Source organism: Ornithodoros turicata, unplaced genomic scaffold, assembly GCF_037126465.1.
Source record: "Ornithodoros turicata isolate Travis unplaced genomic scaffold, ASM3712646v1 Chromosome12, whole genome shotgun sequence".
Lineage (NCBI taxonomy): Eukaryota > Metazoa > Arthropoda > Arachnida > Ixodida > Argasidae > Ornithodoros > Ornithodoros turicata.
The window spans coordinates 1,129,116-1,188,079 of record NW_026999301.1 but is presented as its reverse complement, the minus strand read 5'-3'; the positions used below and the strand labels follow the sequence as shown (position 1 = coordinate 1,188,079).

Genomic DNA, 58,964 nt, shown 5'->3' with positions numbered 1-58,964 from the left:
CAGATGAGAGTACCATGAAACCCTACACCCAATGGAAAAGGTGACATCAAAATTCAGCTGTCCAGTCTCGTGAGATATGTTCGCGTACATGCTCGACCATGTCCGGCGTTGTCAAGCCTGTACCCGGACCGCGGGCCGGGCCCGTGCAGTGCTCTAGTCAGTAATCAACCAACGAAGCAGTAAAAAGCCAATTACGACACATTACCTATGTCTAGCAACTCCTAATAGAAAGAGCAATTGACAGGTTAAACAAGGATTAAAGTGTTATCTAACATGGCCAAAAACTGCTGTCATCTTGTAAAGGAGCATGTGAAAAGCATTCCCACAAAATATTTTTGTCCAAAGTTGTTTCACCGCGGCGCAATTAATTTGCAAAATCGCCTACCCACTCTCTCAAATCACCCACTCTAGTGTGACGTTTGTGGTAGAGAGCCCCCTTATTCGTTAGTAGGAAAAACCGTCTCCTACGAACATTGCAAGCTGTTTCTTGTTGACTTCTATTCTTTATATGATTTACATCACGTTTTCTAAAAAAAACAAAGCATATATGCACCCTGACAAAATAAGGTTGTGTAGCATATCGTCAGGATCGACAATGAGGAAGATAGCGCAGAGCGCGCGCCCTGTGTGGCTGGTGGCCACTGTTCCTAGTGGTGGAAGAAGAAGAAGAAACCTAGGCGATCCCGTCGGATAAACCAGTTGTTGTTGTCACTGTTGGGGGCCGACAGCCCCTACGATGAGCTCAAAGACGCTATTCTCCAACGTACGACGGCATCTGAGCGCAAGCGGCTGCAACAACTGTTCACTGCCGAGGAGTTAGGCGATCGGCGGCCTTCCCAGCTACTGAGGGCCATGCAAGCTCTGATTGGTGACCGTGCAACAACGTTCCACGATTCCCTGCTACGCGAACTCTTCATGCAACGCTTGCCGCCCCAAGTTCAAATGATTTTCACCACAGCTTCAAGCCTTTCCCTTTCCGAGCTCGCACAGCACACTGACAAAATCATCGAGGTCACAGGCTCTTCCGTCGCAGCTGTTTCTGCCCCTTCTCAGCAGGCTCCCACAGCGCCTCTCCCTTCATCTTCGAGTTAGCAGCAAATCGAGGAGCTTCGTGCCGAAGTGCGAAATCTCTCCAGTATGGTCTCTGCCCTGTCTCGCCGCGCTCCCAGACGAAGGCCCCAAGGACCACGTTCCTCTGGCCGCTCACGTCGCCGCAGTGCCTCACCGGTTCACGACAATTCCAACAGCTCTGGATTCTGCTGCTATCATGAGACCTTTGTCGATGCGGCTCGCAAGTGCCCGAAGCCTTGCGCATCGTCGGAAAACGCGGCCGGGCAACGCTGATGGCGACCTCCGTTGCTCCACAGTTTACCGAAAGTACCGAAAGTCGCCACTTCTACGTCCATGACCGGCAATCCAGGATCAGTTTCCTCGTCGATACGGGAGCTGACGTCAGCGTCTTGCGAGCCTCCCCTGCTGACCGTTTTCGGAAACCCCTGTTTCACCTGCTGGCAGTCAATCGCACTGGCATACCGGTCTACCAACATAAGTCCCTTTCGCTAAATCTGGGCCTCCGGCGATCCTTTCGCTGGGTTTTTCTTGTGACAGCCGTTAAGGACGCCATTCTTGGGGCAGACTTCCTGCATCACTTTCGACTGACTGTGGACGTTTCACGCCGCGTCCTCCGCAACCCTACCACGTCTCTCGCCGTTGCAGCGTGTGGCGATTAGAAAGCGCCACGTATCACGGCGACAGAGGGCAGCCGTGCTCCGGGGGGGCGTAACCCTGTCACAGGGGATAAAAGCGGTGATCCACTGGGAAAGAGGGTTGATTTGCTGGATGCAAGCTGAAGAGGTAAAATAAACCTGTATGTTGTTTGATTGAATCTGTTGTGCTGCCTGTTTCTTCGCGCACGGAACGGACGGGCTGACGCCCCGAGGTTGTGGGAACGTAGGTTTCCACAACTGGCGCCCAACGTTTGGGGTACGAGCTCGTCTGCTCCGTGCGGGGAACACGCGGCACTGTTTGTAGTTTCTGCGTAGTGTACAGTAGTTGTTGTAGTTTGTAGTTCATTGCTGTCTGTTTTTGTGTGTGCTTGCATGTGTGTTTTTGTGTTTTTGTTTGAGTTTTTCCAGCTCCCACCCGGTGGACGAGCCCTCGGAGCTGATGGCTGACAAGGCGAAGGCGCCCACGCCGCAGTCTGACGCCATTGCAACGGCAGAGCTCCTGTCACGCATGACGGAGTTGTGTTCGTTCGTGGTGCAACGCCTGGATGTAGGGTCGGTTTCGCCGCCGCAGGCACAAGCGCTTCTACGACTCAACTTACCGGTGCCTACCTTCTCCGGTTGCCGGAGTCTGTTGAAGAAGTCTGTTGCCGATTTCCTGGACGACCTTACCGCCTATCAGACGGGTATGGGAATTTCGGACGAAGTTCTAATCCAACGCATCGTGCAGGTTGCGTTGGTCGGAGACCCGGCCGCTGGCTTCGGTTGCAATCCGAGTTTAAGTCCCTTCAGGACTTCCAGAAGCGGTTCAAAAACGAATTTCTTCCCCCGGATTACGAATACCGTGTCCTAGAGGAATAACATCAGCGAACTTAACATCCTGAGGAAAGCTTATCTGAATTCGTTCGGGCATAGCAAGATCTGTACAGCAGAGCGGATCCCACTGCTACGGAAGAGCAACGCGTCGCACGGGCTATCCGTCAGTGCCACCCGCGCTTCCGGCCCTACTTAAGAGCCCATCGCTTCACTACCTTTGAGGCGTTGACCCAGGAGGCTCATACCTGCTTCTCCTCGTTTGCCGCTCTTTGGCTCGGCTCTAGCCCCCCTAAAGTATCCATTCACCGAGCTGCTTGACCAATTCCCCTCCCTCACGCGCTCTCCGGACTGGACGCGACCCGTGCAGCACGACGTGGTCCACTATATTCAAACCACGGGACTGCCTGTATCAGCGAAGACACGGCCGCTGCCTCCGGAGAAGCTGTGCATCGCCAAGCAAGAATTCGAGCACATGTTCTCAATCGGCATCGCTTGCCCTTCTTCCAGTAGTTGGTCTTCAGCGCTCCACATGGTCCCCAAGAAAACAGGCGACTGGAGACCATGTGACGACTACCGCGCACTCAACCTAGCTACTGTGCCAGACCGATATCCTCTGCCCAGACTCCACGACCTTGCCGCCAATCTGCACGGGAAGAAGTTCTTTTCCAAGATAGATCTAATGAAGGCATGTCATCAAGTCCCCGTTGCATCAGAAGATGTCCCTAAGACGGCAATCACCACCCTATTTGGCCTTTTTGAATTTAATGGTATGCCGTTTGGACTGCGGGACGCAGCTGAAACGTTCCAAAGATTTATCGACAGCGTCCTTCACGGCCTTCATTTTACCTTTGCCTACATCGACGACATTTTGGTTGCCAGCTCGTCTCTTGAAGAGCACCTCGCGCACTTGCGTCTCGTTTTCACCCTTCTGGCAGACCACGGTATTGTCATGAACATACAGAAATGCGAGTTCGGGCAATCGTCACTGGAATTCCTCGGCCACATGGTCTCGGGCATCGCGCTTCTTCCCGCCAAGGTCGAAGCGATCGTGAAATACCCGGAGTCCCAATCTTTCCGCCAGCTCAGACGTTTCCTCGGGCTCATCAATTTTTATAGACGTTTTATTCCGCACTGCGCCCACATACTACGCCCGCTGGAGGAACTACTCCGCTGCGCCAGACACGGTGCGCGTACTCTGACGTGGACCGAACCAGCCCGCCAGGCTTTCCAGGGTATCAAGACCAGTCTTTCTAAGGCAACACTCCTTCACCACCCTAAGCACGAAGCCCAAACAGTCCTAATGATCGACGCCTCAGGAGTTGCATTCGGCGCTGTTCTCCAGCACAAAATCGATTACGTCTGGTGCCCCATAGCGTTTTTCTCGAAGGCCACCAAACCGGCAGAGGTCAAATACAGCACCTTCGGAAGAGAGCTCCTGGCAGCGTACCTGGCCGTACGCCATTTTCGTTTCTTTGTCGAAGGCAGGAAGTTCACTCTCTTAACCGACCACAAGCCCCTGACTTTTGCCTTTCGATCTGCAAGCACCCGCTACTCCCCGCGGGAGACGCGCCATCTAGCCTTCCTTTCGGAGTTCTGCACGAGTTCTGCACGAACATCGTGCATGTGAAGGGCTCAGACAATAGTCCCGCGGACGCACTCAGCCGCATCGACGCCATACACGGCACGACTTGTTGCTCCGAGGATATTGCTCGAGAGCAGCAAACGCACGTCGAGCTCGAAAGCCTCCGGCAGTCTTCCTCCTATCTATACTCTGAAGATTTCGAAATTCTCGATTCCTACCTCCGTATCACGTGCGACACATCTACAGGCCGACAACGACCATTCGTGCCCTTGTCACTCAGAAGAACTGTCTTCGAGTCGCTGCACCGCCTCTCGCACCCAGGAATTCGCGCCTCACAAAAGCTCGTTGCTGAGCGTTTCGTATGGCCCAAAATGCACGCGGACATACGAGCCTGGGTTGTCTCCTGTCCTGCTTGCCAGACCACCAAAGTCTTTCGCCACACCACAGTTCCCGTAGGACGTTTCGCTCCTCCCGACGCACATTGCGACGTGGTGCACTTGGACATCGTCGGGCCGCTGCCACCTTGTCAAGGGTTTCGCTATCTCCTGACGGCGGTTGACCGCTTCACGAGGTGGCCTGAAGTCACCCCAATGCTTGACGCATCAGCGTGAACGGTCGCTTCCACCTTCCTTTCATCGTGGATCTCTCGGTTTGGTGTCCCATCTAAAATAGTCAAATAGGCCGTCAATTCGAAGCGCACCTTTCCGCCGCCTTCCCGACGCTCTTGGGAACATCTCGCAGCCGCACAACCGCCTACCACCCTGCTTGCAACGGCCTTGTAGAACGGCCATGGCTCACGCAGACCCTACCAATTAGGTTGACATCGTCCCCATCGTCCTCCTCGGAGTCCGTTCTGCCATCAAGCAAGATCTCTCGTGCAGCAGTGCTGAGCTTGTATTTGGCACCACGCTTCGACTCCCGAGCGAATTCTTCCATCCGTCAGCTCAGCCCTCCACAGCCGCGCCCGAATACATTGATCGCCTGCGCCATACCTTCGCTCAGATTCGTCCCACGGATACCCGTGTACCCTCCAACCGCCCGCATCACGTTCCCCAAGCATTGGCCACGGCGTCTCACGTATATCTTCGAACGGATGCCACGCGGAAGTCCCTTCACCCTCCATATTCCGGTCCGCACCTCGTCTTGTCCCGTTCACCCAAGCATTTCACCATCTCGGTAAATGGTCGTAAGGATAGAGTCTGCATTGACCGCCTGAAGCCCGCCCACGTCGACAACGAGCGTCTCGCCGCTGCTGTCTCTGCCTTGGCGACGCCTTCTCCGCCGAAGACCAAACACGTTCGTTGGTCGGACGTCTCTTCGCCTTCTCTGGAGGGGGCTATGTTGCATATCGTCAGCATCGACAATGAGGAAGATAGAGCAGAGCGCGTGACCTATAGCAATCTAGGCGATCCCGTCGAACAAACCAGTTGTTGTTGTCACTCGGGCTGTTCACTTCATCCCTCTCGGGCTCCTACAGTTGCAATCACAAGAGTAATATATTCGTGGCTTCTGTGCAATCTCAGAACTCACCGTAGCAGAAAGCCAGCGAGGACGTCGGTATTGTGGCGCCACCTCCTAGCCACTGAACCGACTGTGCGTTGAAAATTGTCAGAGAGGCTGGCACACTGTCGAGAAGCATTGGAGTATCGCTGTACAACACACAGTTAATTTCGGGCGGCACCACTCGTTCTTCCCGTGGTGTCAGCGGTCCCGAAAAATTGAGGTCGTGTCGTTAATAGCATTCAAATCCCCCGTTTCTGACATCACGCAGCCGGAGAACGCAAGGCGTCTCCGAAGCGGTAGCAGACGTTCCGGCCTGCGCGGTGTTGCTCACTTCGATCAATCCCAGTGATCCCGAGTGATCCCAGATCCAATCAGGAGCATCCCTACCACTCGCGTCACATAGTGACGCGCGTGGCTGACGCGTGACGCGTGAACGTGCGTGACGCGCGTGGCGCCACGTGGCTATCATGAAGGCGAAGAAGGGTGTTTCGCGCACTTGGGATTCGGTGGGCTATTGCAGGCGTCCCAATTTCGCTACGGTTGCACTAGCTGTGGGAAAACTGTTTTCGGCTGCCTAACATTCCATACCGACAAAAACATAAACAAAGTTGTGTGCCTCTAGACTGCTCCTTTAAGGTGAGATTACCCAAAAAATATGAGACAAGTAGACTGAGATGATATGACGTGAAGATATTTTAGAAAGAAGGTTGAGGTGAGGTGAGATAAGGAAAATCTTTCAGAATAATTGCGAGGTGAGGTGAGAAATAATTGTTCTGGAAAATGTTGAGGTGAGGTAAGGAATATTTTTAAAAATGAGATAAGGTGAAAAAGAACATCTGGCACGAAAATTGAGGTGAGGGCATTTGGCCTCCTCTGGTCACGACGGATTGGCTCCGCTTTGTTTTCATAGTACCAGTGCACCGGGTGCGAAGAATGGACTCATCAAGAGTGTATAGAAGGGATCATGAAGTTCGATCTATGTGTTTCTATTGCAAGAACTATATGTCAGGGGTCATTTTACTAGGTTGTCATATTTTTTTCCTCGAGGGTTGGGGGGTTGGGGGTCAAAATTACAATCACTTAAAACTTGTAGAGACCGCTGATATGGAAATGTAGCTGGCGCTGACTGTGGACTCCTTGCGGCGCGTCTCCCATTAATTTTACATATTTATTTTCGCAGCGTTCTGTTTGGTATTGCTGAACGCAAAGAGTTAGTTATTGTGTGTGTAATTATGATATCATCTGCTGTACATAATGGCTTGGGGAGGAAAGGGGATTGACAAAGGAAACCAGAACTGAGGCATGCCGAGCAGGCGTAGAAATCGCGCGCACGTGCGTAAGAGCTTGTCGTTGTTGGTCTCGTTTACAGTGGACTAGAATGAGTGGTGTGCTGAGCGGCCTATAAAAAGCATTGCAGGCGTGTGCCCACGATTGAAGCCGGGCACGTGACCTTTGACAGCACGCGATTGCCGCACGTCATGCGGGTTCTCGTTGAACTACGACAACAAGCTTAGTATTCACGTGTGTAGCTATTTTCGGAGTAAAAGGTTTTTGAAAGCAGGCTGCATGTCTGGATATTGAACTATTTAATTTTCCGTCAAGTATTTGTGCTAAAGCCACTTGACACCCTGACGTGTCGGCCAAGGTACATATAAATGGTAGCGAAGGCGAGAAAAAATACCAAATCTGTGTTAGCAACCCTGCGCCCTTCATGATACACATGCGAGCGTGGTTGTTGAGGGGCAAACTACGAAGGTAAACAAAAATAATTTGATCGGAGGCGCGAATAATGTGTGTATTAATCCAATATGCATATTTTTAATATAGCAATTCGCCCGGTCTGCCAGTAATACGTAAGATTATAGACAGAGCCGAGTACGCTTCCGGTTCCTGTCCCTCGGCATGTTGTTAGCTACGAGTTTGCCGTACGTTGACTGAGCATTTTGTGACTGTTGATAGCCGTTTTCTTCTTCATCGTCGTCTTTTCAATTTCAAACCACCAAGTTGAACAGGGGACACTTCTCGGAGAACTAAGGTAAGGCAGGCACACACGAACAATGGTAAAACACAACAGAACGCCGGTAAACCTGTTCCTGCAGGCTCTACCGGGAGACGCACCATGTCGAGGCGCGTACATAAGCGGTGCCTCCTGAAGGAGAAAGGAAACTGTGACGCCGATGACATTATGGGCGGTATAAGTTTCCACCGTTTTCCTCGGGACCCCTTGAGGTGAGTTCCTGTATATTATAAGTGTCTACGGCCGAGAACGGAGCTGAGTCACTTGGTTGAGGACGTGCAGTGTTTGCTGATGTACAATGCGTACCTCTCCCCCCGAGTTTTATTCAGGGCGGTGAAGTGAACATAGTGCGAGTTACATAAGATTAATAGCGTTTCAATGGTATCACCTGTTTTCCAGCTTTCAGACTGTATGGACACTCCCTGGATAGGTCATCCTTCCACAGTGAGGTGGTAAACGTGTAAATATTTAAGCATGTGGCTGCTGGGCTGCTTTGAACGAGGAGTTTTGCAACGGTTTGCATGTACGGGACACAAAGGGCTGTGCTGCATGTGCTCACATGTACCCAATGCTAGCATGTTGATGGCTTGCTTTGCTTGCTGATTTTTTTTTTTTTTAGCTCTGAATGTAGGGCATACAGGGTCTGGCTGCTGTAGCTAGTGCATGTTTTCGTGGCACAGCTTTGCATAATTCTTCAACAATAAAACTGCTTCGCAGGTACAAGGCGTGGCTGGAGTTTTGCAACCTGGAGGCGGATACGAGTCTAATTTCCATTCGCTCTAAGGTCCTGTGCTCCCAGCACTTCGCACCAGTTGCTTATTTGCGCACAGGAAGGCTTCGGTGGGATGCAGTAATTCCTACATTGAAGCGCACACTGCATGGCGTTGGTAAGTATAATACAAGTCAGTCTGCTCAAGTTATCACATGAAAATGTTGTAACTCTAGAGGCAATTATTGCGAGTGCTACTGGTGGTTTACAGGAGGAAGTAGTGCCTACGCCAATCAGAGCAGACTTGAAAGCAGTGGGCCTTCAACGGAGGAACGTGTGCAAGCTGTGGCAGCCTGCGATGACGACAGCACAGGAGCAATACACCTTCACCAGATGAGTCATCCTTGCCATGCTGAAGGTATACTTGAGTAACGTAGTTGTTGGGTTGGCTAACTGTACGACATCATCTGCTTCATCAGAGTGTGGTACCGAAGAAAGTCAGCAACAGCGTGATCTGTCTCATCAGGACCATAGCTACGCACGACACGCACCAGCCTTGTCAACACAGAGCACTGTTGTCTCCCCACTAGCTGCAGTTGTCACTCCTCTGCCAGGAACGTCGTCTGGTGTACTGCGTGCAGTCTCGTCACCTCAGCACTTAGGAGGTATGTGACGAATACTCTACCGCCATGAAGTCCGCAGACTTGTGAATGCTTTTTGATCACCATTTGCAGGTGGAAGTGGCTGGCATCCCCCCAAAGATTGCCCATCGTCCAGTAGTCTGGCAGCTCCAGCACAGCCAACAAAAGGCAAGCTGGATAACCTCCGCAAGAAAGTGCACCAGTTGCAAGCCCGCAACAAGAAGCTTCAGAGAGACCTTGAAAGGCGTAGACGAACGAGGACCATCCGTGACCTGATGGAGCATGTGAGGTGTCACGTCTCTGGAACTGTCGCAGACTTCATTGAGGCACAGATAACGATGGGAGGTGTGTGCAAATTTGGGCGTCGTTGGTCACCACCAAACAAGACATTCGCGCTGAGCTTGTACTTTCACAGCCCCCGTGGCTACAGGTACTGCCGAAAGCTGTTCCACTTGCCGTCAGTGAGGTCACTACAGCTGTGGGTGAAACGTATCCCACTACGACCTGGATTTTCAGATGAAGTCTTTGATGTTGTGAAGCGAAAGGTGACAAACTTCTCTGAAATGGACAAGCTCTGTGTGATAATCTTCGACGAGATGCACATCAAGAGGGAACTGCACTACAATGCAACAGAAGACTGTTTTGAAGGATTTCCGAGCTGTGGCAACTATGCTCACTCAGAGTTGGCAAATAAAGCACTTCTCTTCATGGCTAGAGGCATTTGTACCCCATGGAAGCAGGTCTTAGGCTACTTCTTCACTCACAGAGCAGCATCTGCTTCAGACTTGGAAGAGAAACTGCTTGAATGCTACCACCGCCTCCTGAGTGCAGGATTGAGGCCAAAAGTTGTGACATGTGACCAAGGAAGCCAGAATATCTCTCTACTGGGGAAGCTGGTTACAACTGCAAAGCCGTATCTCACTATTGGTGATGAGAAGCTGTTCTTCATATTTGATCCACCCCACCTGCTGAAATGCCTCCGCAACATGCTGTTAAAGTATGACTTCCAGGTTGGCAACCACATCATAAGGGCACAGCATATCCGGGATGCTTTTGCCATTGACAAACAGCTTCAAATACGGTCCATGCCACGGCTAACTGATGGGCACTTCAATTTAACGTTCAGCTCAAAAATGAAAGTCAAACTGGCTGCACATATCTTCAGCAACCATGTTGCAGCCTCAATGTTCACCTTATCCACTTTCCACCAGCTACCACCTGATGCCATCCACACAGCCAGATTTGTTGAGCGCGTCGACCGTCTCTTCGACACTCTTAACAGTAGCCACCTGCATGGCAAGACAAAATATTCTTCGGCAATACAACAGGGGTCTGCTCACAAGGACTTCTTGCTGGAGTGCTTGTCCGAGTTTGAGAAGATTACAGTTCTTGGATGCAAGAGACCACCCCCGTGTATCCGTGGCTTCTGCTTGACCATGACTTCCGTGCTTCAGCTCAGCGAAGACCTGCGAAACTCTGGCATACAGTACCTCCTTACTCGAAGGCTGAACCAGGATGCACTCGAAAACACCTTCTGCATAATTAGGACAAAGTGTGGAAGCAACCCGGACTCCAGCTGCATTCAGTTCCAGGCAGCAGTAAGGCATCTGCTACTCGGACAACTTTTTAAGACTTCGCAGGGCTCAAACTGTGCTGAAGACGTGGACTCCCTCCTGGCGGCAATACCTATTGGTCCTAACTACATGAGCAGACTTGGATGTTCTGCTGCCACGCACATTACTGACGATGTCATCGTGGCACCGAGTGAGTCGCCATCACCGCTAGGGTCCAACAGCACAACATTCTTCGCAGGGTGGCTTGGTGCAAAATTTCTCGGTGCTCACACTTGCCCCTCTGAGCAGAAATGCAAACTGCTGGAAGACAATTCCACATTTCAGGACAGTAGCCAGCTATTACTTTATTTGAGTGTAAAGAATGTGGACAGTACTGACTTTGGAAAGCTGTCAGTTCCTCTTCCTGCCTTTGCGACGTTTGTGGGTGCGTGCGAGGAGGCCTTCAAAGCAAATGTCAAGACATTCTTCACCTCCCAAGGGGTCAGCTCCAAGCTGTGTGTAGTGTTGGACACACTTGTGCCAAAGACATTGAGTTTATGTTCTTCATCAGTGTATGATGATTTATTTCACTTTGTTCTCAGGGTGCGACTGTTCTGGTTTGCACGACATAGGAATGAGAAAGTACGAAATAGTACGCTACGTCAAAAGGCACTGCAGCAGGCAGTGAGACTAAGTTCATAATCTGTGCACGTTGTTTTGATGTAACCAGAAGTTATTTTCTTTCCATGCAAAAGCATATGCATGGTTCTGTTGTCTATCCAGTGCTTTCAGTTGTAACCTAGATTGCACATTATCTCTTGTGATTCTTTCATTCCTGTGTAGCGTACGATTGTCATAGTGCACTTTTACAAATAGTTCCTTACTGTATTGTTTGCATTTTGACAGCCATGCAGAGTTCAGTAGTGTGTGCCTATTTATATGTTTAGTGTATGTACACCTGTGTACATAGATACCTAGCATACATTTTCTATTTTGAATCTTCAGCAGTTTGATATTCTTTGATACGTATTAGGTGTATCCCTGTGGAAGCCCCAGCCATCATCCCATAATAAAGTTGTTGTTTGCTTCCCCTTGTATATAGATTCCTAGCATGGATTTTCTATTTTGGATCATCAGCAGTTTGACCTCCCTTTGATATGCATTTAGTGTATACCTGTCTACATAGATCCCTAGTACGTAATTTTATATTTTGGATCCTGTGCTGAGTTCAGTAGTTGTGTGCACAACTGCCAGTATGTACGTGCAGTTATGTGCAGGGCTAAGCACTTTGTGCAGCTTGAAAACCTACACCACGTGGCAAAATGTGCACAAAATAGCAGAAGCAGAGAACATTGTCAATGCTTTGACATGCCTTTAATACAAAAATGCTGTTGTAATCAAAGTAGTAGTCATGAACAGTGTGTATGCTCTGAACAAGGTTGTCATTGCTGGAAGCTGATATTATTTTGGCTGTTTTGCAAGATAAAGTATCACAGACTTCTAAACTGAGCTAATGGACTTGTGCCTTCTAATTCCTCCATAGCATTCATTACGAATGCCAAAAACTGTTGGGAGACATAGCACCACACAGCATGCAAGTATCACATAATGTGACCCAAAAGTGCAAATATGTTCACTTCCACCTTCTTGGTACGAGAGATATGTGGAAAGCTCCAGATGTGCATGGGGACAGCAATAGTCCTGGGCCCTATCTGTGTTTGCTGGAATTTGTACATTATCCTTTTGTGCTTATTCACTACATAGACTGTCATACTGGTTATTGCACATTATTCTGTCGTGGGTGTTTATACTGGAGTTGGACGGACGACATAATACTGTTTATGCTGTATTTATACTGTTTACAATGCCACGGCGAATTTACCTGTGATAAAAGAAAGCAAGCCCCCACCTGGTCACCTGTGTCCTTTGTTGCACGCATGTCGCTAGTGTTAATTCATCTCTGTTTACAAATTGTTCATGAGCTTTTGCTCTTGGATTAGCTATCAACAGCGATTGTGACATTCTGCGGCTCGGCATCGCGGTGGAAGGAACGCGCAGCGCGAGCGCCTGGCCCGCCCCGTGCTATACGTAACGTTGACGTACCACGTGACGTTCAGGTGACGTCATTATGACGAGATTTGTAGTATGCCCCGCAACGGGTGGATGGCGCTGACGGTCTTATCATGGCCGCCCTTGAAGACGTGGTGGCCAATGCAAGCTGCGCTACTATTTATATGTACCTTGTGTCGGCTGTTAGTGAAGGACAGGGGAATAGCACAGCGTAAATGATCTTGATGGCGCGGTTTGCGGTGGTCGCTCATTTTTATCAGTGGAATGATAAACAGCAGTCTATCAAACAAGCACGCTTTTGAGTATCTTTATGTACACATACCACAGTAAAAAGAAGAGGTGACTTGCCTGTTGGCCTTCTGTCTACTTTTATCAAGGGACCGTGCTTTCATCGAACACACGAGACCATCAGACTCATGTGCTTGACCGCAGTTTTACTAGTGCGTTAGTTTTACGCACTAAGAAGGGTACTCTTCACAAATTATAGAGTTGTTCTTTGCGCTTTTTTTCTTCTGCTGAGCTGTTTGCTTGGTCATGGAGGACAAAAAGTGTGAACGAGCCCCTTTTCCCTACCTTCCACGCCCATGTACAGGTTATGAACGTATAAACGTATATCCCCCCCCCCTAGGTTATGAAACGTAACCTTGTTTATTGACGACTGTTTGTACGCTAACTTCTGACCTGCCATATGTTATTGTCGTATACTCAGGAAGCTGCAGGTCCTCCTCAATGGCACAACCCGTTTCCATCTTTTTCGTCCAGTTAATGCATGAAATTCTCTGCTAGTTGTTTTCAATGTCCACTTGTATTTTCTGTGTACAGTCTGTGTGCATCACGCCTGCTTTTACTGGACTTGTTCAAAACGTTTAGCTTGCCATGCTGGACACAGAACTAAACCACGTTTATTGGCAAGAATTTGGTTGCAGACACAGGATCCGAAGTGCTACAGGATTAACGACTATTGTGTTTCAAAGAAAAACAAAAACAAAAGCGTCGATTATGCCTCATTCCTGTTCTGATGACATGCTGTAAATACAAATACGGTTCTGCTAATCGAGCAGCAAATTAGCACTCAGGAATCTCGCAATTTAATGGCGGCAACTCTGTCAGTTGTGTATGGTTCGCGAAAAATAGCAGGGCGAGTGCTTCTTCCTTTTTTCGGTTTACGTATTACCATGGCACGAGAAATCATATTTTGTTAACTATACTTCATGCAAGAATAATTGCAATGCACTTTACTAAAAGCTGCCATTCCTGTACTTTTTAATGTTCATTTAGGGTTGAGTTCATTGTACACTGCAACGCAGTGTACATATGTTAAGCAACGTGTGTGAACATATTTTGTGTGTTAGCAGCAGTCTGAATGAATGCGGTCACAGCGGACGAAAACCAGATAGCTTGGGATAGTATGTGCCGGCTGTGGGGTGCAACTTTCGATTCTACAACTCATGGCACACATTAGACTGAGAGTTGTGTAAAAGATCCTGGAACCCGTGAACACTGTGAGTCTATGAGGTCATGTCGTTGTGAGTTCTACCGCATCAATCAACAAAGCCTTGACTATGCTGGCCATTTATTCGACGCAGAAAACTTGCTTATGGCATTTTATTCGCGTGCGGCTCGTGAGATAACTCTTTTGGCGCCTCACCTCCATGACAATTTTGCGCCCCTTCACAAATTCAGGGGGTCCTCAGTAACCCCTAACCCACTTCGGCCGCCCCTGCACACATGTATGCACTGCAGGGTATGAGCGATTACATAAACGAATTATTTAAAACGAGGAGAGAGGTGGTAAACCGAAGGGAACGCTAACGCTAATGGTAACGGAACTGAAAATGGTATATCAGCGAAATTACAACTGGTAACAGTATCGGAGACGAAAACAAAAGAGCGTACTTCGCTTACCGACAGTGTTACATTCGCTACCAAAACGAAGTAACAGAATACCGGTGTCTGCTACTCCACAAAAAAGTCGCGCAATACCAGCGTCGCTAAACAATTTGAAAAGTAACGCGATACCGCAACCGCTACCAAATAAAAGTAACGTATCTGATGGCAGTTATTGAAGGAAGTTATGTGGTGTAAAACAAACTTCGTTAAATAATGTGCTGAATTGTGTTCTACTATGTGTACCATGGAATATTTTATGCTTATGTTTAAAAATGTGTAGACACAACGTTCAGACAATGCATCTCTTTTTAATATGTGCGGTAAAGATGGTGGCCTGCAGTCTTCCCCGCGCAGACCGCAAAACATCTAAATTGGCTTGGTAAAACTTGTTTCTTTTGTTATTGAAGCGCGCACATCCTGACATCAACAGGCTGGCTGAGATAACACACAGATAAGATACAGACAACAGGTTTCAAAAATGGGATCCACGTGTGGCATTGTCCTGGCTCTGTCCCTGCTCAAGGTGCAACGCAACGCATGCAAGGAGGATGGAGCGCATGCTCTTGGGCTAACGGCACTGGAGCTGTCACGTGACCAGTAGTTCGGTAGAAACCCGTAAGAGACGATTGAGTCACGTGCTGTCCAGACACGAGTGCCACCGTCTATTCGCAGGAACACCGGCGGGTACTCCCGACAGCCTCCGCTCAGCACACCACTCATTCTAGTCCTCTATACCTCGTGGGTGCCTGTGCGAGAAAGCACACTACTCACAGCTCCCTCCCACGAGGATCACGTACGCGGGAAAAAGCCTACTATCCACTATGTGCACTAATGTGGTGTGTATGCAAAAAAGTGGTCTGTGGAACTGCTCTGTTTCAGACGAGAGCGGTGCAGAGCGACATGCCGCAACGTGTCGCTTTCTATGTGTCTTCGAACCTGGCACGTGACACACTGTTAGAAAAATTTATACCTTTTAGGGTATAAACGGCTTGTACCAGGACACATACCTTTTGAGGTGTAAACGCTATACCTCCTTCGAGGTATAGTAACTTTATGCCTCCCTGAAGGTATATTATTTGCACCTCATGGTATAAACATATATCCCCTTGAAGGTATATTTTCAAACCCGGGGTGTAGTCTTGGAAAACTGGAATATTCGATTTATTTCAGCGCTGCATAAGAGTGACACGTTCCTGGTTCAGGTCGTAAGAAAATTACACCAAAGTAATATTGAGCGACAAGTGCTTTAATAACAACAGCTACCGCGAGAAGGAAAGAGAGAAAGAAAATACCTGGACACGCACGCACACAAACGTACCCACAAACTCATATTCACAAAGTGCAGGTGTAAAACGTAGAGGAGAGCTCGTGCAGATTACTCGCCACGCAAGAAGCAACGTGGGAGGATTTGGTAGAAGACAGATACTGGTAATAATACATCGTGGCTTCGCAAAATGTGGGGCACCTTCGTCCGGCGAGCAACTATATGAGTGAGGACGCGTCTCTGGTCATTCTGGTCGTATCTGGTCATTTCAGGAACAAGTAGCACGCTGCTATAAACAATTTCCCCTACTAATTGCGATGCAGCTGTATTACTGACTGTGTTTCTTTATTCAATTACTGCTCAACTAAGATGGTAGTGTCTCCACCACAAATTAATGTGGTACCACAGGTTCATATCTAAATGTATAAAAAATACCGAAGGTATAAACCCAAGAAGGAAGTACCTTATTATTCCCTCAACTGGCGTGGAAGGTATAGCCTCGGCGACTTATACCTTCCGTATGGTTTAAACGGGGTATAGACGTTGGTGACGAGGAAGAAATATGGTAGTTAAGTCCTAGTTTATACCTTGGTTATAACTCTTCTATACCTTTTCTTCTAACAGTGCAGGTGGTGACGTAACATGCTGTATATTTTGTCGTACCTACGTAATTCAGCTTTTAGCACAAAATATTGATGTTCTGTTTCATCATAATACAAGGCAGAAAATTTGACAGTAACACATAGATCGGCGCGCGTACCCAGCTATATCAATCTGGATTGACAAGGTTGTGCAGAAGAGAAATAAGTTGGACTTTTGGAGAGGGCTGTTGCTAAATAGGCCGTTTTATTCGGTAAGTTGTAATGTTTCGTTGCTGTATTATGTATCAAGTCCTTGGTGTGCAGATACCTACAGGGTCTTGCTCAAACTGTACACAGACGCAGTCTTCGGGGCAAGGCATCTTCTTGTTGCACTGAAACGATGTCATAATCATGCAAGTCTAGCGCACATCCTCTCCATTTCATCGTTCCTCTGTCGAGCCTAATCTAGGTCACATCAAAAGACATGAACGTCTACCCTCTATGTGTGTTGCTTGTGTATACCATTTCACTCAGAAAACAAATGCTGCAGAAGCTTCCAAACGATACCGAGAATACAGAATATGAGACGACCGCCACCCCGTTGACCACGAAAAGTTTTCTTTTCTTTTTTTGAAGTGCGGGTGTTTTCTTTTTTCAGAATTGGGCTAGGACACGCAATTTGGCCATTAGGTTACCGAATTTGGCTGCGATTAGGAATAAAGTTTCCTATATATTGCTACGTATCGTCTTTGGGGCGACCACACGCAACAACAACAACCGGCAGCGAGGCGTCCAACGACGGGCTGGGGCTCGCGACACGTCGCGCTACATGGCAAGCGATCCTTCTGGAAGCATCTGCTCCTTCGCTCGCATCAATCTCAAGGACGGACCGACGACCTTGGAGAGGCTTCTGCATTTCCTTCTCTCGGTAGCAGATCATATCCTCCAAACGCCCATTTCCACCGACATCCCAATTCAACCAAAAGCTCATTTCCTCCAAAAAAATATTCGGAGGTTCTGGGCTTTCGGTTGATCTGGGCATGCGGGTGGCAGTGACCCATATCCCCCAAATGATCTTTTCATCCAAGCGCCCAGAACCACCGAAAGCGGGATACTTCAAAGGACACGCGTCCACCGTTTAACAGGGAGAGGAGGAAGGGTGAGCGGTTACCAAGTATGCGGGAATCCGATGTACAGCTCGAGGCAGAGTTCACTGGAACGCCACTTCGACTGCCGGAGCTAAACTCGGGGAGAGAGCAACCCTAGCGGCTCTTACGAGAAATAAAGGCAAATAGTGTTCCGACTGTCCCACTGTTGCTGTGTTGCTGTGGAGGTGTAAGCCTTGCCATGAGCTATTGACTCGGCATTGCCCTTAGCTGTGGTTATCGTCGCGATGTTTGTTTGTGTTTGCGGCGATTATGGGAAGGTGTATGCCGGCTGATATCGCACGGATACGATGCCTTTATCTCATTGATACACGCGAAAGTGGTCGCGTTCGCTTAGTGGGGCATTTTCAGATTTGTGATAAAACAAATGATGCACGGGGTCTAGTGGAAAATTTATTGGAGTTGCTGTCCACCTTTGCGCGTATCAATGAGATAACAGCATCGTACCCGCGTGATATCGGCCAGCATACACCTTTACATAATCGTCTCAAACCCAAACATCGCGATGATAACCACCGTTGAGAGTAATGCCGAGTCAACAACTCATGCCAAGGCGGACACCTTCGCAGCATCATGGCGAATTGTTGTTGTTGTTGCTCCTCAAGCTGCTCAAGAGTGGTGATCATTTGGTGGCAACTTTTTTTTTTTTTTTTTTTTGCCAGATCCCGAGCAGTCAAGCTATATTGCATTTTCGCGTGGCACTTCCTGTGCGCCCGGAATTTCCCAGCTATTACTTTTTTCGTCCGGTCTCGAAACGATCGAGCAGCGGGTCGCCCAACTATATCCGGTGTCGTCAAATCCGCACTGCAACGGTGGCGAGTGCTCTCATTGGACCGCACGTCGAAGTTCACGTGATTTAGCAGACGACGGAACCCGAAGACAGGCGACCGCGATGGCCCTAGCGTGATCCAAGTGTACGAATTCTGCCCTGATTCAAAAAGGATGAGGCGAGCCTGAGCCTGATCCTAAAACCGCCAGATCCCTTGCACTCATGTTCGGGTGGCAACTGTCACATGATCCAGCTCCGGAGCCGACCTAGCAATTTTCGAGCGCCAGGCAGTGTTGTAATTAAATGACCACCACAATTCGCCATAAGTAGGACAGTTGAAACATTATTTCCCTTTATTTCTCCTAAGCGCCGCTAGGGTGATGCTCTTCCCGATTCAGCGGTCGAAGTGGCGTTCCAGGTAACTCTGCTTCGAGCTGTACTTCCTTCAACTCGCCAGAGAGGGTCACGTGGGTTCCTGACTGCTGCTCATCCGGTGCTCAAAATGTTCTGTAGCATGAGGTATGCGGTCCGTTGATTTGCACAGCTTCCTTTGTTCCCCTGCTTACTAATAATTCTCCTTAGAGATGTAACATATATGACTAATATAAATATGAGAGCTGATGCACGAGATCTATATTAAAGAAGCTTGATCGTAGTTGGATAGAAATGACAAGACACTCGGTGTGTACAAATGAGATCGCGTTCAAGAAGTGATCTGAACGGAGAGGTATCCCGAAAATGAATTTTATTGGTATGCACGTTGTTGACGGGAGAAGCACTATCTTCGGAAGGCCATGGAAGTCCGCGTCATGATTCACGGAAAAAGAACATGGTGGGAGTGGTATGTTTGTGGCTGGAACATTTAGCGGGACGGCGGAAAACAAACAAACCTCAAGCGCCTTCAGAGGAGATCGACAGTTCAGAGGATATGTTGGTTTCATGCATTCATACTGTTTGCAAGCTTTTTCCAGGGGTTGTTTCAGCCGGTAGAGTGTTTTCTGAACCTGTATTAACAGAACGCATAAAAGAAAAGTAAAGGAGGAGGTCCTTTTTGTAACCTTCTTCGAGACCTGTGAAGTGGGCGCTTTGTTACTATATTTGCTTTCCACTATGATGACCTACACAGTGCCTAGAGCGCGGTCACTCGCATGGAAAATATCTCTGTTCGGATCGGATCATTTTTTAAACGCGGTCGACATCAATAATACCTTTCCTTTGCAAACTTCACTTCTGACTCAGTTGCAGGATTGGATTCCCGCACACGCAAAAACAGCTCAGCCTTCCTCCTCTTCCTGACAAACAGAGGAATCGTGTCCTTTCAAGTATCCCGCTTTCGGTGGTTCTGGGCGCTCGGATGAAAAGAGCTTTTGGGGGATATGGGTCACTGCCACCCGCGTGCCCAGATCAACCGAAAGCCCAGAACCTCCGAACATTTTTTCGGATGAAATGAGCTTTTGGTTGATTTGGAACGTCGGTGGAAATGGGCATTTGGAGGATATGAGGCCTAACCCCTTCTCTCCACCGACGCGTGTTTTCTGCAATGTTCACCGCTGTGCACAAAAGCTTGTGAGCTCCCAGTCGGAGCATTATTCTTTATCTTAGTTTCGTTTAAGAGCTATCGCTCTTGTGTGTGTGCAGCCAGGCAGCTGAATAAAGTGTTCGCCGATTATTCCCCGTCCCGCTCGTCTGTTTTCATCCGTGACAATATTGAGCCACCTATTAGCAGATATGTTTAAACTAACTTGTGCTTAAGATGCTTTTAGGGAAATATGAGACAGAAGAATTGGAGGCAGTCATTATTTAAGGCGGCTCTGTTCCTTTAAAATCCTGAAACACGTGCGCATATTGACCAGAAACCAGTAACAATGAAAGATGAAAGTCACTGAAAAGGTTAGCCAGCTGTAGGGCTCGAACCCACATCTTCTGGATTGCTGGACTAATGCTTTGTATGTATTTGTCCCTTCTATGTTTGTTCCAGCCTCAGAACATCAGTTCTTTCATGTTAACCAGTAACAAGTTTTGCATTGCAAATGACCTCCGCTTCAGATCCCTACCGACCGTAGGCGGTGTTCCACACGTGTCCGTGCTCAAGTCATACGTAACGTTATCCGCCTCATTTGTTGCAAGCATGGCTCCGACTGCAGCGGACGAACGTTGTGAGTAAGAAAATACATCTTCGCCCCCACCTTCGCTCACGGGACCGCTCGCTCGTGATGCCAATCCTTCGCTCTCAGCTCTACGCTTTTGAATTGAACTCCTGCTCTCCTCAATGTCATCATAACTAGCAACTGGGAATCCGTTACTAAATTATTGTTTTTATGCACATCGATAGTTATAGGTGCCATCTTGTACTTACAAATGTTCTCTTTTGGCCAGGTTGGGAACATGGTTGATCTGTGGGAATTTGCCCGAAAGGCCCAGGAACGCGTCTTTCATCGTCGCCCTGGTCGTAGATTTCCCGGGAACTGCGTCCTTGCACCCCGTCCTCTCTACAGTACAGCAAAAGGAAAACAACAAATACATACACCCGTCAATAGAAGTGGGTGGTATTTTACAGCCGTATCTACCTTCGCAGAAAACGTGTGCCCCTGGTTCTCATTATGTACCCATTGCTGTGGCTTGGTGGCCGATATGCACCACGTGATGCCAGCAACACATTGTCCAGAACATTCAGCTTCTATCGGGATGATTCCTTAGCGACTGGTTGTCTACTCAAAGCACCTGTACCAATGACATATCTCCGAGGGTGATTTGTACAGTTCGCCTCCAGCCTCCAGCATTTGAGCTTCACCCGCGGGAAAATAGGAAGGACTTGGGAGCACCGACCTTGACTTTAAGTCGGAGCATCGTTCCGAATATTAATCGTCATACGTCATCGTTATGCGTCATGCTTATGATATCTTCCACTCCATGTGTTCTCTCGTGGGCATCTCTAACAGACGGCACCCACTTGTTTGTGTGGTGATTACTATTTATTATTTATCGTTCTTGACGTCGTTGGGGTCACCCAAAATCTGTAAGCGAAGGAAGGAAAAGAAAGAGACATGAAGAAAGTGGGCGGGGGCGGAATTCGTGAAAGAAGAAAGCAGAGTGCAAGCCACGATGAATTGGGGTAGGTTTCAGCTTCTTGGAGTCTTGTAAAAGTCACGTTACGTGAGAAGACAGATGTAAAGACTTTGCAGACGCCATTTGAGGCTACTTTGACACGCTATATGTCTATCCATCTAGAATTCCCGCAACTAACATTTAGCGGTCTATGCAGGCTACAGTAACACAAAAACCAGCAAGCTGGGGGCGAAGTCACGTGTAAGCCTCACTTAAGCTCACGCTATATGGATGCTTCACTTTTCTCTGCAACATGAAGTGTCCTGATACCTTTCACCATGGCACTGTCTCCTCTCCGGAAATTATGTGGACAGCACACCTGTCCATGACACTGCCACTATATAGGGAAACGTGTCATCAGGGACTGGAGGTTCCCGACGAGTGTACCGCAAGAGGTACACCAAGACGTAACGTTGAGTGTGGAAGTACTATCTCTTCTATATAGTATCTAACCTAGAGTATTACCTGCACTGAAACAATCCGATGCGATGCGAAGACCCCTGCAGATTGGCTTTCGTGAAGCAGTTGCAAAAGGAGATCACATTCCATATCATATATATCAGGCAATATCACAACCGGCATTAGCCCAGTCGTTAAGGGGGTGATTGCAGCTTATGCTTCCGACATGCGCGGTTTCCGAGGGAATATGTTTTTTTAGGTATTCAGGAAAAGGATAAGCAATAGGTGTCCTTTTCCTGTGCCAATGTACAGTACAGACCATCACGGTTACAAAGGACAAGACATCCTTTGTAGAGCACGAAGAATAATTAGCCCAACAGCTAAATATTTCTTACGGTTGCATACAGCAACATTTCCCGTAACAACGTGCCGCTTGTGAACGTTTTCTCGTTTCCGTTTTTTTCTCTCTCTCTCTCTTTATGGGTGCATGCCGTGGTCCACGATCTGACTTTAGCGGAGTAGGCGGCAAGCGTTGATCACTTGATCAGTGCTTCATCTCATGTTAGGATGCTGTGATCTTTTGCAAGGTCTTCCAAAGGAAGAAGAAAACCTATTCCAAAGGAAAAGGCTTGTCTTGAACTTTTCGCTATTCTCAAGCTCCATCCACATTTAGCGAGCGTTGTCCGGTCCTCGTAGCGCGCGTTGCGTTAAATTTCTTCATAACGTGCGCTATACGAAACGCGGCTCCTTCCATCGCCTCCTGCCGGCAGTAACGGCGATTGTCGCGAGAGTATTGGCGAAGTATTGAAGCGCAACGAAGGGTCCTCCGACCGTAACAGTAAGCGATGTTGGAGAAGGCGATCATTGAGACCATCCACCTTTACCGTTAGTATCCTAAAAATGTCGCGGATGAAAATAAACATACAGCGCATTTCCTTGACACAAGGGCTATCCCCCGTATTCCCAACCAACCCTAAGGGCTCCCTATGTAACCTCTAGCCCTGAGGGAGACGAATTTTGTTTCCCAAAGCGCCCATATCTGCAACGGCGCCCCAAGGGCACGCGCCAGCCAAGTGAGCTCGCGAGCTCACTGTACGCTCCCTGAGGGACGCTCGCCTCGAAACAAACATGGATGACATGTGCATTTGTGGATCGCGTCGTGCGATTCGAGCGTTATACCCTCACGGTGGTATTGCCGTAGTGACGGTTCGACGAATTCGTGACTAGGAAAACTACCTTGTGCGGTACGACGAATATGAATTGAAAGAAAGATAAGTTGCGTGTGCATGAACACAACACTACAGACTATACTGAACATCAGGAGGGGCACGGACAATCCTGGCTTCCCTTGTCCGGCCATTCAGTGATCGTTACAATCTGGCCGTTTAATACAACACACACACACACACACACATAAGGAGACGATGGTGAGATGTGTACATATCATATCCGCAATATCCAACAGTTGTACAACATCTGAATACTGACACGAAGTAGCCCACCATACATGAAGTTTGCAAGTCGAACGCGAACAGAACAGGAGAGATACCAAAGTAGCAGACGACAGCCATCGGAAGCGGAAATGACGCGCGGTCCTGCGCATGCGCTTCTGCTTCGTTCTACGAGGAATCGGGCCGAATCCCCTTCGAGCCTCCCGACGGCCAGCCCTTCGCTGAGGGCGTGCACGTTTACGTTTGAGAAACGCATGCTGCCCTCAGGGGATGTTCGCCCTCAAGGGACCCTGGGCTAAGGGCGCCCTGAGGGCAAAGTTGCGGGTGGTTTGGGAATACGGCCCTAAGAGTTTGGAGCTGGAAGCCGAAATTACCTGGCTACAGTATCCCGTAAGCCTATAAAATTCCATAAATAATGCGTCGGCCGGGAATCGAACCCGGGCCACCCGCGTGGCAGGCGAGTATTCTACCACTGAACCACCGACGCCTGTGTTACACCCGACTCAACCAGCTTGCCACAGGAAAAATCAAACTCCACAGCTTGCTCTATCGAGGTCAGTGCCTCTATTTTCGTCCTACGCGTTTCGGCCTATCGGTCGGCGACTTACGAGGCATGGGCGTACCGAGAGGGGGAGGGGAGGGGGGAGCCTCAAGGTCACTTTTGAAAATTAAGTGCCTTATCTGTTCGTAGGTCGTCATAATTTTTCTCCTATTTCATAGTCCGGCTTTATGCACTAAAATCTTCCAAAATATGCATGCAAATATGCGGCGCGAAACCTCTAAATATGTACAGAATATGCGGAAATTGTACGATGGCAGAAATGTTGCTTTACAAGCTTTTGCGCACCTTAGAACTACAGTATATAAATAGCCAAATTGGTGGACTAGGTGGACTTTAGTGACATAGAATGAAAAAGCGTGGCCCTAACATTCAGCCAATATCAAGTTCTTCCCTCGTGTTTCATTTTCGGCCAGCGAAACAGGGCTGCTTTTTAGCGCTCTTTCTTACAACTTTGCGCCTTGTTAAGGGCACTTTTCGCACAAGCTGGAAGGGATAAATAAATTCAGCGTGTTCTGGACCTTCCATACTTCAAAATCACATGTTTTGAAGGCCGACCACACAATACTTTTTGCCCCATTTAATCCCAAATGCCGTAGTTTTGGTAAAGTTGGCCGTTTTCAACGGCATTTTAGAAAATGAAGCGTTCGGCCGAGAACAATCCAAATAGATGGAGATGACAGATCAATATTTATACTAAAGCATATAAAGAAATTGAGAAGGTACTTTTTGATAAGGGTGAGAAAATATTTTTTATATCCCACCTACTCTACACATAGTTGCGACAGACATTATATTCACATCTATGCTACTACCGCGTATTACACTCTTAAACCCGTACCTTTTATTGTAACTTTTAGAAACATGTAACTTCTGTATAGACGTAGATTTCGAGATTTCTTATAGGTTACACCACTGTAACGTATATTTAGAGGTTAAAAGCGACCAAGGTCATGTCTTTACAACACGAATAGAAGTTACATCTAGGAAAAAACAAAAACAGCTTGTTGTAACTTATAAATGTACCCTCTACTCCGACACTGTAACTTCTAAGCGAAATCTCCAACGATAATCTCTTTGTTAGTTTCTTATCGTTTGTTTTCCTTTTGTTTTTCAGCATAATGCCGCGTTTCAGCCTCCCATTCGAGACGACAGTTGCGAATCTACGCTGTTATTTTTTATCTGTTTCAGCATCACCTATACGTCAACTACATGTTATCAATGCTGTATGAACACAGATTATAAGTTCGCAGTCTGAAATACTGATAGTATGTTTCTTTCTAAAGGGTGGAAAACAATTGTCAATGCCGCAACCACCAAGATTTCCGATTTCGCTGCGTAGCCGAGCCTGGTCTAGGTCTATCCACACTGAGAGCGGTTTCCTTGAAACGCTTAACGCTCGTCGTCCGTCCGTTAACAAGTGTAATCTGTTTTAATCAGTGGTTTTCCTCGCGTTTATCATAGTGTCGTCAGGAACAACGGAAAAGCTAGATGTCGCTAGCAAACAAGTATATTTTCGGTGTTCTCAGTGGAAAGTGTAGTGAGTGCGAAGATTGCAAAGAATATATAACCGAAAACGAACGTCACCACCGCAGCCCTAATTCACACACTTCATACACTGGGTAAGTGTACATTTTGTGCTAGGTACGTGCGTTATTTTGATAGCAAGAGCTCTTAGCGCAGGTTTGTTGTGATTATGGCAAGCGTTTTGCGGTCCTCCATATGAACGCCACTTACGCTTGCTACTTTTCTGCTCTTACTTGGTCGCCAAGTAAATACACCGGCGTGCATTTTGCGAGCTGCGGATATATGCATCGAGATATATAATTCGCAGCTTCCTACTTGTTGTATTCTTACGATATTCTAAGACTCAATCGCGGAGTGAACGCCTTCCCGCATTTATGCTGCTTTGTACCTTGTGCTTTGTACGGATTTGAATGGTTCCGTAAATGTTACTCTCATTGCCCAAACTTTTGTTCCCAGGATCCCACATGCAGGTTCACATACTGTCACCAGCGCAATGCAGTACCTCACGAACTCGTCCCAGTGCGCCTCCGACGCTGATAACGCAGTAATGTAGTCTCTCCTGCGTTACTGTACACTTATATTCCTCAAGGTTGTGTGCGTTTTATGTAATACTGTATTGCCATTTGCGCTCGCCTCTGCAACACGAATGTGGAATAAATTTTTTTCTGCTGCAGTTCTCCATTTCGTTGGGTGTGTTCAGCTTGGCAAACATAGGTCAGTTGTTTTGACTCGCTAGCTTCCTCGCACTTTTATGCATTGCTTCTCACTTAAAAAAAAGATAGTTCTTTTTTCCACATACATGATAAAGCGACCATGGTTTCTCCTCACACCAGAATCGCACTTGTGCACAATGTGTCACCTCTCCACAGACTTCTGTTTTTGTAATATACATATGTTCAAGATCTCCTTTTCTGCTGGTTCATTTTGGTACATTGGTGTGTTCTGTAAATGTATGTCCATATCCCACGCACAGGGTGTTTGTTTTTATTCGCATCACACCAGCGCTCATTTGACAGGTGGGTTATGTTAATTTTCGCAAATTAACCCATCCGTAGTTACAAACATTTCCGACATTTCCTGACGCATGTGTTTGTAACTACGGATCGACTAATTAGCAAAGATTTACATAACCCGCCTGCCAAATGAGCGCTACTCTGTTGCGAATAAAAATGAACATCCTGTATAAAAAGCCGCACGTTGGCGTAACCTTTACGGGCAGGTGCTGGATTGAAGGCCGTAACCTCTAATTAGTGGGTTTCCTTGTAACTTTTATAAAAGGGGTCACTCAGAGGGTACCTGGTAGCTTCTGAAATAGAGGGTAAAATATTGCGATTTTTTACCCTTTACTAAAGGGTACGGAGTTAAGAGTGTAGCCCGAGACGTTCATGTGGTGCTTGCTAATCTATCCACACTGAACAGCTGACTGCTGATGATCACCCAAGCAGGCTGAAATGATAAAAACAGACAGTCTACATATTTTATTTTCGCGATTGTAACAGTTTGAAGTAAGAGCAAAAAGATACCCACATAAATGAATGCACAACTGTTTCGTTATTATTTCATATTTTCTTTGGAAACGTTAAAAAGCAAAGGCGACCATTGGCAGGGTATGTTATTAGAAGTAACCACTACAGTTTCCTCTGTACGGCGAAAACATAGGTCTCGAACGCTGCTCCGACTGGAGTTTCCGTGCGTGCCACGCACTTTCATACCGCAGTCCTTCATTTTGCACACGCGCATTGGCTGACATTCCTACTTCGGCCATTGTTCAACAAAACGACTTCAGCAAGAAACTTGGAGCAATAACAACCTTTTTGGTAACCCGGCATGCATCACATGTGAGAAAGACGATCATAAACTAATCAGCTGAGCCGCGGATGAGCTCTAATAAGCCGATTTCAAGGCCATGTTTTAAAGGTTGATTGGATGTACGCGCGCTTTTTGGACGCTACATTGCAGCAAAAGCCATCCGCTCACAACGTGACCTGCGCAGTGGCGAACCCAAGGAGGGCGGTTGTGGGATTGCCCCCCCCCCAAAAAAAAAAAAAACGTCAGTTTATACATTGGATTTCACGCTCCCACCTCTCCCACTACGCGCTCTGACAAAGAAACCGCCCCCTCCCCCCAAACCGAGGGTCTGGATCCGCACCTGGACCTGCGTTGCTATTAATCATAAGAAACGCGCATTTGAAGGGTTAGTATGGTTTGCTCACAATGTTCCTTGTGAGTGTGAAAGCATCACTGTCGTTTCTTACCACTTTAATAATATTAATAATTGGGGGTTTACGTCGCGAGACAACTGAGATCATGAGCGACGCCACAGTGGTCGGTTTGTGGATTGCTTTTGCCCATCTGAGGGTTCTTTAACGTGCGATGAAAGCTCATCACACGGCCCCCCGTATTTAACGTCCTTCGCGGAAGACGGCGTGTCTAAGCAACTTGTACCCTGCCACCAAGTTGCTGGCGTCCTCGGCCGGGTTCGAACCCGCGATCAGAAGGCGAACACGCTACCGACTGAGCCACCAAGGCCGGTCTCTTACCACTTTAAACGCCGCGAATGAAAGACTCTGAGAAACACCTAATAACAATAGTTCCAATGCTCTTATAACAATAAAAACTACACAGTTTATTAACAAAAGGGCTGGCAAAAGAGGACATGCTCATATCCGTCCGCAGGACGCGGCTTGTGAAACCTAGCCACGCGACCTGTTTGCGCGCCTAACAGGGAGCCGTCTCGTGCGGCCCTCGCGTAACCATTTGGGACATAAAAAATATTTTCTGGCCCTTATCAAAAAGTACCTTCTCAATTTTTTTATATGCTTTAGTATATATATTGATCTGTCATTTCCATCTATTTGGATTGTTCTCGGCCGACCGCTTCATTTTCAAAAATGCCGTTGAAAACGGCTAACTTTACCAAAACTACGGCATTTGGGATTAAATTGGGCAAAAAGTATTGTGTGGTCAGCCTTCAAAACATGTGATTTTGAAGTATGGAAGGTCCAGAACACGCTGAATTGATTCGCTGCCAGGCTGCTGGCCACCGAGCGGACACCCGTAGAACCACCAATGAATGACAGTAACTGCAGCCAGCCGATATGATATGTGGTGATCCGAAACAATGCCGAAACTTCCGTTCGTATGCGATGGACTTTCCCGGCTTAAAGAACTAAAACAGGAATAAGCGCTGCACAGTTCCGCAGTGATAAATACTGCGAAAAAGTCGATTCAATACCGAGAAGGCGAAGAGAAAAAAGATATTAGAGAGTTTTAGTAGACCGTTACGTAACGCACGCAACGTTAACGCAAAGTACGTAGTTCTCTACCGTGAAACGAATAGGAAGAGAGTTTTAGCAGATCGTCAGGCAACGCTACGAACGGTAGGGTAAGAACTGTGTAGCCAGCCAACGGCGATAACATGAAGTACCGTTCCCAAGTTGCCTATGCGTCTGTTTCTGAACGAATTGCCGAATATAACTATGTTTTCATGCTCTGTTGTTTGTTTCTTTTCATTTTAAAACCAACTTGTTGTTCCTTCAACGAACTAAGGAACAACGGACAACCCCTGCCGGTCACGGTCAGTCCATCTCATCGTGATGGCGGGTGCGTCTGCTCGCGCGAACCGCTCGAGTCGGCATTCGAGAGACAATATCTTCGAATTCGACTGTCATGATGTTTTGTACGCTGAATTTCCGGATTCATTGAGCTCCAGTGATATCGAGGACTTGATTCTCCTGGGTGAAGTAAAGAGACAGAAGAGATATACATCATCTGGAGGACTTTTCAATTTGGATGCTATTGAGGACGCCACTACAAAAAGAATGGAAATGTTTCGGTTTCGTAAAGAAGACATATCGCGTCTCTTCCGTGCACTACGATTGCCCCCCAAGTGACAGTACAGGAGGGCATAAAGATCGACGGGAAAGAGGCTTTGTGCATAGCACTTAGGCGGTTAGCATACCCCAACCATCTATGTGACTTGGAGGGTAAGTATTTTTGGGCGTCACTACTCCACGCTATCGTGCATAGCCAACATCGTTATTCACCATATTGCTACAACTTTCGGACATCTGTTAAAGAACTTAAGTGCGAACTCTTGGCTGGTTCCAGAAACTTTGGAAGAATTTGCTCAGGTAGGTAATATAATAGACACAGTGAGATAAAGTGCCCTTGTGCTGCTGCAAGACAATATGATCAATTATTAATCATTTAGTTCATTAAACAGTTATCGAGTTTGCTTCACAAGAATGTTGTAGACAGGCTGTTGTATATTGCAGGCTGTTCATAGAAAGGGGGCACCACTCCAAACGTGCTGGGGCTTCATTGACGGAACAGCTAGAAGTATCTGTCGCCCCATACGGGATCAGAAAGAATACTTTTCAGGGCATAAGAGGCAACACGTCGTAAAATACGAAGCGGTTATGTGTCCGAATGGTATCTTGTGCCATGCTGAGGTCCTTATGTAGGTCGCAGGCATGATGCAGGTAAGTGAAGCATGCTTTGGTACAATTTTGTCAAATGGTGACTCAACAGAGAAACATCATTTCCTTTTCTGAGCACGCATTCTGAGGGATAGTGGCTTTTACAGTCAACTGGAGAACATCGTCAAAGGCTACCAGCATGTCCTCTATGGTGATCCGGCTTACGCTCTGCGACCACTTCTCAGGAGGCCATACGGCGGTACTTCCCTTACGGAAGAGCAACAGTCATATAGTTCAGCGATGAGCAAAGTGCGACAGGCAGTCGAGTGGGGGTTTGGCAAGGTTGCGTCTGACTTTGCGTTTATAGATTTTAAGAAAAATCAGAAATTGCTCCTACAGGATGTGGGAGGTATGCACACGGCTGCAGTTATACTAACAAACTGCCATACTTGTTTGTACGGATGCCAGACAAGTCAGTACTTTGGAGTTGAGCCACCTGAACTGGAAACGTATTTGAGTTAAGCATATTCCCACGTCAACTTTCTTTATTGAAACAGCAATTTCTTTTCCACCAGAAACACTCACCCTCCAACTACAGCTCATGTGGAATACACAGCAGCAGCAACGTGGAACCCCTCTGTGAATCACATGCACCCGTGTGTTCGGAACAAAATTGGTAATAGCAGAACAAAACCAAATACGTGTCAAGTGATAGTGGGCTTACAACGAAAAACAAACTTCGGTTTCCACACAGGAAGATTAGCACTTTGTTGAAATATTGTACATCCTAGGATGTAAAATATTTTAGCAAAGTGCTAATTTAGCTGTGTTGAAACCGAAGTATGTTTTTCGTTGTAAGCCCACTATCACTTGACACGTATTTGGTTTCGTTATGCTATTACAAATTTTGTTCCGAACACAAGGGTGCATGTTTTGTGTCCAATAAAGGTTGTTGGAAACAACATTATTTGTCTGACTAAATGCGGCACAACAGGTAAATGAAATTGGTGTCCAGGTTAATCAAGGTTGGTCATCACTTTTTGTGCAACATTTCTTGGATTATCACTCTCATCAGATCCAACTGTGTATGCTGAAAATCAATTTGTCTGTTCCGTTCTTCTTTGATTAGTGTCATTATCTCGCGTTTCAAATCCATTGTGGCTTGAAATTTTATCCTGTCAAATGATTGTTTTTCCTCATCAATAAGCAGTCTTCTTTCTTCCAACACCGGCTCTTTGTCTTTTTGATCTGCCTCCCTCCTGTGCTTCCGCTCCAGGTAGTGCACAGCTTGAGAGTTGAAAAATCGGTCTCCTTTAAAACACAAGAAAACCATGATGTCAATGGATTGGAGATGCTGTGTAGCATAATTTTATAGATAACTTAATGCATATTTACAGCACTGACGCCTTCTAGCTTTACATGTCGGTACTTCAGTGGCAAAATAAAGTTGTGTGTGTAAAGCTGTTCATTTCATGTATACATCTAACACTGTGCGTTTTCTCCGGGACACCGGTCTTCTCTGTGCCTTATGATGTGGGTGCATACCTGTGTCTGTCTGTTTCTTCCTAGCGTTGGTTGGTCACTGATTCCACTGACTATTGACCTCTATTCAGCATCGTTCATCACCTCATCATCAGGACACATCTCATCCTGCCCATTGTGCCTTGGGGTAGTGGGCCGCACCTCATGTGAATTTCCCCATTCATCATCAATAATTTATTTGTTGTTGTGTGGAGCATTTCACACAGATATTATGCTTGCCATGTCGTGACCGTCACACAGGCCTCTGTGGTCTCTCTATATCCATGAAAGTCGAAGACCCACTTCCTGTCACGCTGTGGACATCTTGCTGTAGCATTTCTGTGTTGCTTGATGCTGGTTCCACCTGTGGTGTACTGGACATTCCTTCTGGATCACCTGGTGCTGGCGTACGTCTTTCTTCAAACATTTCTTCAAATATGGCTTGAGCAGGGCTTGGATTAGACCTATCATCTGCGATGGAAGGAACCACACAGGAATGTATATTTCAATTCAACACAAAGGAAGAAATTTCTTACCTTGCCTGTTGCCCTCAGAATATAGGCTCTGTTCTGTGGATGCTGCAAACAACTCCCGCCTTGCAGCATTTAGTTTTGCCATGACATGGCCATACTCCATAGCCTTGTCATAAATTTCTTGTAGCAATTTTTCTTTCTCTTCATACTGCTCTTCTGTTCCTGACCTAAGAAGGAGGCAGCGTGGACACACGTTTAGTGGACACACCGGCGTACACTAAACCCATTGCATACATGATTGACGTGCATCAGTGCCCAATGATTCATCTTTCAAGGTGAATAATATAAGTGACTAGGTTTTACATCTTAGAAGCCAGACCATCCTGGGGAAACCACGTCATAATGTTATTCACTTCCATTTTACAACAGATACTCCTCAGTTTCCTGCCACTTATCAGTGTAAAACGAAAGACCGCCACTGGTGCGCACGTTGGAAGGTGACGCGAACCTAAGAGCCTGCTTCATAAACTCGAAATATCGGTCCAGAAGCACATTAAACATCTCTCCGTAATGATTACTGTAACACAACAGATGTAACATAGCTATGCACCTGGGAATTATACAGTATGGGGAGGGAATGTTGAAGTTGATATGATTGTGCTTTCAAGAGCAGTAAAAGTGAAAACACTGTACTCAAAAGCTCTGGTTAGGATACAGTAGAAACCGACCGAGACAGCGACACGGAAAAGTGCTTACTTTCGGAGATTTCGCCGGTCTTCTTTCACAAAAAAAAAGAAAGCAGCAGGTCTGTCCGTTCCCTCACGGCCCTTGCAGAGAACTTCTCTCTCTCAACCTCTCTCAACAAGAAAATATCGTCCCTCGTATTGAAGCGTAGCCTTGCTGTTTTCTCACTCGATGCAGCCGACGAGGTGCTGGCATTGCAGGCAGCCATCTTGTTTTGTGATGAAAACGACGTAGCGGATGGAACGCTAGCAGCGGAGCCGATCGTTCGAACGTAAACCCGGAAGCAGCGCCTACGTTCCCGCGCATGCGCTCTCGCTCGCGTGGAGAATAGCGTTCGCTCCGTTCGCTGCGTAACGATCTACTAAAACCAGGGTGTCGGAGCGAATCGAAAACCGGAACCGAAAACAAAAAAAAAACGCTATTTTGGTGCGAACCGGAACCGAATCGAAACCGTATATGTTTTTTTCGCTCAGGAGTGAAACCGAAAAATCTATTTAACGGTTTTCGGTCCAAGCAAAAACTTCGCCGGTTTGTACTTCGAGTAGGCGAATGAAACTGTCGTCGTGTGTTCTGAAGTCATGTCATGGATACTTTACGAGGTTACGGTTACGGTGCAATGTATGTCGGTATACTATGACCCCTAGGGTCTTAGGCTGTAACGTTTCATCGTTCGCGCACATAGACTTAGAGGTACATGTGACCGGTTGTGACTCTCTACCAATGTGCCGTAGTGTTCGTTTTAATTTCATATACCCAAACTCTCCTCAACTAAACCGCGACCCAAGGGAGCTGCGAAACGGCTTCTCTATCGGTAATGTCGCGCAACGTGTCCCTTGTTTGAGAGCAGCGAAGTTGAATACATTTACGTATCCGCGAGGCAAGCGCGTGCGAATTGGCGCCTCTTTTGTGGACAGGACACGAAGAAAAGAAAACTAAGCCGTCGAGCGCGTTTGTGAGTGAAGGTGTTCCTCGATTTGCGTCGTACTCGTGCGGTAGTGCTTGCTGGCGAGGAAGCAGCAACAGGCATTCGGATGGGACGCGATCGCACCAATCCAGCAAGAAAGTACTTTACGTATGGCATCACGACAAACAAATCGGTCAGTATCATGCGCTTCAAGAGAGGAGAAAGCCTATTTGAACAGACAGTCACCTAGAGGAACCAGGAGCATATCATTAGCAGCACATCAGCATTAATATTAATTAGTATTAATTACCATGTATGCGGAACAAACGGGTTTACATTTTGCAACATCGATTTTTTTTTCTGGGAATGAATATGCCCACCAGAAGCGAAACCGGTTAAAACCGGTATGAACCGTTATTTTTTTTGCTCCGGAGCAGAACCGGTACCGGATCGTTTATGATAGAACCGGAACGAAAAACGTTTCGGTTCGACACCCTGACTAAAACTCTCTATTGTCCCAACGAAACAGGAACAGCGAGTCTGTAACACGCTACAGATTCGGTCGCTGTCGCCGCTGTCGCGGGAGCAGCTTCCCGATCCATTTGTGAGGCGACAGCAGCTGGCGACAAAACTACATTGGCGAGAGAAGAATTCGTATTTTTCAATTGATTATGCGGCATATCTGTCAAAACATCATAAAATTTCGACTGAAACGCCGCAGGAAGATAAACACCGAGAGAAATTTATACTACCGTAAGTTTGTTATAATATGTGTGTCTGTGGTGGCGCTGCAGTTCCATCCGTTTCCACACAATGTGCAATAGATTTTGGCCATACGCGATAACCATCGATTCAAACGGCTGCTTTCCCCTACAATCTCGAAATTTCATTATAACGAAGTTGGCTTGACACTTACGCTACGCTGTTTCCCCCGCACCTCTATGCTTTGTCGTTCGCTCCAGCTGCATACCGCCAAATCTAGCGAGTTTTGGGCACGCGCCGGGCAACGGTGACTGGCGACAAGCGACAAATATCTGCGGGGAGCTGATGAAGGATTTTGTAGCCGCGACACCGCTTTTTTGTCGCGAAAGCCCGGGTGCTGCCGCCGAATTTGTCGCTTATCGCGTGTAGCTGTCGCTTGTAGCGGGTTATGGGATCCACCCTTTATTTCTACAATTCTTAAACCTATCTCGTGTATCGAGGAAGAAAGCGTGTAGAAGCAGGTTGATTCAGCGGCAATCATTCTTATCTCCGCCATCTTGAGGTATAGTTGGAGAGGCGAATACTTTTGGTCAAAATTTCCATCTGATCGTGTACTTGGTACTTCGGCTTTTAAAATCGTATGTTTGCTTTACATAGTCAATCTGATGTTAAACAGGATCATTGATGGAGCTTTTGGCGTCCGCGATTCCTGATGCTTCCTTCTATTATACTACCTGTAAACGTTCTAGCCAACGCTTCGATCAACTCAGACTTTCCTTCCAATACGTTAAAAGATGGAGCTGCTTGCTAAACAGTGAAAGCGAAGTTCAGCTCTTCCGGCAAGACGGCAAGGGTGCATGGGGGACTCTCTCTGCTGCCGAGAGTATCCCGTCTGTTTCCGCGTTCGAGGGGGGACTGTTTGGGGGTTATGGAGTTTTGGGAACTTAATTCGTTCTGTATCTCTCTTTCTCCCCGAAAGCCCTATCGCCGCGGTTTTTCATGACTTTAATGCTAGCATTTGTTGACAGCCTTATAGCATTTTTTAAAGGCATGTTCGCGTGATAAGGGTATTGTACGTAAGGAGAGCCATCGTCGAAGCGGAATTTGTCATACCCGCAGTGGATGCTGCTCTTACATGACTGTTACTAAAATGCTTTTATTGTGTAAACAGATGTAACTAATCAACAGTAGTTCAACTAATCTGCTGGCTACACTGTATCCAAATACAGCAACTCTTCATCATGTCAGAGAGCACCAGACTGTCGCACCATTGCAATACAAAGGGCTATCACACAGCGCCTGGAGGTTCGTAGTAAGTCACAAGGACATCAGAGAAGAAACGCACAGAAGTGCGTATAAACACACATACATGCCACTCCGATCCAGAGCTCTTACACAAGACCTCAACTTACAAGATGACAGTGACACCACGTGGCACCACTTACGAGCAAGATGAACAAGGCTTAAAGGGACAGTCTGGACCCCAGATGTCAAGTAAATAGGCATTATCAGATGATTCCTTGTATGTATCTGAGCCATCACGCAAAATATTGCGTTTATTTTTGTCTCCGAGAATTTTAAATGCAATTTTAAGGTTACACCTTTTGTCCCCGTCTGAAAGCCGCACCTGGAACAGTCATTACGGTTGAGCGCTCTCTTCCTGTCTTTTCGGTGTCTGCTGCCTGCTCGGCTCCTCTGAGCGGGCTGTGTGCTGTGTTGTTTCTTTATGCGTCGCCGTTCCTGGTTCCCGTGCTTTGAATACGCATCGCATGCCTGCTTTTTATCAACAGTGACTGGTTACTGCATACATGACGGTTTTGTTGAGCGATGATGAGACATAGGTGTTGCTTAGTGCATTGTGAGAACAAGAAAGGAAACACCGCTTGGATGTCGTTTTTCGGGTTTACCAAGACCAAACCCATAAACAGTTGCGGATAGCCATCACCGTCCTGGATGGAAGCTCGGTGCAGTTCCGATGTCTTTTGAAGAGACAAGTAGGTGTTATTAAGTGTCGATCTCGCTGTCGTCGCAGGTTTGGCCTATATGCAGCTTACACATTTATCAGGCGCGCCTCGCGGAGTTACAGCACCAACACCTGAATAACAAATGTCACATGCTACAAGGTTCGGAATAACATAGGTTATTAAACCAAGTCGCCACTTTCGGCTGGGTCAAGTCTCATCTGAAATCTCATTTTGGGCCTCAACAAATGGCCGCTACGACAGGGAATGCCTTGTTCGTCCCGACCAGCAACGGATCGGTCATTTGCCCAGCAAGTAAACAGGTGTAGTACAAGTCGTGGTCACGGTAAGAAGAAAAGATTTCATCCTCCGCACCGCCTATGGCATTCGCCGTTCGCTTTGGACGCGCCGATTGTTGTATCGCCTTGCAGAAAGGTGACTCGGAAACAGCGGTGACCTCACCGAGAAACCGAAACCGGATATGGGTTACCCGTAAGATTTCATACATTTTATCGAAAACGGGGAAGCTTTGACCATTTATATATTACGAGGATGATATACCTGAGGAGCAGAATCGAATGCAGTCACAGTCCGAATACCCTCTGGAGGTCCGGACTGTCGCTTTAAGCAGCTCTGGAGGTGTTCTAAAAACCACTGCTTGCCATCCTGCAACCATACATACGAGTGCAGGACTGCGTTTTTCTATTGGCAGGTGGCTAGCGCGAATAGGAAAGACTCCTAGCTGATATCGGTAATAACTATATATACTCACAGTCTCGTTCAAAGCAATAATACGTCGTTGAGTAGATATTACTTTGGTAAAAGAATCACTTTCAAGGATCATGAATTCCCTCACCGTTTTATCGTTGCAACCAGTACACAAGCGACGAGAATTTGCACCAGCGTCATTTTGTCGCATTCCTTCACTACCGCCAATGAATATTTTTCCTCTGCACTTACACGGTCTCGGTCACAGTTTCCTCTGCACCAGTTACGGGGTGGCTTTGACGGAATCTGAGCGCCTAGAAAGTGACGAGCATATAAAAATGAAAAAGTGTTGAAAACAAGGTTCGTGACTGGGGTCATCTGTGCCTGAGATGATGGCTACATGAAACGTGCCGCCTCCACAGCTCCCCGTAGTGACTGCGAACGTAAAAGCTGTCGAAGCAGACTCTTTTGTCGGCTCGTAAAATTCATCTCATAATAGGCAATTGGGCAAACAAACTAAACACACAACAGAAGGCCAAATGGGTATCAACTAAGCCCATTTTCCTTTTTTATCTGTTTATTTACCCTATTGATTTCAAACCAGGTCTTTACGAACGCGCGTCGGACCAGGGAATATCTAGAGGCAAGGGAGCACATCTCAATCTGCTGCCCATTCACTCATTTATCGCGCCTTCGAACAGGTCCGTTTGCTTCCAGGCGGAAACGCATAGACGTCCCCGCATCACGTCCTTGCTCGCGCACCGAGGGATCTATGCTATGAAATGCATTCGCTTTCATAGCAAATCGTAAACATAACTTTGATCCTTTCAATTTGCACTAGCACCCCTATAACAGATAACTTTCAACTGCGTAATGATTGATCTTGAGTGTACTAAAGAGTGATACTCTGCTCATGAGCAAACTAATGGCAAAGACCATCACCATATGCTCGAAATCAGCACCATCACTACCTGTGAATACAGAGATTGAGAAAAAGAGAACTAAGGAGGGAAATATTAGCGGTCTCCCTGCTGGTGCAACTAGGAGGAATGCGAAGGCAATCTTTGAACTTCGAAGAAAATGGGAAGATATTTTTAAATAGCGCGTGATCAACAACAACTTTATTGTCTCAAGCGGTAACACCACTGTGCTGTAAAAGCCACATTGAGGCGCATTCGATGAGCTAATGCGGCATCTTGACGAGAGATATGTCGAGGCATGCCAAAAGCGTGCGCTGGATCAACTCTGCTCAGCATAGCTGGTGGGAGAATGTCGGCGTTCCATTTGCAGAAAGCCAGGGGAGTTACGAGACGTCGAAGTACGGAATGGCGATCTCCTCTGAGCACCAAAATCCGTCTCCGAGCCCAGGCGGCACACGACATCGGGCCGATGTCTGTAGCAAGTTGGGCCTGTCGTCCCAACATATTCCCGACACTGCCAACTTGTGACCGATACACGACAGAAGCTGGCAATGTCGGCTCGATGTTGACCCCAAAAAGGCGACATCACGCCGACAATGCCGACCTGCAGCAGATATCCCGGTGAAGTTGGCAATGTCGGCTTCATGTTGACCGAAACCAGCGATATGCAACCGACAATGTCAACTTGCAGGAGATATCCCGCTGAAGTTGGCAACGTCGCCTTGATGTTGGTCGAAACCAGCTACATGTAGCCGACAATGCCAACTTGCATCAGATATCGCACCGAAGTTGGCAGTGTCGGCTCAATGTCACCAGAACCAGCAAGATTGCAACTGGCGACCGCCATCCCACAGAAATTGGCAATGCTGGCTTGATGTTGACCAAAAAGTTATATCAAACTATTCACGTATCAAGCTCAAACAACTATATGCTCCAGACTATGGGATAATATTTAAAAAGGCAAGGTTTCTGGTCCTTTGCAATTTCTTATGATGCTTCACAGATGTATGATATATATATTATGCAAACCGACACCATAAGATTGTGTCATATGGCTCCTAAAATGATTGGCTTCCCTATACATATGTACGTATCACATGTTAAAAAGGGTAATTTATCTGTTTACGAGTAGAAGTGTCACAGAAATATTTTTTTCACAAACGACCAGAGTACTTCATAAGAGTAGCAAATAAATATGCAAGAAACAACACATTATATTAATTTTAAAATGAACAACAGGCATCGTGATTTTTGCATGCTACGCCACGTAAACGTAGGAGCACATTCACAACATTGTGCGCGTTCTTCGCAGCCTTTTAAAAACCCCTGGTGAATTTGCACAGATGCAGAGAGTACTTTTATACGTGTGGCCATGTCGCTGGAGATGTAAAAAATAGTAATTTATCTGTTTACGAGTAGAAGTGTCACAGAAATATTTTTTCACGAACGACCGGAGTACTTCATAAGAGTAGCAAATAGATACGCAAGAAACAAAGAAAGGATACAAGGCTTTTAAAGAAAGGTTACACATAAAAATGCTGCAAACATCGTTGAACTTAAGCGAAGATATTCCAAAAGCCGGGCGTCATAACTGGAGAATGAAAATTGTCACCAACTTGGTCACTGGTTTTGGAGCTCCTCATTCCCGTCCCTAGCCTTGCACTGATGATGTCTCCCGCATAGGAGGCGAAACGTCTAAATAAATTGTTATTTCCCGTTGCGTTAAGTCGGTAACAATTTTCATTCTCCAACGTTGAACTTTTAAGGCCACACAACTAAATTTGTGAAACGACAGAAACAATTTTATTGATCTCCTCTAGGGGTTTTCTCTAATGCAGAGGCAAGCCTTTGTAGGAATCACGTGGTTGGGCCCTGAGAAGGGTCTTTTGCATGGTTCAAAAGGTCTCGGAGCCTTAGCAAAGCGATGCTATGGGAAGCACCAGAGCTAAACTATTGGACGTGGTGTAGGAGTGGCATGACAACATATTCTGATTTGTAGTTAAGCAGTAGGCACTGCTTTTCTTGACCAAAAACATTAAGTGGCAAAGTGCGTTCAGAGTGGCCGCTGCAGCTGTTCACCCGGAAGATGCCCAAGAAGGATGATGTTAAAGGTTTCTCAAAAAAGTCTGTCTTGCTGGAGAACACGGTCGCTCAGACTCGTGACGCACGCACCTCCTGGACACGCGCAACACCACCGCAGTCTAGGAGGTAGAAGAAACCTGGCTTGACATTGTGGCACACAGTTTTGCTGAGGACAGATGTTGCAGTGTTTTTCATTTCGGAAATTCGTCGGCTTAGCTGTGCAAGAGGCCTGTTTGTAGTTCGCAGCATCTGTTTCAGTTTACCCAAGTATGACTCGAAGGAAAGGCAGTGAACCAGTCAAGGGTACCATGCTGTAAACAGTCTCCTGCAAGGTGCGCAAGAGAATGGACGTTGTACACGAGCTGTGTTACACCGTAGAGTTCTCCCATTTCTTGGACGAAATACTTAAGGAGCTTGTCAGCGTAGGCGTTATGTGTTCTGTACAAGGAGGGGGTAGCAAGGATCCTTGCCGCTACATGAAGCAGGACGAAGTGGTCATACAGCATGTCAGTTAACAGTTTCCTCAGTGCCACTGGTCCAGTGTATAATAAGAAGGTGCGGAATTCCGTGGCCTTCCACCTCTCTAGTTCCTCGACTCCCCTGGGCTTTCTTTGAAATATACGGGAAAAGTCCTTCCGGTAGGAATTGAGCCTCCCACTCATGACGTTCTGCTGCTCCGTGGTCAACCTTCCTCGGCCGTACTTCCCACCCGTCCAGATGCGTAGGAGTCTCCGCATCACTCCTAAGCATAGCAAATGCATGTAGTCGAGGGGGAACATTGAGATAATGTCCATGTCCAAATCGAGAAATGGTGATTCTCCTGTGTGATGGCCTTGGCACCTTTGCTCACGGAAGCTTGCATTTGTGTGCAGAGCAGCATCCAGTTCTATGAAAAGTAATCTACTTTCCTTGTGCACACCCTTCTGTGCACACCGTTCGCAACCATGGTAGCTATTGTGGCTTTTGATGCACTTGAGAAAGCTGCGTGCAACGGCATCACATATTATAGCATCAAGTTTAACTTTCACACGCTTCCCTTTGAACTATATCCCATTTGCAGCAAGATGTTCAACCTCCTTAAGGAATGGTGTCAAAAATGCATTCAGGTTCGGCGGTTTTCCTGGGCCGCAGTAAACACTGACCAATAATGGCTGTTGTTTGCCGTAGTTTGTTACCATACATAAAATGGGCCACAAGCACGTCGAAGAGCTTTTATATAAAGTGAGGCCATCGATGTTTGCTTGCAGTATGAGTTGAGCAGGCTGAATCCCTCATTGAATGCACTCTAAAAGACCCGATTCCAATCCAAAGTGGACAAAAGTACCGTTCTGGTCCACATGGGCTTTTCTTTGTGTCCCTAGAATGGTCCGGGCGTCCGCAGGAAGCTCGAGGCCGCAAGACCTGAGGAGTACCGCAATATCGTTGATACAGGTATGTGTGAGGTTGTGTTTTAGGGAAAGCTTGGCTCACCTCATTACTAAGTCCTCCTCACTAATATCTCGGTTCTCCTCACAGACTGCAGAATCTTCTTCCTGCACCGCCGCTTCATCACACAGTTCGTCCCACGAGACATCAGAGTTTGTTTCTTCCGTAGCAGTGTGTGGAACAGTGCCTTCCTCTGTTGGTTCGAACAGTTCATTGATGTCGTCTTCCGACTGCGGTCGAACGAACTGTGCACGTACCTCCGCTGCCTCACTGTTCACAATTTCAGTAACAGTTTCTTCAAACTCCCTTCGTACTGCGCGATACCGTGTCCACCGTGACATGACGCGGTTGGCACAAACTAGAAACGCAATACCTCAAAATAACACAATGCACAACATAGTACAACAAAAGTACGACTAATAAGAACACGCGCAGTGTGTCACACACACAGAAAAGTAGAAACAATCACTGTCAGAAAGCACAGAAACGATCACAGCGAAAATCGCAGAGTAGCGAAATTCGTAAAGTGCACCGCAAAGGCAATAACGAAAAACAGGAAAGAACAATGATTCCGGAAGTTCTCTTGTTGGTCCTCCTGTTGCTCTTTACAATTCGACAAATAAATATTAAAACAGCATTTGTACTTTCCCCTTGTTTTTATATTCCAGTATTTTCAGATGGGTTTCAAAAGGACAGCACATCGAAGGGTTTGTCACCATCATAATTATTCCTGCGTGCTGGACCTTCAATACAAAGAGGCCCCCAGGGGGCACTCCGGCAGTACTATCCCACCAGGTCACCGGGGCTCATCCAAAACTGCCGTCCAACTAAGGAAGCCGCCATTAGGCGTCCCCGTGTTGCCCGGCCAGAACTGGCGGAGCCCGCTAGTTTTGGCGGTGGAAATCTGAACAATGGTTTTGGTTCATGTTTGTCATTTTTTCACTGTGTGTACCAAACAAAGACGTGTGAAATGTGATAAAAAGCTATTAAGTCTCGAGTGGGATCATATCTTCTGTGTTTTATTGTTCCGATGTTTTCTTTTAGACCGGCCTCCAGCTAGCTTTCTAACTCGAGCCTACTTAGATTTCGGTTTCTGTACCGTGGTTGTCAAACCTGTCAAGCCATAAAACGCGTGAATGTATCTTTAATTAGTGAGTTTATTGGCGATTTCAAAGATATCTTGGTACCAATGCCTTTAAATGGAACCAAAATCCGAGAGCTTCGACGTTCAGTTTCGGAAGTCAGCAACATAAACATGAAACTCCCCATTGGCCTCTGCCGATGGAACTTCCCATTCATCATCTTAAAATAAAGTTGTTATTGTTACTGCCCAATAAATGCATCAAAGAGAACTACAAGCAGTGCAGAGAGGGTGGATCAGGAGTATATTTCCTAAAGTAAGTAGCCTACTTTTCCTACTTTCATGTGTGTGAAATTCTTCCACTATGTTTTTGAGTGAATTAAGTTTGTCTTTCCCTGGCCGTGCAGCTTTGTACATCAGAGTGCCAATATATACAAATATTGCTTTATTTTTGTAACATTTACCCAAACTTATTAATTTCAACATCAGAAATATTTTACTAACACAGCATTGACTAGAGGGCACATGCCGCAAGGTAGCATGCCGCTCAGCACCCACCTTATCCCAGTTACTTATATTTGTTTGATCCCATCTGTCATGTTTTTGTTCAACCATCCGAGAAAAGGGTACACACACACATATAGGAGCACCTTGTATTTTCCTTAAGATACACATAATACAAGCACTCAGATATTTTCAATCAGGGAATATGTCAAGCAGATGCTGCACCATCCCATGAACAGCTCCACATGGGAAGGCTCTGTTGCGATGGGAATGCATGCACCTGTAGCTGGAGATCCTATAGCTTTTACCGACACATTTGAAGGTGTATTATGCATGTGGTACATAAAGAAAAAGAGGGCACTACTTCTGTTGTTTCTCTAATATTGTTATCTCTAATTGTTATCTCTCTATTGTTATCTCTCTAATATCGTCGCCCTCACAGGCTCCCCCAACAACATACGGAACCATATTCGAAATGGGTCCAGTGACTTGAGGAAGTGAATGCGAAATCCTACACTGACTGCAAACACGACCTCATGTGCTCCACTCATTTTCAGCAATGCTCCTTTTATGGTGGACACAGTCGAGCTGTACTGAAGCCTAGTGCATGCTTTAGCGTTCCGGCACCAGGTCAACAAAGTATACATGTTCAGGAGGTGATGGAGCTTACACTGTTTCATTCATTTTAGTGTCAATGTGCCTCTGTACTTCTTTGTGAATTTTCTCAATTTTATCCTGCTTGTGCTTGTGTGCAGGTCATGCAAGAGTATACCCACAGCAAAGTGTGTCTCGGATGCAAACCCCTTCAAGCATTTGCCATGAAGCCATGACAGAGGAAGGGCTTCACTTGGGCCATTCAGTTGAAAGTGTGCTTGCGGCATAATTTTTGTTTGAGCAGGGCTTTTTCAAATCCTTTAAAAAGTAAAGTGCTAATTAAAAGTACACGATCGCTGCATAAACATAATTTGTAAAAGTGTTTTACATGGGTGACCATATAGTTTGTGTGAGGCATATTCATCTAGCACATGTTACATGACTAAAATTCATTTACTAACCACGAAACTATGGCTTAGATTTTTGTGCAATTATACCAACACCAAGGAAGAATCGCCAGCAAAGTGCGCGGGCACTACAACTGTCTACATGAAACAGCTATGGGCTACAACATGTTCTACATCGTGGCTGCTCAGTCGATCATCTCTTTTATATGGGGAGTACCGACACTGACAGTGCAGCGTGGTGTGGTAAATGCGCCTGTGTGATACAGTCACAACTTGTTACAGGGAAAGTCAATGCAATGGTATTTTCACTGAAACAAAATAGAATCATCTCTTGATTGATGAAATTGGAATTTACAAATTCCTTTATTTTATTAACAGTGCCCTCTCAAACAAAACCCATTTCCTTATTTATTGCAAAATTAGAAGCCTCGCTTTATGAATCTCAATTAATTATAATTGACCCCACGGTCGTTGATGGGTACCCTCAAAATAAAATAAATAAATAAATAATATTTTGAGAGGAACATTGACCATTCATAAATTCTGTGTTAATTGTATTCGATACAATAAAGTAGACCATTCATGATCACCATGCATTCTTTCAATATAGAGGTGTGCCTGTGTCGAACAGCCTGTGTACCTACAGCATTATATTTACGATCTGACTTTTTCAAGTTAAACTCACCTACTGATTATTACTCCGAATCAGATGAGCCCCAGTTTTGGTTGAACATGAGCTCTGTCTGAACTCCAACCATGTATCATATCTACTAATTAGTGGCAAATGCGTATGCATGATGTAAAATTATTTTAGTGAAAAAATAAACTATGAAGGCACGTTTGATATCACAACATTCGGCATTTGTGACCATTAGTTGTGACAACTGTATATTTGACTTCCTTTATCTGAGGTCCAGTTGCACAGAGAAAAGCGAAAAAATCACGAAGCTTATAATATCCAAATGCATCAACAGCACCTGACGTCATCCTGATTTACAGGTGGGAAACTGAAAGACTGTACCTACACATTTTTCTTCCCTTTTCTAGGAAGCATACTTAAAAAAACACACAGACGCAAGTATAGTTTGTTCAGACGTAGTACTGTAGAAGAGCATCCACAACTACATTTTAACATGGCTTGGCAGCAGCAGCTACATGTCTGTCGACAACCCCGTGAAACAGCTTAATTTTACTGTACTGTGCTCTAATGAAATTGTGACTCGCATTAATAAACAGATTTATTTTGTTGCAACAAAGTTTTGTGTTGCTCTCTCATTCACCTACACGTTTCCCTCTACTACGTGCAGTCGAATAGCTATTCTAACTGAATCACGGCAGACTGTCATATCGCACATCGACCTACAGAGCTGTGTGCCAAGTACCGTCAACATGTGCAATTCATTCGATGCAAACAACTTGATGCATCTGTTAATAGTTCAATTGCATGATGCAGCTAGCACGATGATCCATATGCTGCCTACTTCACTTCGCTAAACTTGAAACGAATTCACAAAAACGAACGCAGAAGATGCGTGATAGAAGTGCTAAATGGCACGCAAATGGCACGCAAATGTAAAGACCACAGTACCGACAATACTACTCCAACAAGTACGACGACGTAAACAAGGCTTGAGGCTCGAAAGCCACAAATCACCAATTTCACAAAACTGTGCAGCATATTGTAGATCAAGAACTTCAAAACACGTTTCCTCAGTTCACAAACCGACGATTTCGCATTATCTTCGCCTCTGCACTGCTTATTGTTGACATTAGTAACATTTAGGCTTGGCTTGGACAAGTTGCCAGTTGGATGGCTTGGATTGAATCTGTAATCCACTTGGATCCAAACAATCATCCAACTTTAGGCACAGTGTGCCCAGAGACTTTACACTTTGTGCCAAGTATGGGGAGAGAAATTTCTGTGCCAATAACTGTGGGATATCTGATGGCTGCCGCCGTTTGACGCGCTGAATAGGAAGAAATGCATGGGAAGATTCCACTGTACTCCCAACTTACGTACGACTCCCAACTTACTCCCAACTGTACTATCCTATTCACATCCGTCCGTCCGTCCGTCCCTCCCTCCCTCCCTCTCTCTCTCTCTCTCTCTTTCTTTCTTTCTGGTGACTTCCGCGTGGTTCCTGCTTTGCTTTGTAGTGGAGGTTGTGGGTCACGTTACATAGTTTTATTTTGAATCCTATGGTATCAGCGTTGTAGCTTGTAGTTTTTGTTGTCCCGCGGTGTTTTCGCACTTACTGTTGGAGTAGTCTGGTGGCCGAAGTAGTTTTTATACATTGTGCGGTAGCTTTCGCCGGACTGAGCATGGCACCTGTCGCGTCCAAGTCAAAAGAGGCAGACAGACCAAGGTAAGCTTTCGTGAACGTTTCGCTTCTGGTCGCCTTGTACGCGCATTCGTGAGACACAGCTGTCTTTCGGAATGAGTATGTAGCGAGTTGCGTTAAATTGCAATAGCAGCTGTTATAAAGCTATATAAGACATATGGAATTATCGTGATACGTGCACCTCTCAACTATGTGAATACCTTCGGTCAACCAGGGTCTCCTTGAAAATTGGAGCAGTTTTCGAGTGATTTTCAATCGCAAAAACGCGTGCAATGTTATTCTAAGTGTATTTTCACAGTGTAAATGTGTTTTTGCAGCGAAAATTTTATCAATGCTGATTCTTGGAGTGAAAAGTCGCTCACAAGGGGTCCAGTGATGTATTCTTTATGCACTTCAGCAAACTGTACACTGTTGTCAAGTTTGCTAACGACACGGTGGAACTGGTACCAACGAAATCGATTGTGGGTGGCAAAATATGCCTTTGGCCAGGGAAAAAACAAAATTCAAAAATCGCAGAAATGATCAGAAATCGACAAGACCCAGAAGGAGATTGGGACCTGTGTCCCTGTATATGCATGGCGTCGTTCGGTAAGTTTAACAATTGCTTAAATACTTCTACGACTCATGTTTCGTGCTTGTAAAAAAATTGCTAGAGGTGACAAAAGCAATATGGCGTGTTGTTGTGCTGAGTCCTTGCATTTCTATACAATAGACAGCTACAAGAAAGCAAAGAGAATGCCAGGGAAGCCGAATATACACCCCATCTGGAATCCGAGTCCAGTGCTGAAGAGGATACTGGCACCGGTAATTATATGCCTGAGACCTTGGGTACTGTGCGTTGGTGTCAGAGTGATATTATATGCAATATAATTGTGTTCCATAGTTGCCATTATTCCACCAGCCAAGAGAAGGATGCAGCTTCCATCACCACGTACGCCGTATATAACATTTTCTAAATTGAATGTTCTTCTCTCCTTGAAATGTTAGCTGATTCTTTACCTTTTATTTGCACAGCGTGTATTATTGGCAGCCTGGCCAGCAATTCTGGTGAGTATTTTTTTTTTCAATATGTTGCTCTGCTATCAAATTTGAAATTGAACGATTCCTAAGATCATACACGACAAAGCCAAATCATCACACAGAGTTTGATTGGAAAGCGGATTTTAAATCACTAAAAAAAAAACGTGGCCTGGGACGGAACGTTGCTGAGTGATTCTAATGGGAACTTATAAAGTGTCCTGCTGTGAAGAAACAATTTATGGGGTGAGTATGTTGGTTGTTTCAGAAGTTTGTTTTCAACGAGTGCTACGTTTAATGCATTGTGTTCCGAAGTTTTACATGGGGTCACAAAGTAGCAAGTATAGTTCCTGTTTATGCACTTATCGGGAGTAACCATAAAAAGGCACTAACGGGGCCCATTCGACCTGATACGTGCTTGGAACACTGAAAGGTCACTTTAGTACGTTTCCCGAGGAAATGGCATGTGCCTGAAAATCCGCTCTCTATTTATGACCGAAGTTGCAAATTGTCACGAATAAATGTGCACTAATCAAGCTCGTTCTTCGAAATTGTGCAGTCGTTGTTGACCTGCAACAATTCAAATTCTATGGTCTGCAGCACCGTCGCCACCGCCAAGCATCTGTGTACGGGCCAACCATGATGCATCATCTCCTGGACCCTGTGAGTCTGCAATTTTATGAGGTTGCCTCATCGGCAAGCTTGAAGGTGACCTGTATTATATGTGCTTTGACATTTGTATTATGCACACCAGGCCTCACGTCTAGTTGGTGCAACCCGTACACAAATACAAATCCCAGCACAGATGAAGATCCTGATGGATTACTGAGTGGTAAGTCACGTCACAGTTCTGAGAGGGCCTCAAGCAGACAGGCACTGCAAGTATGAAAGTTTACAAAGTCTCTTCAGTGCTGAGCTTCAATGTGATATATATTTAATGTTCTGTTTTCTAATTGTGTACATTAGGCTTCACATCTGGGCGAAGTGCCACTGTAAGTCGGAGTAGCAGTCGGGCAGGAGAAAATTCGGAAGGAGCTGTCCTGAGTGGTAAGTCACACCACAGTTCTCATGGGCCTGTATATGGCCTAGATTTTCTTTGCAAATGAGCTGAAACCAGAATTACACCCTTTGCAAGCACAGAAATTACATGACCTTGGCTTGTTTGCCCTGGAAGGTGGTCCATCTGGCCATCAAGTCAGTGCTTACTCCAGTCATCTCCATCGCTGCAAAACATGTGCCCCTCTAATGCGAACACCGGTCGCTCCTTTTGAGGTTTCAGCTCATTAGCTGCACATTGCGATGTAGGATACGCCCAAGCAGCACACAATATTGGACCCATATTGGCTGGTCATTGGCGATACGGGTCCAATATGGGACCCGTTTCGCCAAGATTTTCCCCATATTGGCTGAAAATGGGCAATATGGGCCCCATATTGCCCAGTTTCAGCCAATATGGGGAAAATCCTGGCAATATGGGCCCCATATTGCCCACTTTGAGCCAATATTGGGAAAATCTTGGGAATATGGGCCCCATATTGCACGCGTACACCCCACATTGACTGAACAGGGTACGTAGCCGTGTTGCACAAATGCCCAAGCAGCACGGCAAGATTGAACGTTGAAGCGTGTGAAATACCCTATTCACTACATCGTTACATTCAACAACTTCCCGCAGATGATACACATTGTTCGAAACAGTCAACGTACTTGGCATTCCCAACGTAAAGTTCGCTAGAGTTCGACACCTCAACATTCCACGTCTTGAAAGTCGCCGCCATCTTCCTTCGCGATGCCAATGCCAATCGGTCGAGCCGACTGTGAGCAAGCGAGTTGTTTGAGCGTAATCACGCGTCCTACAACTAATGCGCATGCGCGACAGCCCGAACGGACGTTTCATAGGGCTAAAATGTCGCTGGGTGCTGTAATGGTAACGCAATTGCGGCAGGTCAAGTAAAAAACACAATGTTTGATAAGAGGGATGGCTATTCTGTAAAGTTAGGTGATTTCAAGTTGCTGCAAGCAGTGTAAAATGCTCTGGCGTGTGTCCGTCACCGCCACGAAAGTGTTTCGCTGCTTTGTATTCTCGGAGCGGGTGTGGAAATTATTAGTCCACAGTAGTGATGGGCGATAGTCATCCAAACACTATCGATAGTACTATCGATAGTTGAGACGACTACTCATTTAGCTATCGATAGTTTTGCTCAAAGCTATCGATAGTTTAAACTATCGATAGTAAGTTGGACGCAGCCCAAACCCGCTTGCTGCAAAAATGTAGAAGTGACTGCTCCAAGTTGTATTATCATCTAATCAAATACCTTTATTTATAGTTGCACATTATTGATATTTTTAGATAGTTTCGGACCGTTAGCATGAAAAAACCGATTACATAAAACAGAGGAGCTGTTCCGAAAAACAGACTGGAGCCTCTGTTCTGCTTAAACCAACAAAGCAGAAAAAGAGGTGTCGTGGATTGTTGTGCGCTATGCGTTTGGCTAACATTAATCAGAGCAGTAGCGTACGCTGTCAGACTATCATTACTTTATGCTACTGTCATGGTTACGGGTTTGCGACAATTAACGCCCACTAATTCCTCCTCAGAAGGGCCCACAATATAGCATTGCACATGTATAATACTCCGATATTTCATATTTCATGAACTTGATAATTTATTTCCCGTGATCATTTTTCTTTCTTTCTTTTCTTTTTCCTTTTCCCACCCGAGGGGTAACAACCAATCAAGAGGGAAACTCGATAGTCGAACTAAATGCGAAAACGAGAATTTAGAAGGTTTTGTTTCCGATGAAAATATGTTCATCTTTTAAACTGTGTGTGTGACTAAACTGTCGATAGTGTGCATGAGCGAAATGCGAATTGAGACGGTTTCGTTTTTAAAAGAAAGATTATAAATTTTTGAATTCGTAATGAACAAAGAATTGAGAGTTTTCAGGAGCAAGACGCGAATCCAGAAAGTTTGGTTTTCAAATTTTCAATTTGAATCGAACAAACTATTGATAGCTTACAGGAGCGAAAAGCGAATTCAGAAGGTTTCGTTTTGAAAGAAACATGCTAACATTTTAAATTCGCAGTGAGCGAACTATTGATAGTTTGCATGGGCGAAACGCGAATTCAGAAAGTTTCTTTTTCAAAAGGAACATGCTGAAATTATAAACCTGGAGTGAATAAACTATCAATAGATACTGTGCAGGAGCGAAACCCGAATTCAAAAAGTTTGGTTTCCAAAAGAAAGCTGCTCAAATTTTCAATTTGGAGTGAAGAAACTGTTGATTGTTCGCAGGAGCAACACTTCAATTTAATTTCGGATTGGGTAAACAATTGATAGTTTCCAGGAGCGAAACGCGAATTCAGATGATATCGCGTCTTCAAAACAAACATTTAAATTTTTAGTCAACAAACTATTGGTAGTTTACAGCAGCGAAACGTACATTTCGCAGAATGTTTAGTTTTCAAAAGAAACAAGCTGTTAAATTCGGAGTGAATTGGTAAATACATAAAACTCAAACTCAATAAAGTATTGATAGCAGAGGCGGAGAGTTTTCATTTTCCCAGGGGGGGCAAGGGCGCACCGCGAAGTAAGTACTCTGGCGGGGGGGATATGTTTATTAAGAAGAAAAAAAAGAAAGGAAAGCCAGATGGATGTCGGCTTGTTATTCCAACAAAAAAGTGAAAGGGGGAAGAAAAGGGCAAAGAAAAGAAGAAAGCAAAAGAAAACAAAAAGAAGGAAAGAAAAGGAAAAGAAAAATGATGAACACAAAACTAAAGTTGAAGAATCACACACTCCGGCGGATCCTATGATGTATGCAGAACTGGTATAGAAATAAAAGGAAGGAGGAACAGAGAAAAAAAGAAGAAGAGAAAACAGAGAGAACGTAAACAGTGAACATGTGCACAACTGAAGGCATTACGCCTTTGAAAACTGAGTGCAAAAGGAACAAAATGCGTTGAATCCTCGGTGTTTGACCCGAAATGCGCGCAATATAATGAACATGGTCAACGAAATGGAGCAGCGGGAGTTGAACCCGCTCCCAACGGATATGCGTTCCGAAGATCCTACTGTTACACCTAGCAGCTGCTGGTACCTTTTCGACTGCTTCGTTTCATTGACCTGATTGCTTTGGGCGAAATTCAGTCTATGTGTTGTGCCATCCTCTGTGTTTCTTCGCCTCACCTTCTACTGTGATAATGAGTATGGTGGGCGGATACGTATTTTACAAATTGCAAGACGCATTTTTGGGGTTGGTGCCTCTTCGCTCTTTTGACCCTGGCGCGCCGAGCCCCAAAGGTTGGTGTCAGTCTCTTAGCGGGACTTCCCGGGGGAGGCGGCGCCCCCCCTAGTTCATGTTCCGGGGGGGCAAGGGCCCCCCCGCAGTCGGCGCCTATGATTGATAGTGTGCAGGAGCGAAACGCGAATTCAGAAGGTGTGCTGGATTGGCTCAAGCGACGTGCAGCTCTGTGAAGTCCTGTCACGACACTATCGATAGTCCGGAAAACTATCGCGATACTATCGAAATTCCGGTTCACTCGATAGTTGGACAATCGATAGTCGAAAACTATCGATAGTATCGAATGTTTCGATAGTATCGCCCATCACTAGTCCACAGAATATTGCGATCCCAATGAAGGCTTCTGAGGGATCTTACGTATTGGCAGTTCTGTGGGACTGCTTGTGATCTTCAGCGAGGGCGTAGCACCTGTTCTTCGTTTTTTTTGTGTGTGTGTTTGGGCAATGCCGTGTTTCTTTCCTTTTTTTTCGTTCTTTTTTTTGCAGTGATGTGAACGTGGATCAATTAGATCCGCAGAAATAAAAAAGCAAAAATCATACAAAAGTAGTGAATATTATACAGCATAATGCTTTATTATTACACGGGCTCCCCGTAGGTGTTATCACAGAAATATTGGCAATATTGGCGCAAAATGGGCAGCCCATATTGGTCCAATATGGAGCCTGGTTGCACTCCCCATATTGGTCCAATATTGGCAATCTTGGCAGCACATATGGGTCCAATATTGGACCAATATTGGCGTGCTGCTTGGGCGCTGCTGTAATGCATAGTGCAGAAACAAACACCATTCGTGCACCTTCATCACAGTCGTGTAAGAAGTGGCTATCCAAGCATATTAGTGTTAGTTTAATCCTATTTGCTATGGTAAATATTTGAAAAGCGACTAAAATTGCGATCCTTTTAGCATACCAGAAGAAATCCCTGAAGTTGCTGTTAGAGATCAAGACATCACTTCGAGACCTGTCGCATAGAGTTGCTGCCTTGGAAGAAAGGACAGCAGCAGGAACTGCGACACCAAGCGACGCTACTCATGTCCTGGAGGAGGTCCTCCACGAGTCACTTCTCACTCTCGAGAAGTGGGAAGTTCTGGAAGAGAGGCTTCAGGACAGTACCACAATGAAAGCCCTTGTAAGAACACATAAGTGCACTGGAACAGAAACAAAATGCCCTTCTTGAATGGCATTCCTTGCATGAGCAACCAGCTGTTTCGAAACACCCATTTGATTAACACACCAACAGAACAGTCCATTTTGGCAAATGTAGTCCAGCTTGTGACTCATGGTTCATACAATTAGTTTTGTCTTATAGTGCACATTGTGTTTTGCTGTGTTAGCAGATTTGTATCAGATTGATTTGCACCCTTAGAAACCTTCTGTCGAATTCAGGAAAGTACTGATAAACATTTTCATTCATGTAAGGTTGACCGCCTAGCTGTCGTTGGGGGCAGGACCCTAAGCGATGTTGTGAGACGGTCATGGAAACGTGCACAAGAAAGAAGCTGCAGCAACAGTTGACTGTTGAAGGCCGCAATGGCAAAAAAGCTTCCAAGGGGACAATGCTTTTTTCTTGTGTCCTGGGTAAGTAACGTTTTCGAAGCTTCCTATGGAGTCTTCCTTGTGACACTCACCAAGAATTAAGGGCACTGACAAATGGCGGAGAGTTGTTAAGGTTGCAGCTGTAAGTGATCATACGTGTTGCTGACATTTTGGAGCTTTTTACTGTAAGGCTCTACCACATAAATGTGTTTATTCAGGGCGGACTTTCCTTCAACATTACGGGATCTTTATGGATAAGAAATTGGAGCTCCATGCGTACCATTTTTACCGTTATGTCTCGGCAGCATTTGAGTGAGGCATTAGTTAACTGACAAATTATTGATGAACTTCAATGCATTCATTAACTTCTTAATTAGTGCATTCCACATTGTTTCTTTATAGAGGTTCTGTAGTACTTGTGTTCTGTGAAGTAGCAGCTAGCCCCTGTCTGTGCATTTCTTCTCTGCCCTGCTCAATACATCACATATCTATATTATAGGCACTAATGGCTTCTTCTTTTGTTTCTAAAGGCGCAGTCCACAAACATATGGATATCCCCAGGCTGCCAGTGACAGATAAAGATATCACCGCTCGAGTGGGGCGGTATTTGACTTGTTCCGGGGACCGTGAGGGCGGCAGGAAAGAGCGCACTGAAAGGACCGAAGTGATCAAATAAAAAAAAATCGTTTGCGTAACTTGCCTGTCGTGTCTTTCTGCATGCATTTTTAAATGACCTATCTTGTTCAAACAGTGCCACATTCGACATTTCCGAAGTATACATGCAAAACACAAAATAGGAAATCATGTTGGCTTGACTACGGGTACAATGCGAAATGTTGTGTCGAAACAGGACATCGGCCCATCTCCGGGGTTGTTGCAAAAAAGATGTTGGGCCGACGTCCGGAGTGTCTGCAAATTGTGTTGGCTGCATGTCGGAACAGGATATCGACCTAACTCCGGGCGGTGTTGCAAGGTGTATATTGGGCCGATGTCGGCTTGACATCGGTGTGCTGCTTGAGGGACGAGAGAGCTGCTTCTGTGGCGCTGTCGGCATGTTCATTCCCTTCGACATCGCAATGGGCTGGAACCCGCAGGAGAACCAGCATGTGCCCTGCTTCGTAGACAAGGTTGTAAGCCATTAACACATCCATCACCAACGGTGCAGAGGAGCCTCGGATGCCAGAATTTTCAATTGCTTGCAGCGCAGATGTTGAATCGGGAAACATCACCCAAGTGCGTGGGGGGATATGTGGGTAAAGTGAACGGTGTGCTGCAGAAAGAAAAGTATGGCATAGACTTCCGCAGCTGTGGATGAGGTTTGATGCAAAAGGTGACGTCCTTCCACTACGCCCTCGGACGGAATGACGAATGTCGACGCGGACTTGCCATTTCGAGATGGGCCACCGGTGTACGCCGCGGCAGAGGTAGAAAACTTCGCGTCTACTAGAGCATACAAATGGGCTCGAATGACTCTAGGGGGAACCTGATCTCTTCGTTCCAGGAGGTAAGGAAGACATACGAAGGTGGGTGGAATAGGCAGAGACCAGGGGCCGTCTGGCGGTGTGACGTCCTTAGCTATGAAGCAATAAAAGTCGGTCTGCCGTGTCCTCTGCGCTACGCGATGGAAATCGCTTTCAGGACGGTATCGAATTTTCCTGAGGAGTGGGTGACGGGAAATGTGCGCCCGGCAAACGTAGGAAGTGCCGAGCCGTTCCTCGTTCACGGAGAACCTCCACCGGTAGTTCACCAGCTTCAGTTAGGACTTGCCGTGTTTCAGCCATTCTGGGAACTCCATGGCAGCGAAGAAGGCTTCGGGCAAACAAGGTCCGAAAGGTATTTAATGACGTTGTGGAAATGTCTTGCAAGATTGGAAGGCTGTGAAGCACAGTCGCCCTCACCAAAGCCGCGTAACCGGCAAGAAGAGAGCGGTGATCACAGCCCCAACCTAAACCAGAAAGATATTGAACTGCAAGAAGTCATCGCTGCACTTTGGTTTCAAGGTGCTTAATGTGGCGAGCCCAGCACAGATCCGAGTCCATGGCCACACCAAGGAAGGGATGGAATCGTACAGGCTCGAGCTTCTTTGCACCAACCCAAAGACGGAAATGTGTCATAGACTTGCGGATGCACTTTTAGGGAGAAAGGTGCATCCCAAGTCGCGTGAGGTACAGATTGACAGTATTTAAGGCTAGCTGCAGACGACGCTGAATGATTGGTCGTGACTTGACTACTGTCCAAAGGGAACGTCATGCGCATACACAGAGAACGCTACTTTACGAGGAATTATTGATTTTAGGCCCGCCATTACCACATTAAAGAGCGTAGGACTCTGGGTACTTCCTTGGGGTACGCCTTGATAAACTGGATGCATAGGTCTTTGGGATGTGCGGATAGTGACAGTTTCGTAAGGAAACCTTGAAGCCAGCTGAAGAGTCGACATGAAATGACTTCGAGCAATGAGGTGATATTTAACATGCCTCAAAACCCTGCCGCACGTGGTAAGCTATCCAGCAGAAGTGGATATGAAAAATAGCTTCGTTCTGCAGTGCTATACAACAACAACTTTATTTTTGACCTTGGAGAGTGGGGAGTTTCATCGCCACAGGCGATACTCTACCCCATTGCTGGTTGGAACGGGGGGAATAAAATAACGAGCCCCTTCACAATGACGATCGAAGTCCGATGGTGTCCAGACATGTCAGAAGAGCTTTGAGCGCAGAGCGTTGCTGGGCTGGATTGGGCCACGGACCAAGCAATTTCGATAGGGAGAAAGAGCGAGAGTCCAGCTGACGAAGAGACTCGGAGAGTGTGGTTCGGGAAGATGCAGTGCTATAGCTGCGCAATCACATTTCGAAAAACAGTCGGCGGACAGCAGCCGCGGTCGGCCGACACGATCCTCGCGTGACGTGAAAAGAGTGGTGGACACGGCACAATGCTTGGTACAACGCTTAACCCACTGCTGTTTGTTATCTCGCAGCTGTGCCTGTTTATCAGCGATCGTCTCCACGTTTGCACTGCTGCCTTTGATGCTTCAACTCGTTTCGCTTCGCCTGTCGGCGCTGATATCGGCATCGGTACACGTGCCTTTGATGACTTCGACTACCGATCATTCTGGAGATACAGCGGTACACATTGCGAACCAGCCTACACAGATCCTATAAGAACAACATCTTCCTGTCTCGGCGCCAGTGGTGGACACGGCACAATGCTTGGTACAACGCTTAACCCACTGCTGTTTGTTATCCCACAGCTGTGCCTGTTTATCAGCGATCGTCTCCACGTTTGCACTGCTGCCTTTGATGCTTCAACTCGTTTCGCTTCGCCTGTCGGCGCTGATATCGGCATCGGTACACGTGCCTTTGATGACTTCGACTACCGATCATTCTGGAGATACAGCGGTACACATTGGGAACCAGGCTACACAGATCCTATAAGAACAACATCTTCCTGTCTCGGCGCCAGTGGTGGACACGGCACAATGCTTGGTACAACGCTTAACCCACTGCTGTTTGTTATCCCACAGCTGTGCCTGTTTATCAGCGATCGTCTCCACGTTTGCACTGCTGCCTTTGATGCTTCAACTCGTTTCGCTTCGCCTGTCGGCGCTGATATCGGCATCGGTACACGTGCCTTTGATGACTTCGACTACCGATCATTCTGGAGATACAGCGGTACACATTGGGAACCAGCCTACACAGATCCTATAAGAACAGCACCTTCCTGTCTCGGCGCCAGTGGTGGACACGGCACAATGCTTGGTACAACGCTTAACCCACTGCTGTTTGTTATCTCGCAGCTGTGCCTGTTTATCAGCGATCGTCTCCACGTTTGCACTGCTGCCTTTGATGCTTCAACTCGTTTCGCTTCGCCTGTCGGCGCTGATATCGGCATCGGTACACGTGCCTTTGATGACTTCGACTACCGATCATTCTGGAGATACAGCGGTACACATTGGGAACCAGCCTACACAGATCCTATAAGAACAACATCTTCCTGTCTCGGCGCCAGTGGTGGACACGGCACAATGCTTGGTACAACGCTTAACCCACTGCTGTTTGTTATCCCACAGCTGTGCCTGTTTATCAGCGATCGTCTCCACGTTTGCACTGCTGCCTTTGATGCTTCAACTCGTTTCGCTTCGCCTGTCGGCGCTGATATCGGCATCGGTACACGTGCCTTTGATGACTTCGACTACCGATCATTCTGGAGATACAGCGGTACACATTGGGAACCAGCCTACACAGATCCTATAAGAACAACATCTTCCTGTCTCGGCGCCAGTGGTGGACACGGCACAATGCTTGGTACAACGCTTAACCCACTGCTGTTTGTTATCCCACAGCTGTGCCTGTTTATCAGCGATCGTCTCCACGTTTGCACTGCTGCCTTTGATGCTTCAACTCGTTTCGCTTCGCCTGTCGGCGCTGATATCGGCATCGGTACACGTGCCTTTGATGACTTCGACTACCGATCATTCTGGGGATACAGCGGTACACATTGGGAACCAGGCTACACAGATCCTATAAGAACAACATCTTCCTGTCTCGGCGCCAGTGGTGGACACGGCACAATGCTTGGTACAACGCTTAACCCACTGCTGTTTGTTATCCCACAGCTGTGCCTGTTTATCAGCGATCGTCTCCACGTTTGCACTGCTGCCTTTGATGCTTCAACTCGTTTCGCTTCGCCTGTCGGCGCTGATATCGGCATCGGTACACGTGCCTTTGATGACTTCGACTACCGATCATTCTGGAGATACAGCGGTACACATTGGGAACCAGCCTACACAGATCCTATAAGAACAACATCTTCCTGTCTCGGCGCCAGTGGTGGACACGGCACAATGCCTGGTACAACGCTTAACCGACTGCTGTTTGTTATCCCACAGCTGTGCCTGTTTATCAGCGATCGTCTCCACGTTTGCACTGCTGCCTTTGATGCTTCAACTCGTTTCGCTTCGCCTGTCGGCGCTGATATCGGCATCGGTACACGTGCCTTTGATGACTTCGACTACCGATCATTCTGGAGATACAGCGGTACACATTGGGAACCAGGCTACACAGATCCTATAAGAACAGCATCTTCCTGTCTCGGCGCCAGTGGTGGACACGGCACAATTCTCGGTACAACGCTTAACCCACTACTGTTTGTTATCCCCTAGCTGTGCCTGTTTATCAGCGATCGTCTCCACGTTTGCACTGCTGCCTTTGATGCTTCAACTCGTTTCGCTTCGCCTGTCGGCGCTGATATCGGCATCGGTACACGTGCCTTTGATGACTTCGACTACCGATCATTCTGGAGATACAGCGGTACACATTGGGAACCAGGCTACACAGATCCTATAAGAACAGCATCTTCCTGTCTCGGCGCCAGTGGTGGACACGGCACAATGCTTGGTACAACGCTTAACCCACTGCTGTTTGTTATCCCGTAGCTGTGCCTGTTTATCAGCGATCGTCTCCACGTTTGCACTGCTGCCTTTGATGCTTCAACTCGTTTCGCTTCGCTTGTCGGCGCTGATATCGGCATCGGTACACGTGCCTTTGATGACTTCGACTACCGATCATTCTGGAGATACAGCGGTACACATTGGGAACCAGGCTACACAGATCCTATAAGAACAGCATCTTCCTGTCTCGGCGCCAGTGGTGGACACGACACAATGCTTGGTACAACGCTTAACCCACTGCTGTTTGTTATCCCGCAGGTGAGGTCTAGCTCAGTTCATACAATCCGCAGCAACAGTTTGTTTTTTGTAATTGTGCCGTGTCCACACATGCTTGTCTCCATTTTGTACGATTGTTCCCTTATTTGCCGTATGTTGCTCATGCGATGTGGTGACGTCGAAATGAACCCTGGCCCTTCTGACACATTTGAAAAGAAGCTAAATGAAATTCTGAAAGGACAGACAGACACTGTTAAAACGTTGAACGACATTCGGCGTGATCAGCGTTCTCTCCAGAAAGCTGTTGAAGATAATAGCGAGGAGGTTAAGC

The 58,964-nt window shown here is 46.5% G+C and overlaps 1 long non-coding RNA gene and 1 other non-coding gene across 2 annotated transcripts; both read right to left on the bottom strand.

Annotated features, from left to right (window-relative positions):
- Positions 1-16,596: 16,596 nt before the first annotated feature.
- Positions 16,597-37,175, bottom strand: LOC135371663 (uncharacterized). The gene is made up of 3 exons (XR_010415685.1): positions 36,909-37,175; positions 20,642-20,774; positions 16,597-16,742 (listed from the first exon to the last, which is right to left on the bottom strand). It is a non-coding gene; the product is annotated as an uncharacterized LOC135371663 (long non-coding RNA).
- Trnag-gcc (transfer RNA glycine (anticodon GCC)) lies at positions 23,657-23,727 on the bottom strand. The gene has a single exon. It is a non-coding gene; the product is annotated as a tRNA-Gly (tRNA).
- Positions 37,176-58,964: the final 21,789 nt, after the last annotated feature.